The sequence below is a fragment of the Liolophura sinensis genome, chromosome 1 (genome assembly GCF_032854445.1).
Source record: "Liolophura sinensis isolate JHLJ2023 chromosome 1, CUHK_Ljap_v2, whole genome shotgun sequence".
NCBI lineage: Eukaryota > Metazoa > Mollusca > Polyplacophora > Chitonida > Chitonidae > Liolophura > Liolophura sinensis.
Genome location: NC_088295.1, coordinates 95,353,941 through 95,426,029, shown reverse-complemented (window position 1 = coordinate 95,426,029; position 72,089 = coordinate 95,353,941). Strand labels below are relative to the sequence as shown.

Genomic DNA, 72,089 nt, shown 5'->3' with positions numbered 1-72,089 from the left:
CACCCCAATAAACCTGACTAAAGGTACTGGTCATCCGAGTATAAGCTACACCCCAATAAACCTGACTAAAGGCACTAGTCATCCGAGCATAAGCTACACCCCAATAAACCTGACTAAAGGCACTAGTCATCCGAACATAAGCTACACCCCAATAAACCTGACTAAAGGCACTAGTCATCCCAGCATGAGCTACACCCCAATAAACCTTACTAAAGGCACATCCGAGCATAAGCTACACCCCAATAAACCTGAGTAAAGGCACATCCGAGCATAAGCTACACCCCAATAAACCTGAATAAAGGCACTGGTCATCCGAACATAAGCTACACCCCAATAAACCTGAATAAAGGCACTGGTCATCCGAGTATAAGCTACACCCCAATAAACCTGACTAAAGGCACTAGTCATCCGAGTATAAGCTACACCCCAATAAACCTGACTAAAGGCACTGGTCATCCGAACATAAGCTACACCCCAATAAACCTGACTAAAGGCACTGGTCATCCGAGCATAAGCTACATCCCAATAAACCTGACTAAAGGCACTAGTCATCCGAGCATAAGCTACACCCCAATAAACCTGACTAAAGACACTAGTAATCCCAACATGAGTTACACCCCATAAAACCTAACTAAAACACTTGTTAACTCAACAAGAGCTACACTGACTAAAGGCACATCCGAGCATAAGCTACACCCCAATAAACCTGACTAAAGGCACTATTCATCCGAGCATAAGCTACACCCCAATAAACATGACTAAAGGCACTGGTCATCCGAGTATAAGCTACATCCCAATAAACCTGACTGAGAGCACTAGTTGTCCAGTTATAATCTATTCTCCAATAAACCGGACTAAAGGCACAAGTCATGGAGGCATGAGCCACACCCAAAACACCTGACTGAAGGGACCAGTTATCCCAGCATGAGCTACACCCCAAAAACCTGACTGAAGGAACTAGTAATCCAGACATGAGGTACAACCCAAAAACCTGACTGAAGACAGTAGTATTCTTAGCATGAGCTACAGCCCAATAAACCTTAATGAAGACACTTGTCATCACAATATGAGATACACCCCAAAAACCTAACTGACAAAGGCACTAGTCATCCGTGCATGAGACACACCCAAAAAACCTGACTGAGGGCATTAGTTATCCCAGCATGAGCTACACCTCATAAACCTAACTGAAGGCACTAGTAATCCCGACATGAGGTACAAGCCAAAAAACCTGACTAAAGACAGTAGTATTCCAAGCATAAGCTACAACCCAATAAACCCGGATGAAAACACTAGCCATATCAATATGAGCTACACCCCAAAAAACCTAACTGAGGGCACTAGTCATCCGATTATAAGCTACACCCCAATAAACCTGACTAAAGGGTCTAGTCAGCTCAGTATTAAAACGCTCCAATAAACCGGACTAAGGTACTAGTCATCCGTGCATGAGACACACTCAAGAAACGTGACTGAGGGCACTAGTTATCCCAGCATGAGCTCAAACCCACTAAACCTGATTAAAGGCACTGGTCAACCCAGCATGAGCTACACCCTAAGAAACCTGACTAAAGGCACATGCCATTGTAAAAACCCATATGACACACTGTATAACGTTCAAATGGCTTTATTCTGAGGAAGAATAAAAAGGGAATTTCGTTAGGACATAATCAAAACGTGGCGATCGTCTCAAGGATGGTAAATGAGTGTGCGATCCCACAATCCTTTGCGTCTGAAGTCACGCTGTCCCAAACACACGAACACTCATTCCTTACGTTATTCATTACAGGTTATGAAAAATACTAACAGAAAATTGTGCCACAATGATAGTTAACAAAAAAATGTTAGAAAAGATGGTTACTTCACTGTTCTGAGATTGCACATGTATATGAGGCCTCACATCATCCCTACATGAGCTAAAACTCAATAAACCTGACTGAAGACACTTGTCATCCCAGCATCAGCTACACCCCAAAAAAACCCAGCTGAAGGCACTAATATGACCAGCGGAAGTTACAGCCGAAAAAAAGAGAAATGATTGAAGGCAGTTGTCATCATAGCATAAGCTACAGCTTAGCTACAGCTGAAGGCATTAGACAGCCCAGCGTGAGTTACATCCTAATAAATTTAACTGAAGGCACTAGTAATCCCAACATGAGTTACACTACATAAAACTGGACTAAAAACACTTGTTAACCCAGCATAAGCTACACCCCGACTAGTTCGAAGGCACTAATCATCTTAGCATTAGCTACATCCCAATAAACCAGCCTCAAGGCACTAGTTACCCGAGCATAAGCCACACCCCAATAAACCTGACTAAAGGTTCATGATCCACACCCCACTAAACCTAAATAAAGACACAAGCTACACCCTAAAAACCTAACTGAGGGCACTAGTCATCTGATTATAAGCCACATCCCAATAAACCTGACTAAAGGTTCATGATCCACACCCCACTAAACCTAAATAAAGACACAAGCTACACCCTAAAAAACCTAACTGAGGGCACTAGTCATCTGATTATAAGCCACACCCCAATAAACCTGACTAAAGGTTCATGATCTACACCCCACTAAACCTAAATAAAGACACTAGCTACACCCTAAAAAACCTAACTGAGGGCACTAGTCATCTGATTATAAGCTACACCCCAATAAACCTGACTAAAGGTTCATGATCTACACCCCACTAAACCTAAATAAAGACACTAGCTACACCCTAAAAAACCTAACTGAGGGCACTAGTCATCTGATTATAAGCTACACCCCAATAAACCTGACTAAAGGTTCATGATCCACACCCCACTAAACCTAAATAAAGACACTAGCTACACCCTAAAAAAACCTAACTGAGGGCACTAGTCATCTGATTATAAGCTACACCCCAATAAACCTGACTAAAGGTTCATGATCCACACCCCACTAAACCTAAATAAAGACACTAGCTACACCCTAAAAACCTAACTGAGGGCACTAGTCATCTGATTATAAGCCACACCCCAATAAACCTGACTAAAGGTTCATGATCCACACCCCACTAAACCTAAATAAAGACACTAGCTACACTCTAAAAAACCTAACTGAGGGCACTAGTCATCTGATTATAAGCCACACCGCAATAAACCTGACTAAAGGTTCATGATCCACACCCCACTAAACCTAAATAAAGACACTAGCTACACCCTAAAAAACCTAACTGAGGGCACTAGTCATCTGATTATAAGCCACACCGCAATAAATCTGACTAAAGGTTCATGATCTACACCCCACTAAACCTAAATAAAGACACTAGCTACACCCTAAAAAACCTAACTGAGGGCACTAGTCATCTGATTATAAGCTACACCCCAATAAACCTGACTAAAGGTTCATGATCTACACCCCACTAAACCTAAATAAAGACACTAGCTACACCCTAAAAAACCTAACTGAGGGCACTAGTCATCTGATTATAAGCTACACCCCAATAAACCTGACTAAAGGTTCATGATCCACACCCCACTAAACCTAAAAATAGACACAAGCTACACCCTAAAAACCTAACTGAGGGCACTAGTCATCTGATTATAAGCCACACCCCAATAAACCTGACTAAAGGTTCATGATCCACACCCCACTAAACCTAAATAAAGACACTAGCTACACCCTAAAAAACCTAACTGAGGGCACTAGTCATCTGATTATAAGCCACACCCCAATAAACCTGACTAAAGGGTCTAGTCAGCTCAGTATTAAGACGCTCCAATAAACCGTACTAAGGCACTAATCATCCGTGTATGAGACACACCCAAAAAACCTGACTGAGGGCACTAGCTATCCCAGCATGAGTTACACCCTAAAAGCCTCACTGAAGGCATTAGTCACATGAGGTACAACCCCCAAAAAGAGACTAAACACAGTAGTATTTCCAGCGTCAGCTACACACCAATAAACCTGACCGAATACACTAGTCGCCCCAGCACGAGCTACTCCTCAAAAAAAGACTAAAGTCAATAGGCACCCCCAACATGAGCTACAACACAATTAATCTGACTGAAAACACTTGTCATTCCAGCATGAGCTACTCCCAAAAAACCCTACCTGAAGGCACTAGTAAGACAGGCGAGAGTTACAACCGAAAAAATACTGATTGAAGGCAGTTATCATCCCAGCATAAATTACACCCAAATAAACCTGACTGAAGGCACTAGTCATGCCAGCATGAGCTACACCGCAATAAACCTGACTGAAGGCACTAGTATCCCGACGTGAGCATCAACCTAATCAACGTGACTAAAGGCAGTGGGCACCCCAGCATGAAGTACAGCCCAATCAACCTGACCGAAGGCACTAGTCATCCCAGAGTGACCTACACCCCACTAAACATGACTAAAGGCACTACACAGCCTGGCTTTAGAGAGTTACAAGTAGAATGGTGTCAGTTTGTGGCTTTAGAGAGTTACAAAATGGTGAGAGTTTGTGGCTTTAGAAAGTTACAAGTAGAATGGTGTCAGTTTGTGGCTTTAGAGAGTTACAAGTAGAATGGTGTCAGTTTGTGGCTTTAGAGAGTTACAAGTAGAATGGTGTCAGTTTGTGGCCTTAGAGAGTTACAAGTAAAATGGTGACAGTTTGTGGCTTTAGAGAGTTACAAGTAGAATGGTGTCAGTTTTGGGCTTTCTACAGTGAAAATACATAGGTATCAGTTGACGGATTGTAGGGATTTGTTTTCAGTGTAACAAATGGCTGCAGGTGGATCTGGAGGGACACCTTGTTTTAGTCTGCGAGCGGTCTGATGAACTATGTTCCTGTCATCAAGTCGTACAAATCGCCCTTTCCTCACTCTTGTGACCCTATGTAGGCTGAGGACTGCCTGAAGTAACACAGGCTGGGCTCTGTCATCAGGTATAGGCAGTTTCTCCAGATGTCAAATATCGGCACTATGTTGACGGGCACCCCACCTGTGCTTTTTGAAAATATCGAATTTTATATCATTAAACAGCTAAAGAAATGTAACAGAGACCAACCGTAAACTTTGGATGATAATTTGACACTGGTGTTGTCAGAAATTTCCATAAATGTTGGTAGGTTAAAAATTAGAAAGTTCTGCACGTTCTTGTCGAGTTTAATTAGTGTATAGTCTTGATATGGCCTGCATATTTTATGCGTTCTGGGGATTATTTTGATATGGTGATCGTTATGCTATGTAAATAGACACAAATATATAGTCAATTCCAGATATGCACATTTTCTGACAAATGTCGCTATAGGAAATCCTTCATTTGGCATGGGCGGGGCCGAGTGGGTTAGCACGCCGGCACGGCGCAGTGACTCATGAGCCGGCCACCAATACAGTCGCTGTGAGTTCAAGTCCAGTTCATGCTGATCTTCTCCTTTAGCTGTAAGTGGGGAGATCTGCCAGCAATCTGGGGATCTTCGGGGTTTTCCCCCGGGCTCTGTCCGGCTTCCTCCCACCATAATATTCTTAAGTACGGCGTAATACCCCAATCAAAGAAATAAATAAATTGTCGGAAAAGACGCTGTCAGCGAGGATTGCTCATTAGCGGAGCGAGGCATTCCTTTGAATTCTACGTTACCACTTTCTACCTCAAATATCAAGTTTAAGGCGTTCGTTTGTCTAGTACTCGATTTGTTGTTTTTTTTAGAGCAAGTAATTCATTTTCATGCCTTAAAAGAACATCTCCCCTCCCCCTCCCAACAAACTAGCATGTTTTTTGGTACTTCACACACGCTCAGTTTGATATTACTCAGGTAATCAGTTACTGGACAGATTTATCGAGAGAAGTCGTGGCGTAGTTTTGCGAAGCACTTACTCAGGTCTTTCTAGTCGATGACCTGATAGTGTTCGTCAAGAGTTTCTGGGGAGGGTGTGGTCTGTTGTTCTTGTTGTACATCCACATTGGTCTGATTTTCCTCACAATCTGCCTGGAATTTTCCGTTTCAAACTGTTTATTTCCAAAAATAAAGAGACACAGCGGATGAAGATCTCACAATGGCCCAAACATTCCCACAGGCAGGCACTGGACGGACACTTTAAATCTTGTTATCAGACGGACTGAACCCAGGGGAGATGCGTACAAAGCCGCTCTAGCTCACTGCCACATGCCACATTATCACGTTAAATATATTTATGATAGAGTCTGCTTCTCTCAGCTAACAAATGTGCTAAACTTAGATTTCAATCATATTTATATTCTTTAAATATTCATAAATATTATCATAATTAAGATAAAATGCATGTCTCTGGATATAAACAACAAATTTACATTGAAATAAATTGATTAGACATGCATCACGTCCTTATTTAGGACATTATAATGCAAAAGACGATGTATACCAACAGGTCGTCCTACATACCACCATACAGAAATATTTTCAAATACCCTTTTCTCCTGAGAAAAAATATTAAAAGACCTAAACACGTCCCTGCTAGAATTATGTCAAACTTTCAGCGTATATTTTTAAATGATCGTTACCTACAAATACATTAAAAAAATATGGATCCGCCTTTGGGAGATTTTTAATTCAATGATGTTAGTCCTTTTCTAAAGCGTTTACAATGCAAAGAGCTTAAGTACATTCATCTAATAGCCATCAGTTTTATGAGCGGAGCGAACGGCCGGAGGTGTGTGTGTGTGTGTATCTGTGTGTTTTATTTCATTTTTTTTTTAAAAATTATTTATCTTTTTATGACCAGGCAACAACTGAGAGTTGCAAACCTATGCAACTGTGCACTTATCTAAAAATCAATGCTGATTCTTTACAACATCTTAAAGTCAGTAAACACATTTGGCCATGTACCCAAAATATTACGATTAAATTCTCAATATTATCTTTTTCAAACTTATTTTCTGAGGCTACCACTAAACGTGTCCATATGGAACAGCACTTTATTTGGAAATTCAAACCCGAACTGAACTGCTAGGTTTCATTGTGAGGGTAGTACTGTTGTTTGTTTTGTTTAATTAAGATATGTTTGTATAGAGACCTAAATTCCTGTAAGCTATTTCTATGTTGACATTTACCAGGCAACAGCTAAGAGCTGCTAAACTACCTAACTGTATAATATCGGTGACGCGAGCCAGGAATCCCCATTGCAGTCAGCATACTTCCTCCAGAGACGGTGACGCGAGCCAGGAATCCACATTGCAGTCAGCATACCCTCTCCAGAGACGGTGACCTGAACCAGGGATCCCCATTGCAGTCAGCATACCCCTCCAGAGACGGTGACCTGAACCAGGAATCCCCATTGCAGTCAGCATACCCCTCCAGAGACGGTGACCTGAACCAGGAATCCCCATTGCAGTCAGCATACCTCCTCCAGAGACGGTGACCTGAACCAGGGATCCCCATTGCAGTCAGCATACCTCCTCCAGAGACGGTGACCTGAACCAGGAATCCCCAGTGCAGTCAGCATACCCCTCCAGAGACGGTGACCTGAACCAGGGATCCCCATTGCAGTCAGCATACCTCCTCCAGAGACGGTGACCTGAACCAGGGATCCCCATTGCAGTCAGCGACGGTGACCTGAACCAGGGATCCCCAGTGCAGTCAGCATACCTCCTCCAGAGAGGATGACCTGAACCAGGAATCCCCATTGCAGTCAGCATACCCCTCCAGAGACGGTGACCTGAACCAGGAATCCCCATTGCAGTCAGCATACCCTCTCCAGAGACGGTGACCTGAACCAGGGATCCCCATTGCAGTCAGCATACCTCCTCCAGAGACGGTGACCTGAACCAGGAATCCCCAGTGCAGTCAGCATATCTCCTCCAGAGACGGTGACCTGAACCAAGAATCCCCCGATTGCATTTGCAGGCGATAATGGCGACATGCTGAAACCTTGTCAAGTTTCATTAAACTTTTATTTGGTTAAAAAAAGAGAAACCCATAAATATTAATATGTGGGTTTGAGTACTAGTCTTTCATTGCAAATTGAATAATCAGGTTATGTGTTATTCCTTAGGTAGATGTACCCTGTATTTGTTTTTAAATAACGACTGGATTTGATCTCATATGACTGATGCCTGGTTCGACATAAGACATTATTATACCTGTGTACACTTTACACACAGGTGAATCTAACAACCATAGATGGGTAATTCTATCTGGAACAGGAATCTTGTCTTGTGTTTAGTTGGCTTTCCTTAATAGTGTGTAGTTAATTCTGTAGTTTATGAAAAATAAAAGATAAAAATACAAAAAAAGAAAGACAGAACAGAAAAGACCAAATGTCAGTCACAGCTACAGTCAGCTTCGCTTTTTGAGGCGTGTTCTTCCTTGGCTCGCTATGCCAGAAAGTATCTGTAGACCTACATCAAAGCCTTCTGAACACTCAGTTAGTCTGTAGCCAATGTATCAGACACCTGTGCTCCGGAGTTCTTGTGATGAGGTAACACATGTGTTTCATTTACTCTTACACTCATATTCATGTAAAAATCGCCATAATAATAATAATACTAATCTGCGAGAGAACATCGGACACGTGAACCGCCCAGACAAACGCTCACACATAATGCGTCAAAATTAGCAAGTCCTTCATTCATCCACCTTGTAAGTGAGCCTTCACAGTTTACAGGTATGCTCTACATGTGCAATTCCAGTAGGAACAAACAGGGTGTCAGCATGCCTCCATGTACCAGCCGGTATTTTTTCTTGGTTCTTCTCCACCCCGTAGACATTAGAGTAGCCTCCCTTTGCCCGTGGATTACCATGCTGTATACAGTTGGTCGAGTCAATGGGGATATAACTCGTCTTCATGCTATTTCGCTATATGAAGTTTGTATTGACTACCAATTCTTCCGACTTACGAACAATTACGCGGATGAAAAATACATCACATGAGTTTCGATGCCTCCTCAACTGTTTTTAGGTCTGGGTCCTTCCCGGCGTTTTTTCGATTTTCCCACTTTGACAGTCTTCGGAGTGGGAGTCCCATCATTCCAGAGGCTATGAGCGCACTTCCGGCCATGTAAAAGGCGATGTTGTAACTTCCTGTTGAGTCGGAAAGAGTACCTGTGGAAAGTAAAATGAAATAAACAACGCTTAGCCTGGGCGAACGCAACAGATCACTATGCTTAGCAAAGGCCTAATAACCTTCCAGACCCTGCTATTTTACCGATACCCACTCTTTACTTTGGTGCCTCCTTATGTAGTAAGGGGTACATACGGGTAAACCTGTAATTCAGCTAGCCCTGATTCAACATCTGACATCTACCTTTTTGGTCGACCAGTGACTTATAGGAGGTCCCACTATTTTTTTATTTATTTATTTGATTGGTGTTTTACGCCGTACTCAAGAATATTTCACTTTTACGACGGCGGCCGGCATTATCGTGAGAGGACACCAGGCAGAGCCCGGGTGAGACCTACGACCATCCGCAGATTACAGACCTTCCCATGTACCATTGGATTTTAAGATGTCAGTTTACCGTACTACACAAAAGTTACTGTTAGGTTACCCTGAACTATCAAGCAGATCATTGTAAGATTACCCTGAACCATAAGACAGATCACCGTATCAGCCAACCGAATTACAGCTGTTAGATTACCCGGGACTATACGACAGATCACCTTATCAGCCAACCGAATTACGGCTGTTGAAGTACCCTGAAGTATAAGACAGATCACCGTATCAGCCAACCGAATTACAGCTGTTAGATTACCTTGAACTATAAGACAGATCACTGTTAGGTTACACTGAACTACAAGAAAGATCAAAGTATTATCCACCCAAATTACAGCTGTTAGATTACTCTGAACTATAAGATGGATTACGGCATCAGCCACCCGAATTACAGCTGTTAGATTACCCTGAACTATAAGACAGATCACTGTTAGATTACCCTGAACAATAAGACAGATCACCCTGGACTATAAGACAGATTACAGTATCAGCCAACCGAATTACAGCTGTTGAATTACCCTGAAGTATAAGACAGATCACAGTATCAGCCACCCAAATTACAGCTATTAGATTACCCTGGATTATAAGCCAGGTCACAGTATCAGCCATCCGAATTACAGCTGTTAGATTATCCTGGACTATAAGGCAGTTCACAGCATAAGCCACCCGAATTACAGCTGTTAGATTACCCTGAACTATAACACAGATCACTGTTAGATTACCCTGAAAAAAAGACAGATCACCGTATCAGCCACCCAAATTACAGCCATTAGATTACCCTGGATTATAAGCCAGGTCACAGTATCAGTCACCCAAATTACAGCTATTAGATTACCCTGAACTTTAACACAGATCACTTTAAGATTACCCTGAACAATAAGATAGATAACAGTATTAGCCACCCGAATTACAGCTGTTAGATTACCCTGAACCCTAAGACAGATCGCAGTATCAGCCATCCGAATTACAGCTGTTAGATTACCCTGAACCCTAAGACAGATCGCAGTATCAGCCACCCGAAATACAGCTGTTAGATTATCCTGGACTGTAAAGCAGTTCACATTATTAGCCACCCGAAATACAGCTGTTAGATTACCCTGGACTATCAGACAGATTACAGTACCAGCCACCTGAATTACAGCTGTAAGATTACCCTGAACTTTAACACAGATGGCTTTTAGATTTCCCTGAACTATAAGTGTCAGTGTCAGCCACCCGAATTACAGCCGTTAGATTACTCTGAACTATAAGACAGGTCACAGTATCAGCTACCCGAAATACAGCTGTTAGATTACCCTGGACTATCAGACAGATTACAGTACCAGCCACCTGAATTACAGCTGTAAGATTACCCTGAACTTTAACACAGATCACTTTTAGATTACCCTGAACTATAAGACAGATCACAGTGTCAGCCACCCGAATTACAGCCGTTAGATTACCCTGAACTATAAGCCAGTTCACAATATCAGCTACCCGGATTACAGCTGTTAGATTACCCTGAACTATAAGACAGATTACAGTATAAGCCACCCGAATTACAGCTGATAGATTACCCTGAACTATAACACAGATCACAGTGTCAGCCACTCGAATTACAGATAGCTACTCCTGTAACAAATTGTAAAATATATCACTTTTTATAGTTTGAATTTCACCTGAATTTCAGTTTTCCTGAATTTTCCCTGACTTTTAAGTATGTGTTGGCTGTGTTTATGCTGCGGGTTATGTTATCAAACATTAAGTTATCAAATAGATCGTGAATGCGCCTGTTGGAAAATGACGATAAAATTTTACTCAAATGGGGAAAACCGGCTCGATGGTCGGCTTGACTCCACAGGTTAGGTTTACTTTCCCATTTTGGAATGTTTACAACAATAATAAAATTGATTGGTCAAACATGTTTCATACATGCACTAGTTTGTTCCATTTACGTCACCGTAGGAACGTGTTGGAGGGGCAAATTCAGGTTTTTAACGTGAAATGTACGGTTTTTGATCGCCTCAGTGTTTAAAGACCTTATTGAAAACAAACCTGCTTGTCGCGCCAGCTGGCCTCGTTTATAGAAGAGCTTTAGCACGACCTGCCTATCATCAGAGAACTGAGCTTACCTGCAATAGGGGAGCCGAGGTAGGACGACACACCCTGTGAGAAGATGACCAGTCCGAAGGCGGTGGTCAGTTTGTCCAAACCGAGCAGCTCGACCAGAATGACAGAGCGCAGCGATACGAAGGGAGCTGTGGTCAGTAGAAACAAGTTTATAGCGTTATTACTAACGGCCCCAGGTGTCTGATCTGTTTCATATGTCCAAAATAACACAGGTGTCTGATCTAGTACAGGTGTCAAGTGTTTTGCGTCACACCTAGATAAGATGCCTTATCTAGCATAGGTGTCTGGTCCAGTAACTCAGGTGTCAAATGTAACACAGGTGTCAGATGTAGCACAGATGCCAAATCTAGCTCAGGTGACAAATGTAATTTTTATATAATACTTAAGAGTTGTTGTATACTTTTCGTGGCCTTAAACACCAGCGCTTAAGTTCTAAAATAAGCTCAGGAATGATATCACAAATTAAGATTAAGTCTATGACTTTGTGATCTTAGGGGCAGATATCAGATCAAAATCAGCTGTGACACATGTAGCTCAGGTGACAAATATAGCTCAGGTGTGAGATCTACATATAGCCCAGGTTTCAAATGTAGCACAGGTGTCTGATCAGGTGTCAAATGTGTAAAAAGTGTCGGATCTAGTTAAGGTATCAAATGTGATATTGTTGTCGGTGTCAAATACAGTACAGGTATTTCAGGTGTCAATAAATGGATTGTAAATTGGACAGATTTCCATCAATACTTCATTTGAAACAATTTTCACGTTAAATTTACAACCTACAGGCAGTGGGCAGTTGTACAGTGGTGCAAAATCTCAAGCACGCACGAGTTCAAACCTGGCCTTGGACAAGAAATCAGTCAGTCAGTTATATCCGTCGATATTATAAGATTTTCATGAAAGGACATTCTCTCTACAGCATTGTACTGTCTATTTTGTTTTGACTTTGCATTTTCTCATCTAGGCTATTTTAGTAGTATATTTCTATCCATACTAGTTTCCCGCCTAATTTCCTGTGTAAAGCATATTACTGAATACATTATTTATCTGCCTACACCATTTTCCGCTCTAAAGTATATTCTAGTTTGGAAGTACCTTCCTGCCGACAGTCCTTTTCTGTCCACATCATAATGCTGCCTACAGTATATTTCCTCCCACAGTCCTTTTCTCTCCACAGTACCTTCCTGTTTACAGTACATTTCTACTCACAGTCCTTTCTGTCCACTGTACATTCCTGCCTAAATTATATTTCTGCCGACAGTCCTTTTCTGTCCACATCATAGTGCTGCCTACAGAATATTTCTGTCAACAGCCCTTTATATCCACAGTACCTTCCTGTTTACAGTACATTTCTACTAACAGTCCTTTCTGTCCACTGTACATTCCTGCCTAAAGTATATTTCTGCCCACAGTCCTTTTCTGTCCACATCATAATGCTGCCTACAGTATATTTCTGTCAACAGTCCTTTCTATCCACAGTACATTCCTGCATAACTTACATTTCTGCCAACAGTCCTTTTCTATCTATAGCAAATTGCTGTCTACCGTATGTATCTGGCCTCAGTTCTTTTCTATCCACAGCCTTCATATCTTGCAGAGTTTATGTTGAAAGTATTTCAGTGTAACATTCTTTTTGTCTACATTTTCCTGCTACAACACTTTCTACAGTATTGCCTGACTACTGTATGATACACAGTGCTAAATAGTCTACACTACATCTTGTCTACGGTTTGCAACATGTACTCGGTATAAAGTAATTCCAGTCTACAGTATACTTCACAGTATGCGCTGTTTTCAGTCTACAGTACAACATTTCTACTCTAAACTATGCTATACAGTATACAGTAAGCTACACAGTATAAGGTATGCTACACAGTATACAGTATGCTACACAGTATACAATATATTTAGTGTACACCATGCTAAATTGTTTACAGTATTTCCAATGTGCAGTATTCTACAGAGAATACAGTATTTTCAGTTTACAGTAGGCTACTTGTTCCATTTGTAAGCCTTAATACCTACATATGGAGAGGCCGTATAAAGCCGCGTAAATTGCCAAGTGGAGAAAGGTGGAAAGGAAAGGCACAGCTATGGTGATGAGGCCGCCGAATATGAGGGTGGTGTTGTTAACTAAGACACAGTCTACCCAAGAGCGGTCAGACAGCAGCCCGGAAATTATGCGGCCAATGGTGTTCGTAATGCCCAGGATGGAGACAAGCAAGGCAGCACGAGTGCTGTCAATTCCCAACTCAATGGCCAAGGCGGGGATGTAGGCGAAAGGCACGAAAAACCCTGTGTAGGAAAGAAATGCCGTTACCTGTAGCATATAATATCGTAGAGATATGTGATCCTCGATAATCATGTAATCTGAGGGAGGCAGACCAAAAACGGAGTCACGATGGACATAGTCACAGGGAGCAAACCAGCACACATACATATATAGCGTTATCTTACTCACATACTGATACCTCTAAATGTTACATCACATGTCTATGATTTTCTGTACGTCTAGCATTATACCGAATATACAACTGGAAAAAAAACTTTTCATCGATGTCAGTTTAAAATAGATAGGGCCTACTGCGAGAATAAGCCCATCCCTTTAGAGAAGCCATTACCTACTTTGTGGAGGAGCATTAAGGAGCTTTACAGCCATGCCAACACCTGTAGGGGTTTCCTAGTCTAAGCTTTAATAATAATTCTGGAATTAGTGGCAACATTTAGGCAGTTCTGGCGTGTTAACTCACCAATCATGACAAGAAGACAGGAGATTAAGTAGATCAGAAGTGTTGGGCTTGATATAAGAGAAAAGTCAAGCATATCCTTCAGTACTTTCGTGGCACCTGCTGAGCATTTCCACCTTGTTGAACCATCGTTTTCTTCCTCAGAGCAAATGGTCAAACCGCTACCTCCAACAGTAACCTTACGCTCTTCTACGCTGCTACCCGGCTGAAGTTTCCGCAGATTTGGAATACTTCCGCTGTAGAAAATGTCTTTCTTGTCTAGTGGCCGGAACAATCTCTCCGCTTCTCTGTTGTGTGAATGTTTGATGTTGTGCTGACGGCTCAGCAGTGATATGTCTTGGCTCTTGGCTAGCCGCCCCACCCAGGTAGTTCCCGAGGGTGCGACAGATGAGTTCTGTTGACCTGATGGCTGAAAATGTACAGCTTTCATCAGACATTCCTCTGACAACGTCCTTCCCTGCAAGACCCGGGCTTCAGACTGTGTCCAAATACTGGAACCCTCTATTAACAATTCGTCCGATTTGGCAGGAGTTATCACAATTTTGGGCAGTATTAAAGTTGGGGGTTGGTCACTATGTCCATCAAGGTTATCCATCACTGCTGTCGACAGCCTTATAGTTGGCCGAAGTGGCCGGTAGGCGGCACCACAGACAACCCCGTGCAGGACCAGAGCGGATATAATCCAGAGGGCACCCTTCCAGCTGAATTCTTTAACAAGTAGCTCAGTGAGAGGTGCGAACATGAACAGGCCGATGCCTGACCCACACACAGCCACGCCTGTAGCGAAGGCTCTCTTAGCCTCGAAGTAATACCCAACCATGACAATGGCGGGTAGGTACATGAGGCCGAACCCAAATCCTAAAAGAAACCATCAAAACATGCATATTAGGAAGTGACTGCTGTATTTTCTCGCACCAAGTAACAATCGTGCTCTACTAAATCACAACCTTACATTAGCACGCGGTCGTGGGTTTCCCCCGGGCTCTGCCCGGTTTCCTCCCACCATAATGCTGGCCGCCGTCGTACAAGTGAAATATTCTTGAGTACGGCGTAAAACACCAATCAAATAAATAAATAGATACATTGGCACGATAACTGAGCTCTTTATTATACCGTCATGTTAAAACCTGGAATTCTATTTCATCCGCTCCGACGGTTAAAAACTTCTATCCTGAAATTACTTTTTGTCGTTTCCTGTAAAAACACAGAAACTCACAGCTATTTGAAATTTGGCAGCAAAATTCTCAAACTTTTTTCTTTAATACAGTTTTGAAGTCTTCTGTTCTAAGTAATTTGGCGGCCATATTGGACTTATTCTGAAGAATGAATGAAAGTATCCTTTTACAATTTGCATGTTGAGGAATTTTGGCTACAATAAGTTTAAAAAAGACCTTAAATTGTTCCTCAGTACTTTAGAATAAGCCAAGAGTATCGCAGTCAAACACGTCGGTCTAACTAAGAGCATCCGTGCCATACTAGAGACTTCATTTCAAACAGTGCGTCGACACATGTCGGTGGCTATTCAGCTTATACATAGGAACCAACTACGGAGACTTTGTACAACAACGTACATGCACAAGTCAACACACCAGCAACTACTGTAGGACAACGCAAGCTTGTACATACCGGCAACTGCCACATACACTGGAATTAGTCGGAGAGAGTTGTAAGAGATCGCGCTGGTATACATACCGGCAACTGCCCCATACAGCATAAATTGCCACAGAGAGTTGTAGGAAAACAAACGGGTCAACATACCGGCAACTGCCACATACATTGGAATTAGTCGGAGTGAGTTGTAAGACAACGCACGGGTCTACATACCGGCAACTGCCCCATACAACATAAATTGCCACAGAGAGTTGTAGGACAACGCACGGGTCTACATACTGGCAACTGTCACATACATTTTAATTAGTCGGAGTGAGTTGTAAGACATCGCACGGGTCTACATATCGGCAACTATCCAATACGGCAGAATTAGTCAGAGAGAGTTGTAGGACAACGTACGACTCTACGTACCGGCAACTGTCCCATACAGTGGAATTAGTCAGAGAGAGTTGTAGCACAACGTACGACTCTACATACCGGCAACTGCCCGATACAGTGGAATTAGTCAGAGATAGTTGTGGGACAGTGCTGTGGCCTACATACCGGTAACTGCCTAATACAGTGGAATTAGTCAGAGATAGTTGTAGGACAGTGCTGGGGCCTACATACCGGTAACTGCCTAATACAGTGGAATTAGTCAGAGATAGTTGTAGGACAGTGCTGGGGCCTACATACCGGTAACTGCCCCATACAGTGGAATTAGTCAGAGATAGTTGTAGGACAGTGCTAGGGCCTACATACCGGCAACTGCACCATACAGTGGAATTGGTCAGAGATAGTTGTAGGACAATGCTGCGGCCTACATACCGGCAACTGCCCCATACAGTGGAAATGGTCAGAGATAGTTGTAGGACAGTGCTGGGGCCTACATACCGGTAACTGCCTAATACAGTGGAATTAGTGAGGGATAGTTGTAGGACAGTGCTGGGGCCTACATACCGGCAACTGCCCCATACAGTGGAAATAGTCAGAGATAGTTGTAGGACAGTGCTGGGGCCTACATACCGGTAACTGCCTAATACAGTGGAATTAGTCAGAGATAGTTGTAGGACAGTGCTGGGGTCTACATACCGGCAACTGCCCCATACAGTGGAATTAGTCAGAGATAGTTGTAGGACAGTGCTGGGGCCTACATACCGGCAACTGCCCCATACAGTGGAAATAGTCAGAGATAGTTGTAGGACAGTGCTGGGGCCTACATACTGGTAACTGCCTAATACAGTGGAATTAGTCAGAGATAGTTGTAGGACAATGCTGGGGCCTACATACCGGCAACTGCCCCATACAGTGGAATTAGTGAGAGATAGTTGTAGGACAACGTACGACTCTACGTACCTGCAACTGTCACATACAGTTGAATTAGTGAGAGATAGTTGTAGGACAACGTACGACTCTACATACCGGCAACTCCCCCATACAGTGGAATTAGTCAGAGAGAGTTGTAGCACAACGTACGACTCTACGTACCGGCAACTGCTCTATACAGTGGAATTAGTCAGAGAGAGTTTTAGGACAACGTACGACTCTACTTACCGGCAACTCCCCCATTGAGTGGAATTAGTGAGAGATAGTTGTAGGACAACGTACGACTCTACATACCGGCAACTGCCCCATACAGTGGAATTAGTAAGAGAGAGTTGTAGCACAACGTACGACTCTACGTACCTGCAACTGCCCCATACAGTGGAATTAGTCAGAGAGAGTTGTAGGACAACGTACGACTCTACATACCGGCAACTGCCCCATACAGTGGAATCAGTCAGAGAGAGTTGTAGCACAATGTACGACTCTACGTACCGGCAACTGCCCCATACAGTGGAATTAGTCAGAGTGAGTTGTAGGACAACGTACGACTCTACATACCGGCAACTGCCCGATACAGTGGAATTAGTGAGAGATAGTTGTAGGACAATGTACGACTCTACGTACCGGCAACTGCTCCATACAGTGGAATTAGTCAGAGATAGTTGTAGGACAACGTACGACTCTACGTACCGGCAACTGCCCCATACAGTGGAAATAGTCAGAGAGAGAGAGATGTAGAACAACGTACGACTCTACATACCGGCAACTGCTCCATACAGGAAAATTAGGACGTCGACGTTGGGTGAGAAAGTGGCGAGAAAGAAAGCGGCGCTTGAAACCATGGCACCGGCAATTGTAACATTCCGACATCCATATCTGTTGGTGAGTGCACTGGTGATTGGGCCTGAACAAAGGGAAACACTGCCACTTGAATAAAGAATTAGGCAAACACTAAGCAAAACTTGTAATACATTGTTTGCAGTTTTACTGGGATGAATGTTGAAGACTCGATAACACTCTCTTGTGGAAACGTCTTGTCTTTACGAGCCGAAAAGCTCTGTCATTTCCCCCATAATTAGGTATGGAGAAAACAACTACTTGAATAGCACTGAAACACTATTCATGATGTTAACTGTACTGAAATATGCCACTGGATCTTTCTTCCAACAACATGTGTGGCAAACTACATCGTCTTCCATGTTAAACAATCTCTTCAGAAGGCATGATATATACTGTATGGTTACCTGGAAAACTAAACAATATTACAGAAGAAGGATTTATTAGCGTGTGATTATGATGCTTACATTACAAACCAGGGGTAATTATATGTCAACGCCATCTTACTGGCGCTATAAGAATTAAACAAAAACAAGGGTTTATACAAAGTCATAGTGGAGAGAAGACTCGTGTTTTTGTATGTACAGTCGTCTGAAAACTCCTAATATTGTTTGTGTCCTGTCTTCTTTTTATCAGGGTTATTAATCAACAAGATTTTTGAAGTGACTTGATGTTGTATGGCCTACTTTCGACGTGAAATCTTTCGTCGATGGATTTAAAAATGTTTTCTTCTCAACTAATAATGATGATATTGATTTATTGATACAATAATGAATCATATGTTAGTGTAGCGTAGTGATTTTATCCGGTTTCATTATACCTTAGTTTTGAGTCATTGTTGGTTCATACACGGTCACATGGTATTTCACAAAAAATGAACAATTACGCACACAAGCAAAGCAACATCATGCCACAAAGCGACGTTCACGAGACAATAACCAACAATTTGGTGCTAATATCCAACGTTATTCTACTGCAGTTATCTCCCTTTGTGTGCTGTCAGACATCGGCTAGAATGTAAACAATGGGATGATGGCTATGTCCGTTATCGATGTACAGATTCAGCGATTTATAATTACCAACCGAGCAGGCACGCGTTTATCGGTGTAATAAAACATACTGGGCATGGAATCGTTTAACAAGTGATGTTAAATGCACTCAATGAACACCACTTCTCTCAAGCTGACACGTACTATCTGTTTAATTGTACGGCATTGTGTACGGCATTATGTGTGACACTGTGTACGGCATTGTGTGCGGCATTGTGTACGGCATTGTGTACGTCTCGGTGTACGTCTTTGTGTGTGGAATTGTGTACGAAAATGTGTACGACATTGTACTTACCAACCAGCAGATAGGTCCCATTGAGAACGGAACCAGCCACCGATGTCTTTCCCTTAGATTCTTGGAAATAGTCTAGGAAGTACGGGAAGAACACGCCAATGTTCAGGCAGACACCGTCCACCAATATGCTGATGATGAAGGAGGCCAACATGACCACCCATCCCCACCCGCCATCTGGTGGCACTGGGGGGCTCACGATTGCCTCCCCTGTGTCCTCCACCACATCCGGTCGGTCCAGCCCGTTCCTCTCTCCAGTCATCTGCAGTATACAGAGCCTATCAATAAATCATTAAGCTAATGCTGAATTCGTAAATATTTGTTTAATTGGCGCTATAAGCCGTACTCAAGAATATTTCACTTATACTACGGCGCCCATCATGATGGTGGGAGGAAACCGGACAGAATCCGAAGGGTTATCCACGACCATCCCTAGGTTGTGGCAGAGGAAGACAGTATGAGCTAGAGTTGAATTCTGTAAATAATTTTTTTTATATAAATTTGTTTATATAAAGGAAGAGTAATTAATCAGTTGATTGACAGCCGGAGAGCTGTAACTGTCGGGTGTGATCGATCTGATCTCTGGTCCACTTTTGTTCATGTCAGATCACAAGTGGCATGTGTTATTTCCCTTGTAACAGCTTTAACTTGTACATATATTTCTGTCTTCTGCAATTTGTCCTCTCCCAGCTGTTGTTTTTATATACACATTATTAAAATGATGAAGTTATGTTAAGGATAAATACCGACTAGTGAGGGTATAGAATATCAAATGCACAGAGTACTTTCTTTTCCATGTGCAGTGTGACCAAAGATTATAAGAGTAAGACCAGAGATGTTTCACCATGTGCAGTGTGACCAAAGCTTATAAGTGTAAGGCCAGAGATGTTTCACCATGTGCAGTGTGACCAAAGCTTATAAGGGTAAGACCAGCGATGTTTCACCATGTGCAGTGTGACCAAAGCTTATAAGGGTAAGACCAGAGATGTTTCACCATGTGCAGTGTGACCAAAGCTTATAAGGGTAAGACCAGAGATGTTTCACCATGTGCAGTGTGACCAAAGCTTATAACGGTAAGACCAGAGATGTTTCACCATGTGCAGTGTGACCAAAGCTTATAAGGGTAAGACCAGAGATGTTTCACCATGTGCAGTGTGACCAAAGCTTATAAGGGTAAGACCAGAGATGTTTCACCATGTGCAGTGTGACCAAAGCTTATAAGAGTAAGACCAGAGATGTTTCACCATGTGCAGTGTGACCAAAGCTTATAAGGGTAAGACCAAAGATGTTTCACCATGTGCAGTGTGACCAAAGCTTATAACGGTAAGACCAGAGATGTTTCACCATGTGCAGTGTGACCAAAGCTTATAAGGGTAAGACCAGAGATGTTTCACCATGTGCAGTGTGACCAAAGCTTATAAGAGTAAGACCAGAGATGTTTCACCATGTGCAGTGTGACCAAAGCTTATAAGAGTAAGACCAGAGATGTTTCACCATGTGCAGTGTGACCAAAGCTTATAAGGGTAAGACCAGAGATGTTTCACCATGTGCAGTGTGACCAAAGCTTATAAGGGTAAGACCAGAGATGTTTCACCATGTGCAGTGTGACCAAAGCTTAAAAGGGTAAGACCAGAGATGTTTCACCATGTGCAGTGTGACCAAAGCTTATAAGGGTAAGGCCAGAGATGTTTCACCATGTGCAGTGTGACCAAAGCTTATAAGAGTAAGACCAGAGATGTTTCACCATGTGCAGTGTGACCAAAGCTTATAAGGGTAAGACCAGAGATGTTTCACCATGTGCAGTGTGACCAAAGCTTATAAGGGTAAGACCAGAGATGTTTCACCATGTGCAGTGTGACCAAAGCTTATAAGGGTAAGACCAGAGATGTTTCACTCCAGAATCCTTTCTTTTCTTACTTTTACATGATTAATATCATCTTTGCCAACCCCCACCGCAGTTGATATTATTATCCTAAATAACTTAGGAAATATGTCTGCAAAACCCTTTAAGGTTTGATTATTTCATTCCAACAGTCTGACTACTTTTCAGATGCCACATAAAGCTATCCACTTTCAGTCTGAAAGAGGACAGTCTGAAATTAGCTTTTCACATGAATTCCTTCGGCCTTAGTCAGTACTTTGATGAAGTTATTAGTATCTTGCATGATATAAATCACACATTCACTGTCTTAGATTTTTCAGAAAGTCAGCTTAATCGCTTAATTGAAAATCATCTTTTATCGTGGCATCTTCTTGGTGATGTCAATGACCATTTCACATCATCCGTAGAACACTATGAAAATTGGGATCGCCACAACAAATAAATGCATTTCGGAAAATTACACCAAGTAATAAAGAGAAGTTCAAAGAAGCAACAACAAAACCATGGATAACGTATGGACTTATAAAGTGCATATTTATCAACAAATAGCCTGTACCAGAAAGGAGCTCCTGATCCTAATCTTAATATTGCAAACAAGCTTAGAACTTATTGTTATAAACTTCACAAATCGTTATTTTTATCGCGGAAAACATATTATGAACGCTAATTTAATGACACAAATTAAGATATCAAAGGTACGTTGAAAGTTCCTGTCGAGCTGACTGATGGGAGCAAAAGTAAACCTCTAATAAAAAGCATTAATACAGGCAGCGAAAATTGATGCTAGTTGTATTGCTGGAGCATTTAATTCTTATTTCTCTTCAGTAACAGAAAGCTTTCGAGAAAAATCCCTGACACTGCCTTTGGTCCTAAGGACTGTCTTTCGGATCTTAGTCCTTTGGCAATGAATTTAATCAGTGGATTAATAATTTAAGGTCAAAATACCATTTGTCGTTTGAAGCAGTCCTCGCCTGGCGTCGACGGCATTAAAATGTCAGTCCTAAAACTTATTAGCAATTAAACTGGTGAACGTCTTGTGCATATTATAAACATACACGTATCTCTCATATCAGGAGCTATCACATTGCCATGAAAAGCTGGAATTACTACCATATTCATATCTGGTGAAAGCAATAAAGTTAATAACTAAAGACCAATCTCTGCTTTGCCTTCGATAAGCAAACTTGTCATGGAGAAAATAGCAGCCCCTACGACAACCCTACATCTGACCACAAGTAACATAATATCAGATAGATAGTATGGGTATAGAAAAAAAAGCATTCTATTTCAATCATTAGTTTTGGTTTACAACAAACTGGTTGTAGTTAAAAAAAGTAAACCATCTGCTGCCGTTATATTCATGGCGTTTGAGAGAGTTGACTAAAATATCCTTCTACAAAAGTCACACTTCCATGACTTGCGAAATGTATCTCTGTTCAGGTTTCGAGGCTACCTTTTTATTCAAAGCTTATGAATCCTTTATCCTAACTACGTGCCTGCATCGCCTCCCATTAAGTATGATGTGCCACAGGGCTCTATTCTACGTCATATACTATTTCTAATTTATTTATTTATTTATTTGATTGGTGTTTTACGCCATACTCAAGAATATTTCACTTATACTACGGCAGCCAGCATAATGGCGGGAGGAAACCGGGCAGAGTCCGGGGGAACCCCACGACCATCCGCAAGGTCTTCTCACGTACTATTTCTAATACATATCAATAATATAATTTCTTCGTATGCCCTATTAAACTTTTGTGCTCTTTTCGGCTGATACAAGCTCTTCTTACCGGTCAGAAAATATTAATGAAACCATAAATACTCTGACACGTTAACATACAAAGTGCAAGATTGGTTATATGCAACAAAATTCTCACTAAATATTAGGAAAACAAAAGACATGATTGTAAGTCCTTTCGAAAAGCGTTTCCATCCCATCTTCCCAACATACATGTAGCGCATAATGGGGGACACAATCTATGTAGTATCTAATATATATTTTCTTGGAATATACGTGCCTCATATAAATCACATATGTAGCAAAGTAAAGTATCTAGATATATGACACTTATTCAACACAAAAAACGCAGTGTTAACAAAGAAAAACTCTTTTGGTACTTTACTATTCCTTGACATTTCCATATATATCACCTGCTATAATTATTATTTGAGGAGATCTCCGTAGTAGCCATTAGGCTGTGAGAAATACTCGTTTAATAAATAAAGAATTAAATTAAATATAATTTATTATGGGGCCATACATTTCCAACACACCTACAACTGCTATTTTCTTCCTCCAAAGACGGGCAATTAGAACCATTACTCTATCACGCAGACGCTAATCTCTTATTCAAGGAACTAAACAATTTGAACATCTTAAGGTTAAACCAATTTCCTTGTATCGCCAATGCCTATAAATTCACTCATTCATCATCCGGGTCAAGTTTAAACTACGATGCTCATAAAACCAATTTATGGTTCCACACATCAAAATTCAAGTTTCCACAAGAGTGGAACAAATAATCCTCCCCGGGCTCTGCCCGGTTTCCTCCCACCATAATGCTGGCCACCGTCGTATAAGTGAAATATTCTTGAGTACGGCGTAAAACACCAATCAAATAAATAACTACGTAAATAAATAAATAAATAAATAATCCTCGTTTCTTATGTTCATCAATTCTACGCCACTCTTTGAATGTAAACTGACGGAACATTTACCAAAACTAACGGTTTGCTTCCTGTGATTTACCCTACCTGATTGTTACATATCAGAATTTTCCACCTTGTATAATACTTCCTGATTTGGGGATAGATCAAATTCTTCGGAACTTTTACCGAAAGCTAATGTATATGTATGGGTATACCTCTGTTATTTAAATGGTGAAAAAAATGAAATGATAGAAAATCATTCTATATATATTTTCACTTTTAACGCAGGGTGCAGTTAAGAACAGCATTATTTACTTATATTCTCCACCACCACATCATATTTCATCCCCACGAAACACTGCGTTTACCTCTAGACTTATATAAACCTATTATCACGAAGCCATCGGCTGGACTAAACTGGACACCCCGCTCCTGTTCCCACTGAGCATGGTTTTGACTTAGATAGCGGACGTGTTTTCCAGATTACAAGGACCCTGAGCCGACTTTAGATGTCGGGTACATCACGATAAACAGGTGACCTAGCTGCTAAAGGTAGAACAGAGGTCATTGTGTTAACAACGCAGATCTCCACGTACACTCTAAACATTAATCTCCTAAATTTAACATTATAATATGTTTTCTGAGTGACGATAGAACAGATTTTGTGACAACATAATATTATGTGAATGACGATGCCACACCCCGTTACACCAAGAAAACTACTCAGATGGAATGACAGATAACGATCCCAGTTTGTAGCAATGTCCTTCCTTCAGTAAGAAACATGGTGTTCTGTCAGTCTGATGGTTTAGTTTTTAGAATGTGGGCCTGTTGGCTCTGGTGAGCATTTGACACTAGCATACAGCATTATCACACACGGTGGCATACAGTTGGGATAGCATACAGCATTATCACACACGGTGGCATACAGTTGGGATAGCATGTAGCACTATCACACACGGTGGCATACCATTGTGGTGAGCATATGGTACTATCACACACGGCGGCATACCATTGTGGTGAGCATATGGAACTATCACACAAGGCGGCATACCATTGTGGTGAGCATATGGTAGTATCACACACGGTGACATACAGTTGGGGTGAGCATATAGCATTATCATATGCTCCGGCGTACAGTATATTATAGTTGGAGTGAGCATGTGGCACTATCATATACAGCGACTTACAGTCGTTGTTTTTTGATGCTTCCACATAGAGCTTATTTTGAGCACGTCGGGGTTGACGCGGGCTGTTCCCTCACATCTCTCAGTGCCACTGCTCTATGGTCTTACCTTCATTTACCGTGAGGTGAGGATCTGCTCCGGTATGACCCCACCGTCGGGCCTAGCCTCACTCCTCTCCACACTACAGACACGCTAGACACACGGTGGAAGTCTTTACGCGCATGGATCTATCCGAGGAGATAAACGGAGATAGCAGTGATAGGAAACGTGCTGTAGGGCAGGTAGCTACGTGAGACGACGATTTAACACGATTGTCTCTTGATCATTCTCAGCATGAACTGTCCGTGTGCAATTCACCTTATCGCAACAGGTGACAACCAAATGACAAAATAATGTACGATTGCACAAGGTAAATTACCGATCGGTTCACAGTTCCTGTCTTAACTGTCTGGTTCATCGTGTTCACATATTCCCGCATAAATAACCTTGTCACGTAGCTTTCCTATCAAGAGAAACTCCTACTGGTAGACGTATGCCCATGGAGCTGCTTACCCTTCCATGCTGCCACATGCCAAGTCACAGCCAATCCTTATGCACAGTCATTTCCCTCTCGTTCGCTTGACAAGTTCGCATCAGCAATGTCCCGCAAAATGATATGAGATAACCAGGCCGTAAGGTCACAGTCATCAATTATCTCTGGTACACACACGGAGAGTGCCTGTAAGAAGTTGGTCATCGTAGGGGGCGACCCACGACTCATGGTGAGATCTCACGGAAGTGGTTCAAGTCCCACAGTCGCTGTGTTGATTGGGAACGTCTAGCGTTAGTTGCGTTTGGGGAAAGTGCGGTCACGTGACTCACAAGTGTTACCTGTGCGACCAGACAGACTATAAAAACGTCACAATACCTTTGACATCGAGGATATTGAGGCTAGTTAGTTTATATGTATGTCAAAAATCAAGCATTCTTAATCAAGACTGGCTTATTACGGCCGAAATGATCTGTGCTCACGATAGAGGCAGTAACTTTGGCTTTGTGGTTAAGTGAAATATACATAAGTAGCCAACCGGACAACACCACATGAATGGACTATAAGTACGGAACAACCTATAAAACAACAGGATCATTTATTACGTCATGTTTTGTTACACTTTACTCTTTGTAGAACGAGACAGAAAACAGCATCTTCCTTTCAGCAAGGTTGATACTTGCTATAGGCTTCGTAATCAACCTTGCTTTATTGCACCTATAGAAGTCCTCAGAAATCTACACTTTCGACAGCCATTGGCATCGCGCCTAGCGTACTTCCGCCAGGGCATTTTACCAACCATCGGTCGTCCCTAATAAGTGTGTGTTTCCTTGTTTCGAAGTAAATACCTGTACGTTAATTAGGATGGGATTTATTCCTGGACACAATATTATACAACAGCAATTCTCGGTGTTACAACCGGTGATCGATGTGCTTTTATTAAAATAAAAGTGACTGTGCTATTAGACACTAGAGGTGACAGCGAAAGCGAGGCCGAACTGCCAATCGATGTCGCCTATATTGTTGTTGTCTCGCCAGTAATTTCTGTCAAGTCTATTTTGCCTCAAAATGGCCGACACCTTGATTATTATTAACACGTCGATGTACCTGGAGTTATTTTTTGCACCAGCACAATTCCATCTTGTGTAAAATAAATGTATTCCAACAGCACATACTTCTCCCTACAGCCACTTTCCATTTGGTTTTGAACTCCTGGTAGTGACGATAACAGTGGTGGAATCTGAGTGGGTCATGAATCAGGCATATTTATGAAGGAAAGTTTGGGGCTGTGAAGAGTTAACATTGCTGAGTGAACCAAGGTAAGAGACATTGCTAGCTTAATTAACTAACGGTGGGAAACAGTGGAAAGCAGATAGCGTATAGTGTCTCAGAAGCCTATTCTACACCCAGCCTATGGCCGTCGGTCATCCTGCAGGGAGTCTGCGGTTCACCCATGTCCTTTGTAAAAAGCTTAGTCCGACCCCCCACTCCAAGGTTACGTCCCCCCCGTCTACACATCTCTGTCCGAGACCCAGTCAAAGGTCACGTCCTACTGTTCACGCATTTCTTTCGAGCGGACTTTTCGAGCAATGTGTTTTCGATTGTAAATCACACGGCTGTTAAAACTTGTCCATGACGTCTGTGTTTCCGGTGAAGTCATTAAAGGTATTAGTCAAGGAATGCTGCCCTATTTGCGTGTTTCTACGATTTTTGTGTTTCTATGATTGGTGTGTTTCTATGTTTCTATGATTGGTGTGTTTCTATGATTGGTGTGTTTCCATGATTCGTGTCGTTCTATGATTGGTGTTTTTCTATGTTTCTATGATTGGTGTGTTTCTATGATTGATGTGTTTCTATGATTGTGTGTTTCTATGATTAGTGTCGTTCTATGATTGGTGTTTTTCTATGTTTCTATGATTGATGTGTTTCTATGATTGTGCGTTTCTATGATTGGTGTGTTGTTATGATTTGTGTGTTTCTATGATTCGTGTCGTTCTGTAATTGGTGTCTTTCTATGATTAGTGTGTTATATCTAACACGAGAATGCTCACCTTCAGTGAGCCTTTAGGAGTTGAGGAAACTGGAATGTCACTGACTCAATGTATGCACTTTGTACCTGGCCTGTTCTTGCTGAACACCATATCGGATTAGAACCCAAGATGGTCGAAGTATACAGAAAGACACTTTGTGGACTGACTGAATTAAATACCGCTATGCTACGTCAAAGCCTCTCACCTTATTAGTACTAAGACCGCTGTAATGGTTAGAACGTTCCCCATGAGGTCGGGAGATCATGGGGTCAAACCCGAGTCGGGTCAAAACAAAGACTTAAAATGATATTTGCTGCTGCCTTGCTTGGCGCTCAGCACTGAGGGATTAAAGTAAGGGAACAGGACTGGTTGTTCCGGTGTCAGTATAATGTGATTGGGTGGGGTCTCATGTCTGGTGTCTTCGGCATGATGCTTCACATGACTTAAAACTTGGTATGTACGACTTTAAGTATACATAGATATCTATAATTGCCGACAACACACCAAGAGCTGAGAGAACCAGGGTTATCTCCCCTCAGGCGGCCACGTACCCGTGCTATTTAACAGTTCATCATCGATGGCATTTTGCATACTGACGACTCTGACAAATTGCTTCACATTATCATGGTAGTTATGTGCCAGAATAAAATGGTATTAAAACTGGCATCACATATACGATAATCTCAACCAGAAGTTGCACTCACGCATGTTTGCTATAGAGACAATTGCAACAAAATGTAAAAACTGTGTATTATATTTATGTATTCATTTATTTGACTGGTGTTTTACGCCGTACTCAAGAATATTTCACTTATACGACGGCGGCCAGCATTATGGTGAGTGGATATTGGATAAAGCCCGGGGGACACCCACGACCATCCGCAGGTTGCTGGGAAACCTTCCCAAGTACGGCAGGAGAGGAAGCAAGCATGAGCTTGACTTGAACTCACAGCGACCGCATTGGTGAGAGACTGCTGGGTCTTTACCTTGTGCTAGCGCGCTAACTAACTGAGCCACGGAGGCCCCATGTGTATTATATATTTGCCGAGAAACCTCTTTCTCTTTCTTTTTTTTCATGTGGCATATATGTGTTTGAAGTGCCATGTGTACGTGTTTGCAGGGCCATGTATATATGCTTCAAGCAACATGTGTACATGTTTCTAGTGCCATGTATACATGTTTGTAGTAATATGTGTACATGTTTACAGTGCCATGCGTCCATGTTTGCAGAGCCAAGTGAGCGTGTTTATAGTGCCATGTGTACATGTTTGTAGTGCCAAGTGAGCGTGTTTATAGTGCCATGTGTCCATGTTTGTAGAGCCATCTGTCCATGTTTGTAATGCCAAGTGAGCGTGTTTATAGTGCCATGTGTACATGTTTGTATTGCCATGTGTCCATGTTTGTAGTGCCATGTGTCCATGTTTGTAGTGCCATGTGTCCATTTTTTTAGAGTCAGGTGAGCGTGTTTGTAGTATCATGTTTACGTGTTTGTAGTGTCATGTGTACCTGTTTGTAGTGTCATGTGTACATGTTTGTAGTTTCATGAGTACGTGTTTGTAGTGTCATATGTACATGTTTGTAGTGCCATGTGTATATGTTTGTAATGTCATGCTGGCTTCCTCTCCGGCCGTACGTGGGAAGGTCTCTCAGGAACCTGCGGATGGTCGTGGGTTTCCCCCGGACTCTGCCAGGTTTCCTCCCACCATAATGCTGGCCGCCATCGTATAAGTGAAATATTCTTGAGTACGGCGTAAAACACCAATCAAATTAATAAAATGTTTGTAAATGTCATGTGTACATGTTTCCAGCACCAAGTGTACGTGTCAGTTATATGTTTGTAGTGTAGGCTTTTGTTGAGTAATATGCACGTTCCTTTGTGCAGACAGCAGTTATGTACAACAGACCGCCCTGCAGGCAAACCACTACGTTGATTTAATATACAGTTACGTAACACTCACTGTAGCCAGATCACTATGCTGATTTACTTCACCGTTACCTTACACTCACTGTAGCCATAAAACTACGTTAATACACAGTTACGTAACACAGACTCTGGACAGACTACTACGAGGATACACAATTACCTAACACACACTGTAGCCAGACCACTACGCCAACACACAATTACCTAACATTCACTGCAGCCAGACCATTACTTCGATAAACAGTTACCTAACACACACCTTAGCCAGACCACTACGTTAATACACAGTTACGTAACACAAACTCTGGACAGACTACTACGTCGATACACAGTTACCTAAAACACACTGTAGCCAGACCACTACGCCAATACACTATTACCTAAAACTCGCTGTAGCCAGACCACTACGCCAATACACTATTACCTAAAACTCGCTGTAGCCAGACCACTACGCCAATACACAGTCACCTAACACACACTGTAGCTAGACCATTACGCCAAAACACAGTTATCTGACACACGCTGTAGCCAGACCATTACGCTAATACACAGTTAATGTACTCGCTGTGAACAGAACCAGGTGACGACACACGGGTTATGGTGTACCACAGGCTGGGGATTGACTTTATTCACTGTGAACAGAACTAAATGACAAGACACGGGTTATGGTATACCACAGGCTGAGTACTGACTGCACTCACTCTAATCGAATCCAGGTGACGACACACGGCTGGGTGTTGACAGAATGCAGTGTGAACAAAACTACGTGACGAGACATGGGTTATGGTGTACCATTGGGTATTGACAGAACTTAATGTGAACCAAACCGGGTGACGAGACACGGGTTATGGTGTACCATAGAGTGGGTATTAACTGTAATCACTGTGAACAGAATTAGGTGAGGAGACATGGGTTGTGGTGTACCATAGAGTGGCTATTGACTGTACTCACTGTGAACAAAATCAGGTGACGAGACAAGGGTTATGGTGTACCATAGACTGGGTATTGATTGTATTCAGTTCGAACAGAACTATTTGACAAGATATTGGTGGTGGTGTACCACAGGCTGAGCACTGACTGTACCCACTGTGAACAGAGCTAGGTAACAAGACTGAGGTTATGGTGAACCACAGATGGGGAATTGACTCTACTCACTGTGAACAGAACTATTTGACAAGATACGTGTTGTGGTGTGGCACAGACTGAGTGCTGACTGTATTCAGCGTGAACAGAACCAGGTGACGAGACACGGGTTATGGTGAACCACAGAGTGAGTATTTACTGTATTCAGCGCTTGGGGACTCTGTGGCCGGGTTGGTTAGGGCGCTAGTGCAGCGTAATGACCCAGGAGCCTCTAAGACATGCGATCGCTGTGAGTTTAAGTCCATCTCATGCTTCCTTCTTCCTCGACTGTACTCAGTGTGAATAGAACCAGGTGACGAGACGTGGGTTATGGTGTACCATAGAGTGGGTATTGACTGTACTCACTGTGAACAGAATCAAGTCACGACACAGGGTTATGGTGTACCACAGGCTGGGGAGTGACTTTATTCACTGTGAACAGAACTAAATGACAAGACACTCGCGAAGCACGGGTTATGGTGTGCCAAAGGCTGGGTGTTGACTGTATGCAGTGTGAACAAACTGAGTTACGAGACACAGGTTATGGTGTAGCATAGATTGGGTATTGACTGAACCTAATGTGAACAGAACGAGGTCCCGAGACAAAGGATATGGATGTAAAACAGGCTGGGTGTTGACTGTATGCAATGTGAACAAACTGAGTGACGAGACACAGGTTATGGTGTACCATAGAGTGGGTATTGACTGTACTCACTGTGAACAGAATCAAGTCACGACACACGGATTATGGTGTACCACAGGCTGGGGAGTGACTTTATTCACTGTGAACAGAACTAATTGACAAGACACTCGCAAGACACGGGTTATGGTGTGCCAAAGGCTGGGTGTTGACTGTATGCAGTGTGAACAAACTGAGTTACGAGACACAGGTTATGGTGTAGCATAGATTGGGTATTGACTGAACCTAATGTGAACAGAACGAGGTCCCGAGACAAAGAATATGGATGCAAAACAGGCTGAGTGTTGACTGTATGCAATGTGAACAAACTGAGTGACGAGACACAAGTTATGGTGTAGCATAGATTGGGTATTGACTGAACTTAATGTGAACAGAACTAGGTCCCCAGACAAAGGATATGGATGTAAAACAGGCTGGGTGTTGACTATATGCAGTGTAAAGAAAACTAGGTGACGAGATATGCGTTATTGTGTACCATAAAGTGGGTATTGACAGAACCAGGTGAAGACACACGGGTTATGGTGTGTCACAGGCTGGGGATTTACTTTATTGACTGTGAACAGAACCAGGTGACGAGATAAGGGTTATGGTGTACCATACAGTGGGTATTGACTAAGCTTAGTGTTAACAGAACCAGGTGTGTACACAAGGGATACGGTGTAACATACAGTGGGTATTGACTGTACTCACTAGGAACAGAATCAGGTGACGAGACAAGGGTTATGGTGTACCATACAGTGGGTATTGACTGTACTCACTGTGAACAGAACCAGGTGACGAGACAAGGGTTATGGTGTACCATACAGTGGGTATTGACTGTACTCACTGTGAACAGAACCAGGTGACGAGACAAGGGTTATGGTGTACCATACAGTGGGTATTGACTAAGCTTAATGTGAACAGAAGCAGGTGTGTACACACGGGTTATCGTGTACCATAGAGTGGGTATTGACTGTACTCACTAGGAACAGAATCAGGTGACGAGACGTGGGTTATGGTGTACCATAGAGTGGTTATTGACTGTACTCACTGTGAACAGAACCAGGTGACGAGACAAGGGTTATGGTGTACCATAGAGTGGCTATTGACTGTACTTACTCTGAACAAAATCAGGTGACGAGACATGGGTTATGGTGTACCATAGAGTTGGTATTGACTGTACTCACTGTGAACAGAACCAGGTGTGTACACACGGGATATGGTGTACCATAGAGTGGTTATTGACTGTACTCACTGTGAACAGGATCAGGTGCGAGACACGGGTTATGGTGTACCATAGAGTGGGCATTGACTGTACTCACTGTGAACAGAACCAGGTGACGAGACAAGGGTTATGGTGTACCATAGAGTGGCTATTGACTGTACTCACTGTGAACAGAACCAGGTTACGAGACGCGGAGTGAGTGAGTGAAAGTTTTAACGTCGCTTTCAACAATCATTTAGTTTTCTCGCGACAATAAAACGTCAAGTAGTCGATCTACTACGGATAATTCATTTACTAGTCAGTCAAAAAAGGACATCAGAAGTCACATAACAAACACAGACGATAGGAAATCACAGCTTTCCTGCCATACCAATAGTAGAGAGAAAATCAAAAATAGTATCGCTTTCTACAGAATTGAAAAGTTCTGCAAGAGAGCTCACGTGATAAAAGGAATCTCGTGCAGGAGCAAAGTCGCCACAGTCAAGCAATATGTGCTTGACTGTGAACCGTTGATCACAAGCAAACCAATGAGGAGCATCTTCTCCTTTCAACAATACCCATGCGTAGCACGTGTGTGACCGATACGACACCTCCTCAAAATGCAAGAGCGGAGACGATGCCGTGAAGGGGAAGGCGCTGGACCAACAAACTGACAAATATCATGCAGTTTGTTGGTTGTCTGGCCATCCCATTGAGCCTGAAACAAGCGCTTGATATAGGAGCAAATAAGTGAACGCAAGTCCGAATATGGAACGTCAGTTTGGGTAGTAACGGAATGCAGAGCCGCCTTAGCGGCTTCATCTGCAGCAGTATTCCCTGGGATACCCATATGCCCGGGCACCCAACAAAAGACAATGATAAAATCTTCATTAAGTCGATTGAACATCTCCCTGATAGACAGAATGTCTGGACGTACAGGCGAACTAGCCCGAATTGCCTGGAGGCAGGAAATGGAGTCAGAGCAGATGAGAAATCTGCTACCTCCTATCTCTGGGATGGACCAAAGTGCGCACAAAATTGCCTTGGCTTCCACAGTAAATACGGAACAGGAATTTAGAAACCGAGTTGAAATGGTTCTGGGCCCAAGGACAGCGGCAGAAGCCACGCCATCATCATCCTTGGAACCGTGAGTGAATATACGGTGTTAGATAGTAATAGATACTTTGAACACATATTACTAAACTCCTGTTGGTATACTAAAGGGTTGCTGGAAGATTTCTTCAGGGAGGAGAGCGAGGTATCAACCTGAGGCTCAGGACATAACCACGGTGGATCTTCCTGGATGCGTATGGGGGTGATAGTATCCAGCCCAAGTCCAGCTGCTTGCACATGTTCCTGGATGCGGACGCCCAGTGGAGGAACAATGGATGGCTTCTGAGCATATAAGTCTTCAAATTCCGGATGGAAGACACAATCAAAGGCTGGGTTGGATGGATTGGCTCTAAGCTTGGTGATATACTGTAAGGATAGTTCCAGGGGAGGCTCGTTTGCCTCAACATACAGACTCTCCACCGGAGAGGTGCGGAAAGCACCTAAGCACAACCGTAGGGCCAGGTGAAGTATTGATTTTCTTCAACTGGGAGCGTGACGCACCTCCATAAACACTGCAGGCATAGTCTAGCTTAGAACGAATCGGTGTTCGATTGAGCTAAAGTAGGGTTTAATGATCCCCTGCCCATCGAGCACTAGAGACAACCTTCAAAATATCAAGCGCCTTTAGGCATCTGGCTCTAAGATAATTAATGTGAGATTTAAATGTAAGGTGCTTATCGAAGACCACCCCGAAGAATTTTGCCTCCGGCACAACCTTGATGGGGTACCCATCTAAAAATACCTTGGGGTCTTCATGGGGGAAGTACTTCCGACAAAAGTGTACACAGTTAGTCTTCGACTTGGAGAACTTAAATCCGTTCTCCAGTGCGCAGGCATGGATTTTGTTATGGCAAAGCTGCAGCTGTCTCTCAATAGTGTGCATACCTTTGCCTCGACAAGAGATACCAAGATCGTCCACAAAAAGGGACGATTTCATACTAGGAGATAAAACTCTGGCAAGGTTATTAATCATAATGCTAAAGAGAGTAACTGATAAAATGCTGCCTTGAGGAACCCCCTGATCTTGTTCAAAGTAGTCAGATAGGGTAGCCCCAACCCGAACTTGGAAGTGACGATGGTCTAAGAATTTACGAATAAAGTCAGGAAGCCGACCTCTAAGTACAAATCCACGCATATCTTTCATAATGCCATATTTCCAAGTAGTGTCATATGCCTTTTCCAGATCAAAAAAGACAGATACGACATGGTCTCGATTAACCATACCGTTCTTAATAAAGGATTCTAGACGAACAAGGTGTTCAACAGTACTGCGATTCTTTCGAAATCCACATTAAATGTCGCTTATCAACTCATTAGTCTCCAAAAACCAGACTAAGCGATCGTTAATCATCCTCTCCATAGTCTTGCATACACAACTGGTTAAGGAAATAGGACGATAGTTATTTGGATCCGTAGAATCCTTTCTGGGCTTTGGGATGGGGACAATAGTAGCGTTTTGCCATGAGCGGGAAAATTTCCGGAAATCCAAATGGTATTAAAAATTCCAAGAAGCACACTCAAGGAAGATTCTGGAAGATTTCGTAAAAGTTGATAGTGGATGTCATCTGGCCCTGGAGTTGAGTCATGGGCCTTGCTCAGGGATTCGGATAGTTCATGTAGAGAAAATGTAGCATTGTAGGATTCTTCTTTTGAGGATGTAAAATCAAGAGGACTTGCCTCTGTCCGTTCCTTGTTACGCTGGAACTGAGGCAAGTAATTATCTGAAGACGAATGGTGCCCAAAAGAAGCGCCCAACCTATTGGCTATGTCAAGTTTTTCTGTCAAAGAATTATTCCAGTCTTTAAGATGATTGACAGTGACACTGGATCCCTTGCCTTTGATGCGTTAGATCATATTCCAGACTTTTGACATAGGAGTACGATGATTAATCTTAGAAACATAAAGTTTCCAAGAGTCACGTTTGGACTGTTTGATAGTCCTACGGGCTTTAGCTCGAGTACGCCTAACATCGTCTAAATTACCGGGAGATGGTCTACATCGGTACACGCACTCAGCACGTTTCCTGAAACGCCTAGCTCGTTTACAGTCCTCCGTGAACCACGGTTTTTTAATACTGGGAACCGCACATGATTTCGGGATACATTTGGAGGCTATATCGATTAGCTGATCCCAGAATAACTGGATAGGATCAACTGCATCAAGAAAAAGGTCGCTAGTAAGGGTTTCACCACACAGAACAGCAAGCGGGCCAGTCTGCTTTATCATAATTAAAGCGTGGAAGGGAGGAAGATACCGGCTCCTCAAGGGTGAGTATGGTGGGGAAGTGGTCGCCTCCGCACAGATCATCATGGACGCTCCAGCTTGAATTCCAACCTTAGCCCTGCATCAGCCAGAGCCAAATCAAGGAAGGAATAAGTGCCCTTTGCAGGATGAAGGTAAGTATGTGTGACATCATTTAAGACGCATAGAGAGTTATTAGATATAAAATCCTCCAATACAGAGCCCTTCTGGTTACGTTCAGAGTCTCCCCAGAGAACACTGTGGGCATTAAAGTCACCCAAAGAAGACACGGTTTAGGTAATTGATCATATAAATTTTGCAGCTCTTGTTGGTGAAGAGCAGAAGAAGGTGGTATATAAATAGAACAGATTGTTAATACTATACCCAGTGTGATACGCACCGCCACCGCCTGCAAGTCGGTGTTCAGTGCCATTCTATTGTGTATTACACCCTGCCTGATCAAAAGAGAAGAACCGCCTGATGCCTTTCCATTCGTAGACGTGGCAACAGCGTGATGAGATACATAACCTCGACATTGATAACTAGGATCAGTCATTAGAGTTTCCTGCAAGTTAAAAGCTATAGGATTGAGGTCTTGAGCGAACATCTGGAGCTCTGCGAGGTTACACCTCAATGCTCTACAGTTCCACAGAAAGATCTTTGTAGAAGCCATTATTAATAGTTATTTGTTCTTTTTCTTTTTTTCTGGACTTCTTATACATCGCTGCCCTACGCTCGGCAAAATCCTCCTGTGACAACGTTATCAACTTCCTCTGCTTTTTGACCTTGTCAACTTTAGAATCGCGTCGCAATGTGCGATAATACGACCCCAGGGATGTTGAGACAGGTACCAAGACCTCACCCTTGCCATTGGTATAGGCAGGCAAGTCTTCGGGTGCATCCATTTCCGAAAGAGATTCCTCCATATTGGATTCTCCATCAGTCCTAGACATATCAGATTCCTGAGAGCTTCCCTGAGGATCAAGACAATCTGCTATATCTCTAGCGTCTAACTGTGACGTTGTAGACGTCAGGGGGTCAGGGCTGAACGTGCTACCCCATAAGGACGGGCTCTTACCAAGTGCACCTTTGGAGGGCGTCACGCCACTGGATTGCGTCTCCTTAATGCAGGATGGCGAAGTATTCGAAATTTCTGACGATCTAGGGGGTGAGGAGGTATTCGAGATTTGACTCATACTGACAACCCACTCCGAGCTATTTGACGTCTGAGATGCCTCGCAAAGGCTTTGGGGCCCACCTACTACTGGCGATTCGCTTAACTTCCTGACCTTATTTGTAGCATCAATGCGCTTATTTCGAATCTTTTTGCTGGAGGACATGGAGCTAGTGACAACTTGCCACTCTCTAGCTTCCTCGTTGTCAGCAGCAGAGTTATCCAAAGTCCCCTTATTTTGCTCTGGAAGGAAGTTGCAGACTCGCTAGAAACCCCAATTTCCATATCATCCACATGTCCCTCACTATAATTACCATCATCATCTCCCCGACCTTCATTCTCATCTTTATTGTCACCTTCAACTTCATAATCATTACTATCTTTATCATCATCATTAGCATTACAATCGTTATCGTCATTATCGCCATTGTCATTTTCATCGCTCAACGGGCAGTCCTTTTGAAAGTGGCCTGCCTGTTTACACTTGAGGCATTTATCCTTTAAAGGACAGTCGGCCTTGAAATGTTCTGTGCTATCACAGATGTGACAGGCATGGACCTGACCTCTATACCACAAAGGAATTCTAAAGTTCCCAACCGGAACTGATTGCGGAATGATCTGGGTCGCACCACTCATGTAAATACGGCGCATACCATTCTCAAGTGACCTATCAAAAAGGCAATGTTCCCGGCTGATGTGATGGACCGTGCCATACCGGGACATCAAACCTCGAATAGTGTTATCGGACACCTCGATCGGACATCGAGATTTAACCAGGAGCCTTTGCTGCTCCACATCATATATTGGACAATCTACCCCTTTGAATGTGAAGCCGCTAGCCAACAGCTGTTCCGTCACAGTTTGCGTAGCCACTGTAACATTCCAGACATCCCTAGAGACATTGATTAGTCCCTTTAAGACATTAGGCCCACTCCCCACTAACTAATTTTGCCGATTGTATACATCAACCGGTTGTACACCTCCCTGTATTACCATCTTAAGACTTAAGGGTCTATTTACTCGCCCTGCCCACAACATTGTGGGCCAGGGCGAGAACTACTACCCTAAAGAGAGGACCACAACTATGCGTTTGGAACAGTGTGGTTGCTGAGTGCAAAACAGATACGGTATTACAAAGTGGAAATGAACTAAACTATGTACTATTTACAGAGAGGCTAGTGAATACGTCTTGCCACTAAGCGCGACAGAACGTAATGTCGCACCACCCTCAAACTGGGTGATCTCTAAACAAAAGCTGAGAGCACAAAGGCTAGTTCCACGGCCAGAAAGGGACTCTACGAGACACGGGTTATAGTGTACCATAGAGTGAGTATTGACTGTAATCGCTATCAACAGAACCAGGTGACAAGACACGGGTTATGGTTTGCCAAAGGCTGAGTGTTGAGTGTATTCACTGTGAACCGAACCAGGTGTAACACAGAGTGGGTATTGACTCTTTTTAATGTGAATGAAATCAGGTGACGAGACACGGGTTATGGTGTACCATAGAGTGGGCATTGACTGTACTCACTGTGAACAACATTAGATGACGAGACACGGGATATGGTGTACAAAAGAGTGGCTATTGACTGTACTCATTGTGAACAAAATCAGGTGACAAGACACGGGTTATGGTGTACCATAGAGTGGCTATTGACTGTACTCACTGTGAACAAAATCAGGTGACGAGACACGGGTTATGGTGTACCATAGAGTGGCTATTGACTGTACTCACTGTGAACAAAATCAGGTGACGAGACATGGGTTATGGTGTACCATAGAGTGGCTATTGACTGTACTCACTTTGAACATAATCAGTTGACGAGACACGGGTTATGGTGTACCATAGAGTGGCTATTGACTGCACTCACTGTGAACAAAATCAAGTGACGAGACACGGGTTATGGTGTACCATAGAGTGGGTATTGACTGTACTCACTGTGAACAGAACCAGGTGACGAGACAAGGGTTATGGTGTACCATAGAGTGGGTATTGACTAAGCTTAATGTGAACAGAAGCAGGTGTGTACACACGGGATATGGTGTACCATAGAGTAAGTATTGACTGTATTCACTAGGAACAGAATCAGGTGACGAGACACGGGTTATGGTGTACCATAGAGTGGCCATTGACTGTACTCACTGTGAACAAAATCAGGTGACGAGACATGGGTTATGGTGTACCATAGAGTGGCTATTGACTGTACTCACTGTGAACAACATTAGATGACGAAACACGGGATATGGTGTACCAAAGAGTGGCTATTAACTGTACTCACTGTTAACAAAATCAAGTGACAAGACACGGGATATGGTTTACCACAGAGTGGCTATTGACTGTACTTACTGTGAACAGAACCAGGTGACGAGACACGGGATATGGTGTACCATAGAGTGGCTATTGACTGTACTCACTGTGAACAAAATCAGGTGACAAGACACGGGATATGGTGTACCATAGATTGGGTATTGACTGTACTCACTGTGAACAAAATCAGGTGACGAGACATGGGTTATGGTGTACCATAGAGTGGCCATTGACTGTACTCACTGTGAATAAAATCAGGTGACGAGACATGGGTTATGGTGTACCATAGAGTGGCTATTGACTGTACTCACTGTGAACAAAATCAGGTGACAAGACACGGGTTATGGTGTACCATAGATTGGGTATTGACTGTACTCACTGTGAACAAAATCAGGTGACGAGACACGGGTTATGGTGTACCATAGAATGGGTATTGACTGTACTCACTGTGAACAGAGTCAGGTGACGAGACATGGGTTATGGTGTACCATAGAGTGGCTGTTGACTACTCACTGTGAAGTAAATCAGGTGACGAGACACGGGTTATGGTGTACCATAGAGTGGCTATTGACTGTACTCACTGTGAATAAAATCAGGTGACGAGACACGGTTTATGGTGTACCATACAGTGGGTATTGATTGTATTCCGCGCGAACAGAACTATTTGACAAAATATAGGTGGTGGTGTACCACAGGCTGACCACTGACCGTATTGTCTGTGAACAGACCTAGGTGACAAGAGAGAGATTATGGTGAACCACAGAGTTAGCATTGACTGTACTCATTGTGAACATCAGTATTTGAAAGGACACGGGTTGTGGTGTGGCACAGGCTGGGTGTTGACCTATATTGAGGGTGAACAGAACCAGGTGACGAGACACCGGTTATGGTGTGCCAAAGGCTGAGTGTTGACTGTACTCACTGTGAACAAAATCAGGTGACGAGACACGGGCTATAGTGAACCACATTGATTATTTAGCGCGAGGAGCCTCCGTGGCTTGGTTGGTTAGCGCGCTAGCGCAGTGTACTGACCCAGGAGCCTCTCACCAAGGCGGTCGCTCTGAGTTCCACCTTATGCTTGCTTCCTCCCCGACCCTAGGTGGGAAGGTCCTCGAGCAACCCGTGGATGGTCGTGAGTTTCCCCTTGGGCTCTGCCCGGTTTCCTCCAACCAGAATGCTGGTCGCCGTCGTATAAGTGAACTATTCTTGAGTACGGCGTAAAACACCAGTCAAATAAATAAATATCCAGTTCGAACGGAACTATTTGACAAGACACGGGTTTTGGTCTGCCACAGGCTGAATACTGACTGTACTCACTATGAACAGAACTATTTGACAAGACGCGGGTTTTGGTCTGCCACAGGCTGAATACTGACTGTTCTCACTATGAACAGAACTATTTGACAAGACACGGATTAGGATGTGACACAGGCTGGGTACTGATTCTATGCAGTGTGAAAAGACCTAGGCGACGAAACATTGGTTATGGTGTACCACAGGCTGGGTGTTGACTGTATTAAGCGTGAACAGTTGTTTTATGCTGGTAAAGGTTATACCCAAATACCAGCTAGTAACTCTAGGGTCTAATTGGGTAAGCTAAGCGTCAAATTTCCCCTAATTGCCATTTATGTTGACCCCAGGCGGGATAACATTGTAGCGATGGTGACGAGTGGGTTGGGACATAGCCTCAGTGCGAGGCGCAAAGAGAACAGAGCGGCTTATCCCCAGTCTATAGGCAACAGGAAGGATGTAGACATGATATATCGGTATGTATAATCCGACTGATCTCATTAGATTAGCATAGATCACCTGACCTCACGTTAATTGTGTCTGTGTCACTTCGGAAACGAGAGCATACACCTATGTCTGTCTGTATGTCCCTCCACTGTTAAAGGACTAAATCTTGCATCTGTCCGTTCTGTCGCTGTTGAAGTCCATGTACTTATGTCTGTGAGTTTAACATGATGAATTAGAGTGAGTAGCTGCTTGGAGTTTAACGTCGTGCTTTATGAATTAGAAAAATGTATTCTAACTGCATATACCTAGCTATTATATAAGCGTATCACATATCAATGTATAAAGCTTGTGGTGATACTTGTCACTAACGACAAGCCATTTTGGCAGAGAGTGTGAATGATTTTACAGACAGCATGATGACGCGAAGCGATGGAACGATGGCGGAATGCGGGATAGTTTGTACTACACAAAGAATGGTTGACAATGGGAGGGGGGTGGAGGGAGGGGGCGCTGAGGGCTAAATGGTGGCTTGCATGTGGTCACATGGGATATTTTATAATGGGCTATCAGCTTCCTAAGATCTCTAGCACGTATTCATTTGCATGGTTTATGCCTGTCGCCAGGATCATGTAGAATAGACTGAGATTGTTGGCCACTGGTTTCTGTCAGCTCCACATTGTACATCATCATACGGACACCTGTTTGTGCATTCAGCCAACCCGTCCAGCTTAGCAACACCTACATGTAAGTAGTATTTATATAATTTGAGAAGACTAATCGGCAGTTTAATGTTATCGTGATCCAGTTTTTATGAGTCATAATTCTGACGGGTTTCTCCTCCTCTACGGGGGGGGGGGGGGGCACGAAGGGGTGGGGGCATTATATATGCGTTATATATATTGTCAGGGCACGTGCCTGACAATAGTGTTTTTCATACTGAAGCAAACTGTCCAGTACAGGCGTTTATGTGCAGTAGTTTATTGCTGCCCGGCAATTTCCTTACGATTTCTGTACAAATACTTGATGAGATTACCAAAAAGTTTATTAGAACTTTAAGATAACTTTTCAGTGGGATGCTTTTCACAAACAAAAATGTTTTTAAAACAGGTATATAGTTTCACATGAAAATTTCTTTTCAACCATATTCAAAATATTATAACGGCGCTAAACTGTATTGAACTAATCAAAAGATGAAATAAATAGCTTAGCCGTGACTCCTTTAATGCAGTATGATTGGATGATTGTTATGGTAATAGATTTTACCCAATTGTAAGGCTAGATTGGACACAGATACGAGACATTTTGCTCCAGCGTTGTACACAGATACAGAGTAGTATACTCACCTGAGAAAGTCTGTACACAGATACAGGGCAGTATACTCACCAGTGTAAGATTGTTCACAGATACAAGGCAGTACATTCACCACAGTAAGGTTGTACACATATACGGGGCAGTATACTCACCAGTGTAGGGCTGTAAACATATTCAGGGGCAGTATACTCACCAGTGTAAGGCCGTACAAAAATACAGGGCAGTGTACTCACCAGTCTAAGGCAGTACACAGATGCAGGGCAGTATACTCACCAGTGAAAGCCGTACATAGACACGGGGCAGTATACTCACCAGTGAAAGCCGTACACAGATACAGGGCAGTATACTCACCAGTGGAAGCCGTACACAGATAAGGGGCAGTATTCTAACCAGTCTAAGGCAGTACACAGATACAGGGCAGTATACTCACCAGTGTAAGATTGTACACAGATACAAGGCAGTACATTCACCACTGTAAGGTTGTACACATATACGGGGCAGTATACTCACTAGTGTAGAGCTGTAAACATATTTAAGGGCAGTATACTCATCACTGTAAGGCCGTACACAGATACAGGGCAGTATACTCACCAGTCTAAGGCAGTACACAGATACAGGGCAGTATATTCGCCAGTCTAAGGCAGTACACAGATACAGGGCAGTATACTCACCAGTCTAAGGCAGTACACAGATACAGGGCAGTATACTCACCAGTCTAAGACAGTACACAGATACAGGGCAGTATACTCACCAGTCTAAGGCAGTACACAGATATAGGGCAGTATATTCACCAGTCTAAGGCAGTACACTGATACAGGGCAGTATACTCACCAGTCTAAGGCAGTACACAGATACAGGGCAGTATACTCACCAGTCTAAGGCAGTACACAGATACAGGGCAGTATACTCACCAGTCTAAGGCAGTACACAGATACAGGGCAGTATACTCACCAGTCTAAGGCAGTACACAGATACAGGACATTATTGACACACCGGTGTAAGTCTGTACACAGATATGGGCAGTATTCCTGGTGATGAATGTTTTCAGGGTGATTCAATGGATGGTACAATACACTGTGACATGTCACATCACTAACACCGTCTCACAGATGTCGTGTGGAAAAGAGAACATCCGTTTGAAAATCCGCCCTGTCCCTACAGTCTTAGAGCAAAGTAACAACATGTATGACTAGTTGTCATACGTGTGACTGACAAACTGTGACCAGTTTTTACTGACAGGGTGTGACTAGGTGTGACTCTGTGACCGAAAGGTGTGACTACCTTTGACTGACAATGTGTGACTAGTTGTGACTGACAAGGTGCCGAGGACGGGTGTGTCGGGACACATCAATACCGCACGAACAGCCTGGTGTGGTCCTTCATGTCATCTTGGTTAACATGATGGTTTGTGTTGTCACAATAATACAGTGTGTGTTTGTATTTAGTGGGGAACTGACAGCCTTAGAATTGACACCAAGTCCCGGTCGGCATTGGACACAGATACGATACATTTTGCTCCAGCGTTGTACACAGATACAGAGTAGTATACTCACCTGAGAAAGTCTGTACACAGATACAGGGCAGTATACTCACCAGTGTAAGATTGTTCACAGATACAAGGCAGTACATTCACCACAGTAAGGTTGTACACATATACGGGGCAGTATACTCACCAGTGTAGGGCTGTAAACATATTCAGGGGCAGTATACTCACCAGTGTAAGGCCGTACAAAAATACAGGGCAGTGTACTCACCAGTCTAAGGCAGTACACAGATGCAGGGCAGTATACTCACCAGTGAAAGCCGTACATAGACACGGGGCAGTATACTCACCAGTGAAAGCCGTACACAGATACAGGGCAGTATACTCACCAGTGGAAGCCGTACACAGATAAGGGGCAGTATTCTAACCAGTCTAAGGCAGTACACAGATACAGGGCAGTATACTCACCAGTGTAAGATTGTACACAGATACAAGGCAGTACATTCACCACTGTAAGGTTGTACACATATACGGGGCAGTATACTCACTAGTGTAGAGCTGTAAACATATTTAAGGGCAGTATACTCATCACTGTAAGGCCGTACACAGATACAGGGCAGTATACTCACCAGTCTAAGGCAGTACACAGATACAGGGCAGTATATTCGCCAGTCTAAGGCAGTACACAGATACAGGGCAGTATACTCACCAGTCTAAGGCAGTACACAGATACAGGGCAGTATACTCACCAGTCTAAGACAGTACACAGATACAGGGCAGTATACTCACCAGTCTAAGGCAGTACACAGATATAGGGCAGTATACTCACCAGTCTAAGGCAGTACACAGATACAGGACATTATTGACACACCGGTGTAAGTCTGTACACAGATATGGGCAGTATTCCTGGTGATGAATGTTTTCAGGGTGATTCAATGGATGGTACAATACACTGTGACATGTCACATCACTAACACCGTCTCACAGATGTCGTGTGGAAAAGAGAACATCCGTTTGAAAATCCGCCCTGTCCCTACAGTCTTAGAGCAAAGTAACAACATGTATGACTAGTTGTCATACGTGTGACTGACAAGCTGTGACCAGTTTTTACTGACAGGGTGTGACTAGGTGTGACTCTGTGACCGAAAGGTGTGACTACCTTTGACTGACAATGTGTGACCAGTTGTGACTGACAAGGTGCCGAGGACGGGTGTGTCGGGACACATCAATACCGCACGAACAGCCTGGTGTGGTCCTTCATGTCATCTTGGTTAACATGATGGTTTGTGTTGTCACAATAATACAGTGTGTGTTTGTATTTAGTGGGGAACTGACAGCCTTAGAATTGACACCAAGTCCCGGTCGGCATTTCCAGCTGTCATATCGCGGTTAGGTGTATTCATATCCGAGTTTTCCAGCATTACATCGGCAAGGCGGGGCGTAAAATATGCGCGCAGAAGGCCCTAATTAATTTATCAGCAACATTTCTAACAGATGTTCGCTTCCGCCTTAAATGACCACAGTAATATCTGTGATAGTGCTTCTTGGCATACAGTTTAAGTTTTCGTCAGATGACTATATTTAGCTTCAGACGTTGTGGTACGGGTATAGACATGGCTGTAGTGTGTGTGAATACCATTGGAGTGGGTCCTACGCCGCCGAGCCAGGTAGGTCAGTATGTGAAAACATGTACGGTGTGTAGAAAGCCATTTATTTTTTATTTTCTTTTACACATTATGCCAAATCTATTTTCCGACCTTTTCTCAGGGTTTTTACATACTACTACTATTTAGTCGATACATTTATGTAGATGATGGAATTGTTGTTATACTGTGATACATGGATCATTGTTGGAGTCATCTCACGTAGTGAAATATTGTTGCTGAATTTTTGGGCTGTGTTTCATAGATATTTTGGATTGGCCTAAGCTTAGAAAGGCCCAGAGTAAATCCGCTAGTAAGATACATGTAGTTAAGCACATCCATATATTCATTCGGCTAGTAACGTGTAGTGGTGAAGTGGAAGACAATCAACGGGTAACATGTAATGATGAAGTGGAAGACAATCAACGGGTAACATTTAGAGGTGAAGTGGAAGACAATCAACGGGTAACATGTAATGGTGAAGTGGAAGAAAATCAACGGGTAACATGTACAGGTGAAGTGGAAGAAAATCAACGGGTAACATGTAGTGGCGAATTGGAGGACAATCAACGGGTAACATGTAGAGGTGAAGTGGAGGACAATCAACGGGTAACATGTAGAGGTGAAGTGGAGGACAATCAACAGGTAATATGTAGAGGTGAAATGGGCGAGAATCAAGGGCTAACATGCAGTGATGAAGTCGAGGACAATCAACGGGTAACAAGCAGTGATGAAGTCGAGGGCATTCAAGGGGTAACACGCAATTATGAAGTCGAGGGCAATCAAGGGGTAGCATGCAATGATGAAGTCGGGGACAACCAAGGGCAAACAAGCAGTGATGAAGTTGAGGGCAATCAAGGGGTAACACGCAGTGGTGAAGTTGAGGACAATTAAGGGTAACAATCAGTGATAAAGTCGAGGATAATCAAAAGCTAACATCCAGTGATGAAGTCGGGGGCAACCAAGGGCTAACATGCAGTAATAAAGTCGAGGACAATCAATGGCTTACATGCAGTCATATGTGTCGAGGACATTCTCGGAGTGCCCCTGTTACATGTATAGTGCCGCAGTCTCTCGGCTACATGTAGTACCGTTGTCACTTGATTACATGTGTAGTGCCGCAGTTTCTCGGCTACATGTAGTACCGGTGTCACTCGACTACATGTAGCACCCGAGTGACTAGGCTATATGTAGCACCAGAGTGACTAAGTTACATGTAGCCCTGGATTGACTAGGCTATATGCAGTAAAGAAGTGACTATGCTACTTAAAGTACCAGAGTCACTCGGCTACATTTAGCACAGAAGTGACTAGGCTACATGTGGCACCAGAATGACTTGGCTGCATGTAGTAAAGAAGTGACTACGCTACATGAAGTACCGGAGTGACTACGCTACATGTAGCACCGGAGTCACTCGGCTGCACGTGTAATGACGCAATCACTCGGCTATATCTAGTACAGGAGTAAGTGGGCTATATGTAGCACCGGAGTGACTAGACTACATGTAGCTCCGGATTGAATAGGCACCATGTAGTAAAGAAGTGACATGAAGTGACTATGAAATACCGGAGTCACTCGGTTACATGTAGCACCGGAGTGACTAGGCTACATGTAGCACCGGATTGACTAGGCTACATGTGGCACCGGAGTTACTAGGCTGCATGTAATAAAGAAGTGACTATACTACATGTAGCACCGGAGTGACTAGGCTACATGAAGCACCGGAGTCACTTGGCTGCACGTGTAGTGGTGCAGTCACTCGGTTATATGTAGTACAGGGGTAAGTAGGCTATATGTAGTACTGGAATGACCAGTCCACATGCAGCGCCGGAGTATTTAGTCCACATGTAGCACTGGAGTATCTAGTTGACATGTAGCACCGGAGAGACTAGGCTACATGATGCACTGGAGTGACTAGTCCACATGTAACACTGGAGAGACTAGGCTACATGTAGCACCGGAGAGACTAGGGTACATGATGCACTGGAGTGACTAGTCCACATGTAACACTGGAGAGACTAGGCTACATGTAGCACCGGAGTGACTAGGCTGCATGTAGTAAAGGGTTGACTACGCTACATGAGGTACCGGAGTCACTTGGCTAAATGGTGTACCTGAGTCACACGGCTACAGGTGTAGGGTCGCAGTCATTCGGCCACATGTGTAGTGCCACAGTCACTCGGCCACATGTGTAGTGCTGCAGTCACTCGGCTATATGTAGTACCGGAGTAACTAGGATACATGTAGCCCCGGAGTAACTAGTCCACATGTTGCGGCAGAGTGTGTGGTCCACGTGTAGCACCGGAGTGACTAGTCCACATGAAGCACCGAAATGACTAGTCCACATGCAGTATGTCCCCCAGAGTGACTAGTCCACATGTAGCATGTCCACCGGAGTGACTAGTCCACATGTAGTATGTCCACCGGAGTGACTATTCCACATGGAGTATGTCCACCGGAGTGACTAGTCCACATGTAGCATGTCCATCGGAGTGACTAGTCCACATGGAGTATGTCCACCGGAGTGACTAGTCCACATGTAGCATGTCCATCGGAGTGACTAGTCCACATGTAGCATGTCCACCGGAGTGACTAGTCCACATGGAGTATGTCCACTGGAGTGACTAGTCCACATGTAGCACTGGTAATTTCTTGTTGTATAGTCTCCATGAGAATATTCTCAGTGAGAAACAACGTCACTGGTTTTGTAACAAATTTGGGCGACCCAAAATATCGGCACTTTACGTCACGAAAACCTCGCTGCCTGATTGTAACAGCCTAGAGTAATACTGTGATCAGTAGCTGAGCAACAGTTTGTAATGACCGTAATGGGAGGTGACCATATTCCAGGCAGTTAGTATTGTAACGGTGTGTAGTGACGTTAAAGAGGGATAACCATGTTCCAGGCAGTTAGTATTGTAACGGTGTGTAGTGACGGTAAAAGGGAGTAACCATGTTCCAGGCAGTTAGTATTGTAACGGTGTGTAGTGACGTTAAAGAGGGATAACCATGTTCCAGGCAGTTAGTATTGAAACGGTGTGTAGTGACGGTAAAAGGGAGTAACCATGTTCCAGGCAGTTAGTATTGTAACGGTTTGTAGTGAGGGTAACAGGAGGTAACCATATTCCAGGCAGTATGTATTGTAATGGTGTATAGTGACGTTAATGGGGGGGGGGGGGGGGTAACTATGTTCCAGGCACATTATACCCACAATGTAACGGTTTGTAGTGACGTTAATGGGTGGTGACCATATTCCAGGCAGTTAGTGTTGTAAAAATATTCTATTGTCATAAGGATTGTTGCGTCCGGTATGATTTTCCGGGCGGGCTATATCAGCCCGGAGAGCGGGTTAATACTCCCGCTGTCATGGATAGACATCGATCACAGAACGAGTGATGGTGAGAGCCAAGAAGGCGTCAGTATCGGCTATCGGTCATGTATGATTCACGGCTATTTTCGGCCCGGCTCCTACATACACACCCTCTGCAATAAGAAAACCCCACACATTTCTTTAATACTGGTAATGTAGTGTTATAATTAAAAGACAAACGATTTACAAAACCAAAGCAGTACAAGGCCCATAGTTTTGGACCCAGCGCTAGAAATTCCATCGCCGAGTCATTCTCTAGGCTCATAGAGCCCTTTTATCGCTATCAGATTTTTTCTTTTCTGGACCAAAGGTCGCATGTTCAAATCCATCTCGTGTCAGCTCTTTTGCACAGGTTTGCTACACAAGTTACGCTCGTAGGCTTGCTTCACCTATTTTCCTGAGTGGCAGAATTCCTCCTCGAGAAGCGTCCTCGGAGATAAAGAGCCTCACTCGGCTATTCCCTAAGTCGTGGGTTTTCGTGTAGTCACTGCGCTAGTAACATGCAGTCGTCCAGTCTTAGTCTGGGGTACTCGTGTAGTCACTTGCCAGTAACATGCAGTCGTCCAGTCTTAGTCTGGGGTACTCGTGTAGTCATTTGCCAGTAACATACAGTCGTCAAGTCTTAGTCGCGGGTATTCGTGTAGTCACTGGGCCAGTAACATGCAGTCGTCAAGTCTTAGTCGGGAGTATTCGTGTAGTCACTGGGCCAGTAACATGCAGTCGTCAAGTCTTAGTCGCGGATATTCGTGTGGTCACTCCGCCAGTCACATGCAGTCGTCCACTCATAGTCGTGGGTTTTCGTGCAGTCACTGGCCAGTAACATGCAGTCGTCCAGTCTTAGTCGCGGGTATCCGTGTAGTCACTGGCCAGTAACATGCAGTCGTCAAGCCTTAGTCACGGGTATTCGTGTCACTGGGCTAGTAACATGCAGTCGTCCAGTTTTAGTCGCGGGTATTCGTGTAGTCACTGGGCTAGTAACATGCAGTCGTCCATTCGTAGTCGCGGGTATTCGTGTAGTCACTGGCCAGTAACATGCAGTCGTCAAGCTTAGTCACGGGTATTCGTGTCACTGGGCCAGTAACATGCAGTCGTCCAGTTTTAGTCGCGGGTATTCGTGTAGTCACTGGCTGGTAACATGCAGTCGTCCAGTTTTAGTCGCGGGTATTCGTGTAGTCACTGGGCTAGTAACATGCAGTCGTCCTTTCGTAGTCGCGGGTATTCGTCAAGCCTTAGTCGCGGATATTCGAGGAGTCACCCGGTTAGTAAAATGCAGTCGTAATCGTAGTTGTGCCGATATAATTATCTGGTGGAATTTTTAAAACAATTTCAACCAGAAAAATACAACAATCCATTATCCATTCTCGTCGGATGATAAAAAGATAGCTTCTGGACAATACTTTACCTGATATACACCAAGGACTTAATTAAGATCTCAGTCCCCACTGGGTGGGGTGTCGTGTCTGGTGTTTTTGGCATTATATTTTAGTCGAGGCGTGCCATAACAAGACACTGTATATGTACACACACACAATGACTGCTCGTCGTCATATGCCTGAAAAATTGTTAAGTATGACGTTAAACCCCAAACACTCACTCACTTACCTACACAAATTTACCTACATGCATTTACCTACATACATTTACCTACATACATTTACCTACACACACTTACCTACGCACATTTACATACATACTGTGGGAAATTCTGCCAGCAGCCTGCGGATGGTCGTGGAATTTCCCCAGATTGTGCCCGGTTTCCTCCCACCATAATGCTGGCCGCCGTCGTATAAATGAAATATTCTTGAGTACGGCGTCAGAAACCAATAAAATAAAATAAGTAAATAAATAAATACCTACATACATTTACCTACACACATTTACCTAACCACACGCATACACACATTTAGGGGGCTCCGTGGCTCAGTTGGATGGCGCGTCAGCGCAGCGCAATGACCCAGGAGCCTCTCACCAATGCATTTCCAGTGAGTTCAAGTCCAGCTCATGCTGGCTTCCTCTCCGGCCACCATAATGCTGGCCGCCGTCGTATAAGTGAAATATTTTTGAGTACGGCGTAAAATAAATAAACATTGAGGCATTTCCATACGCACATTTCCATACACACATTTCCATACACACATTTGCCTACACAGATTTACCCACATACACACTTCCCTTTTTTACCCAGAGATGGCTGTTTCTTTCTTCATTATATTCTATAAACATTTAACCTCCTCTTCTATATCCAGCCCTTAGTTAGCTGTAGTGATTTTTGCACACTTTCAGCTGATGCGGCTGTATCAGGTGTGGGACGGACGTGCCTCAATAACGGTACTCACACGTTGGTACAGGGGGAGAGCGTGATATTGACTGTAGACCAGGCCAGACATTAATTGTGGTCCTGCTGTATCTCCACTAAGAATCCCCACTTGTCTCCGTTACTGACTATCCATCAGCTGGAGGCGGATTCCTTGAATCTGGTCACATTACAGAAACGTGTGTCTCTGTTTGTCTTACTCCTTGGAGGTTCTCCAAAAGTCCTCCTTTTTGACCAACTTTGTGATTTGTTGTCTTTAGCTGTATTCTATCTGATCATGTCGGAATGGGAAGACAGAGTTACGGACCTGACAGAAGACTGGTTTCCAATGACCTGAAATTGAGATCGGCTCATAGATCATGCCAAATGCCAACGTAGAGAGATCACTGATTCTATCCATGTCACTGTAAAGGTAACAGCTAAATGTTCTCATTTCGCTAAATGTTCTCATTTCGCTAAATGTTCTCATTTCACTAAATGTTCTCATTTCGCTAAATCTTCTCATTTTTCTAAACTGTAAGTTCTCAACTGATTATGATCAGTCATTTTCCTGGCTGCCTGAACTTCTCCATGTTACAGGCGGCCATCTGATCAGCATAGGCCAACACTAGTAACTAGGATTACAGACGTAAACTTCTACCATCTCCGCCCAATCCACAAATCAGACATCACCACCCATATCCCCGATCCACACATCAGATATCATCCCACGTAAACCACATCCACGCATCAAACATCATCACTTTTATCCCCAATCAACACATCTGACATCAACCATAACCCCAATCCAAATCAGACATCACCACCCATATCCATCCAAACTTCAAAAATCACCACCTATATCCTCCATCTAAACATGAAACATCATCACCCATATCCACAGTCCACACATCTGACATCAACCATATCCCCCGTCATCAGACAACATCACCCATATCCCCAGTTCACACATCAGACATCATCACCCATATCCCTAGTTCACACATCAGACATCATCCATATCCTCCATCCACACATCTGACATCAACCATATCCCCCATCCACACATCAGACATACCCTCCATCCAAACACGAAACATTATCACCCTATCCGCAGTCCACACATCTGACAACAACCATATCTCCCATCCACACATCAAACATCATCACTCATATCCTCCATTCAAACTTCAGATATCATCGCCCATATCCCCAGTTTACACATCAAACAGCATGACCCATATCCCCAGTTCACACATCAGAGAACATCACAGATATGCCCAGTCCACACATCTGACATCAGCCATATCCCCCATCCACACGTCAGACATCATCGCCGATATCCCAAGTTCACACATAACCTCCATCCACACATCTGACATCAACTCACATATCCTCCATCCACACATCAGACATCAACACACATATCCCCCATTAACACATCTGACATCAACACACATATCCTCTATCCACACATCAGACATCAACACACATATCCTCCATCCACACATCTGACATCATCACCCATACACCCATCCACACATCAGACATCAACACACATAACCTCAATCCACACATCTGACATCATCACACATATCCTCCATCCACACATCAGACATCAACTCACATATCCTCCATCCACACATTAGACATCAACACACATAACCTCAATCCACACATCTGACATCATCACCCATACACCCATCCACACATCAGACATCAACACACATAACCTCCATCCACACATCTGACATCATCACCCATACACCCATCCACACATCAGACATCAACACACATAACCGCCATCCACACATCTGACATCATCACACATATCCTCCATCCACACATCAGACATCAACTCACATATCCTCCATCCACACATTAGACATCAACACACATAACCTCAATCCACACATCTGACATCATCACCCATACACCCATCCACACATTAGACATCAACACACATAACCTCAATCCACACATCTGACATCATCACCCATACACCCATCCACACATCAGACATCAACACACATAACCGCCATCCACACATCTGACATCATCACCCATACACCCATCCACACATCAGACATCAACACACATAACCTCCATCCACACATTAGACATCAACACACATAACCTCCATCCACACATTAGACATCAACACACATAACCTCCATCCACACATCTGACATCATCACCCATACACCCATCCACACATCTGACATCAACACACATAACCTCAATCCACACATCTGACATCATCACCCATACACCCATCCACACATCAGACATCAACACACATAACCTCCATCCACACATTAGACATCAACACACATAACCTCCATCCACACATCTGACATCATCACCCATACACCCATCCACACATCTGACATCAACACACATAACCTCAATCCACACATCTGACATCATCACCCATACACCCATCCACACATCAGACATCAACACACATAACCGCCATCCACACATCTGACATCATCACCCATACACCCATCCACACATCAGACATCAACACACATAACCTCAATCCACACATCTGACATCAACACACATATTCTCCATCCACACATCAGACATCATCACCCATACCCCCATCCATGCATCTGATATCACCACCCATATCCTTCATTCACACATCAGACATAATCACCTATATCCCCCATGCACACATGAGATTTTATGAGCCATATCCCCATCCACACATCAGACATCACCACCATATCCTCCATCCACACATCAGACATCATCATCCATATCCCCATCTACACAGCAGATATCACCACCCATATATTCAATCCACACTTCTGACATCATCACCCATACCCCCAGTCATCACATCAGGCACCATCACCCATATCTCCATGTACACAGCAGACATCATCACCCATATCCCCATCCACGCATCAGATATCACCACCCATATCCCCATCCACACATCAGCCATCATCACCCATATCCCCATCTACACTGCAGACATCATCACCCGTAACCCCATCCACGCATCAGATATCACCACCCATATCCCCATCCACACATCAGCCATCATCACCCATATCCCCATCCAAACATCAGGTCTTGTGTGGCTGCTGACTGACCAGAGCGATGTTTATGTGTTGTAGCTGGCTGACCTCTGGCTGTACGTGACTATGGTGAAGGGAGAGAATATTTACCGCGTCATCATATGCCCATTCACACATCAGACATCATCACCCATATCCCCACCTACACATCAAACATCATCACCCATATCCCCCATCCACGCTTAAGATATCACCAGCCATATCCTCATCCACACATCAAACATCATCACCCATATCCCCCATCCACGCTTCAGATATCACCAGCCATATCTTCATCCACACATCAGACATCATCAACCATATTCCCAGTTTACACATCAGACATCAACACACATATCCTCCATCCACACATCTGACCATCATAGGCCATATCCACCATTCATGTATCTGATATCACCACCCATATCCTTCATTCTCACATCAGACGTCACCACTTATATCCCCATCCACACATCAGACATTACCACCTATATCCCCCATGCACACATAAGGTTTTATCACCCATATCACCCATTTTCCTATTTACACATCAAACATCATCACCTATGTATTCCATACACACTTCTGACATCATCACCCATATCCCCATTTACACAGAAGACATCATCACCTATATACCCCATCCACACATCAGATATCACCACCCATATCCCGTCCAAACATAAGGTCTTGGCAGCTGACTGACCAGAGCGAGGTTTATGTGTTGTAGCTGACTGATCACAGCGATGTTTATGTGTTGAGGCTGACTGACATGAGCCATGTTTATTTGTTGTAGCTGACTGACCAGAGCGATGTTTATGTGTTGTAGGTGACTGATCAGAGCGAGGTTTATGTGTTGTAGGTGACTGATCAGAGCGAGGTTTCTGTGTTGTAGCTGACTGATCACAGCGATATTTATGTGTTGAGGCTGACTGACCAGAGCGATGTTTATGTGTTGTAGCTGACTGATCAGAGCGAGGTTTATGTGTTGTAGATGACTGATCAGAGCGAGGTTTATGTGTTGTAGGTGACTGATCAGAGCGATCTTTCTGTGTTGTAGCTGACTGATCAGAGCGATATTTATGTGTTGAGGCTGACTGACCACAGCGAGGTTTATGTGTTGTAGCTGACTGACCAGAGCGAGGTTTCTGTGTTGTAGATGACTGATCAGAGCGAGGTTTATGTGTTGTAGCTGACTGATCAGAGCGAGGTTTATGTGTTGTAGCTGACTGATCAGAGCGATGTTTATGTGTTGTAACTGACTGACCACAGCGAGGTTTATGTGTTGTAGCTGACTGACCAGAGCGATGTTTATGTGTTGTAGCTGACTGATCAGAGCGATGTTTATGTGTTGAGGCTGACTGATCAGAGCGATGTTTATGTGTTGTAGCTGACTGATCAGAGCGAGGTTTATGTGTTGTAACTGACTGACCAGAGCGATGTTTATGTGTTGTAGCTGACTGATCAGAACGAGGTTTATGTGCTGTAGCTGACTGACCAGAGCGATGTTTATGTGTTGTAGCTGACTGATCAGAGCGATGTTTATGTGTTGTATCTTACTGACCAGAAGGATGTTTATGTGTTGTAGCTGACTGACCAGAGCGATGTTTATGTGTTGTAGCTGACTGACCAGAGCGATGTTTATGTGTTGTAGCTGACTGATCAGAGCGATGTTTATGTGTTGTAGCTGACTGACCAGAGCAATGTTTATGTATTGCAACTGACTGACCTTTGGCTGTACGTGACTATGGTGAAGGGAGAGAATATTTACCGCGTCCTTCTGTCCTGTGGATTGGCGTTTCTTGCCACAACCAGCTGTGTGTTCGTCGTCAGAAGTCTGCACCAGGACAATGGTCTGCTCGACCGACAGCTAACTCAGGCCAAAAAGGTAACGGCAACACTTCAACACCCCCTACCCCCTACGTTTCTTAACACATACACATCATTCAACCCATTGTCACATATAGCGTTTACTACTAGATTTATCTTGCGACAACTTATTGTTATGAAACTGATAGCTCTAATCATAAAAACTATGAACTATATGTTAGTCAAATATTGTTCCTCCGTAAATATTACTTGGCCCAAAAACAAATTAAAGTGAATCCAGTTGAACATCAGTTGAACCCATGACAGATATCACATAAACTCAAAGCTAATTACGTTGGCGGGAACTAAAGCTGTAAATCAGTTGACAACATCCTATTTGGGTTGTACAATATGGAAGGTGTATAACATGGCAGGATGTATGACATGGCAGGCTGTATAACATGGCAGGCTGTATAACATGGCAGGCTGTATAACATAGCAGGCTGTATAACATGGCAGGCTGTATAATATAGCGGGTTGTACAATATGGCAGCCTGTATAACATGGCAGGATGTGTGACATGGCAGGCTGTATAATTTGGGTTGTATAATATGGCAAGCTGTAAAACATGGCAGGATGTATGACATGGCAGGCTGTATAATATGGCAGGCTGTATAATATGGCAGGCTGTATAGCATGGCAGGCTGTATAACATGGCGGGTTGTATAATATGACAGGCTGTATAATATGGCAGGTAACACAAGTCACTTAAGCAATTTTAACGTACTAAAGATAGCAAGCTACATACGCAGAGAGATAAAAGCAATGTGTTATGTAAGAAAACAGAAAACTTGATTTAAACGGAAATGTAGAACGGTGAAATTTCATTTGGAGTGGGCTATTAATCAGTGGAAATTTGTGCCAAATCATCATGCTTTCAGAGCCTTATGGAAAACACAAACTGGAAATTGGATACGTACGTAATATATAAAACATTTGACGGAGACGGTGACGGGAAGTTAACGAAAAATGACCTGACGGCCATGATGCTGGTGGCTGCCATGGACCGGAAGCAAGCAGAAGCAACCGCTGGAACCTTGTCGATCGTGGGTGACACGGACTGGGACGGTCGGCTCACTGTGGAAGGTGAGTCATGATAACCTACTGACTGCGTCCTATAGAACCCTAGAAGTTTTTTTACAGGCAAATACGAATGATCCAACAGAGTGCAGATAAGGTGTTTTGTTTTCCATTTCTGTGATCATTGAGTAAATTGTGATGTGGGCAAAGTAACCGCAGTTTGTAGGTTTTGCGTGAAAAATATATTGGTACGTAGAAGGCTATGTAATCATAGATTTTCTTGTATATAGAATAGGTGATTTTTCTGGAGTTCAAAATGGTAATAACTTTTCACCACGTGATCACTGGTTGTCCATTAGGCTCGTGAAACAAGGGGTGTTAACAGGGGTTTTACCAGGATTCACGTGCTTCCCACGGGATTCCCCTGACAGACAGTCCGGACTGTGGGTGTCTGCCCCATTCATCCCACTTCCACCGCTGTCCCCACGGGGTGCTCAGAATCCTTCAAACGGAAAATACCGGGCAACTTTGCATTTCCATATTTCATCAGTGAACATTGGAATGTGAGCGACACCAGATGGTCCTCTGTTTGCGTGTAGGAAGCTGTAGGCCTGTGTCAGTATGGATGTTGGGCTATGTCCGCTCGACAATGCTCGCTAATTGATATTAATCTGCAGAAAAATTCCCTGTCTGCACTTTGAGCAGAATCTGCACGATGTTAACACTGATTAATGCGAACTGGACATGTGAACGGTTATGATTCACCCGAGTCTGCAATCCGATGAGCTGGCCGCATTCACTGGCACGCTGGTTAAACGCTGTTTATAACTCAAAAGTCGTTTAGTGTTTAGCCAACTTAGTCGAAAACTGATAGTGGTGACACAGGCTGTCCTCATGAATAAATATAGTATCGCATTAACACTGATATAGAATCTCCCTAACTACAACTCGTTTGTTCAAAGATGAAGCCTGATTGCACTCAACCACAACACAAATATGGACCCCAAATGGTTAAAATGTATCGTCCCACAAATCAAATGCTCCATCTTGAGTTGAGCCATGATGCGATCTATCTTCATAGAAGATTGCTTGGTGTGTGTGTCTTCCATTTGTACCAGCTTCGTTGTTTCCCATGGCTGGAGCGGTGCAGAATGCTGCTCTGACAATGTCATCGTCACCGAGGTTAAACCGTTACCACCATTAGGCATGCTATATAAGAACAGTAATTCAACAATCCGTTCATGTCATTCCGTTTTGAAAATGAACAAGGTCGTTTATATTTTGTTTTTCTGCCTACTCAAGCAATTGATGAACATAATATGAACATTCTCTAAACTGCCACATGTTTAGCCCGAAAAATAAGAAATATACTGGGGTTTCCACTTGTTCATGGTGTTTGTGGAGTTATGCAAAAGACTGAACAACAAAGTCATTAGTTTATTTCTTTTTCATTGACGTGGTAATAAGTTACTTTACAGACGGATTAAGCGTGAAACCTGGCGCTTTAGAAAGAAGAGGATTGTTTATTTATTTATCTATTTATTTATTTATATATTTATTTTTTTTCATGTTTTACTTTTTCGGTTTCTTTTCTGACTTGCGGGCAGCTTCTCAAACTGTGAGGGATTCTATTCACCACTATAGCTATAGCAGATGAAATGAAGCAATCTGTTAGACGCTGGATGAAGTATGCCTTCCTTGCTGTCTCTCTGACTACTAATCTTGGTCAGGCTTTATCTTGCCGCTCGCCTCACACATAACACTCGGTCACTGGGTTATATCGATCAGCCATAGCCAAACCCGGTTATTTTCTCTCCCTCATGATTTAAACCTCTAAAATTGCGCAAGGGTTACCAATGTTAATGACGCACAAGCCAAAGGTCACTTGATAAATGTTCATTCTTTCTGACTGGTTCATTCAAATCGCTCTTTGATTAATGACCAATAAGGAGTTTCTGGATAGAGCCCCTCCTTATTACACTGCTTGTTTATTGTTACTCTATTGCCTGATCAAAGTTTATTCTAAGAACCAAGACAAATTACCGAATGGAGGACAAGGTGAATTTTCAACTGCCCATAGGCTTTTAACCTGCTTTTCTTGATGGCTTTTTTATCATTTTGCATAGTTGCTACAGGAAATGGCATGACGTGTTTGTGTCGTTTACCGTCGTTTAGCTGAAAATCGGTGATCTATGAATTGTTCAAATTATTTTGACACGTAGACAATGTTTAAGAGAATTTTATCTCCCAAGCCTAATTTGCTGTCTTTTAGCCTTTCTCTAAAGTGACTAAGATAATTTCTCACATTGGGAAGCTGGGGTGAAGGAGTGGGAGGGAGTATGGGAGAGAATTCATCGAACTTTTGTGGTAAATATAAAGTCTATGAAGGTATAAAATCCTTTTTCACGTTAGGTATCTCACCTTGTAAATCATTAAATCGATCTTTTATGGCTTCATGGCTAATGCCCGGATGTTTATTTCATGTTGATGAATTACAACAAATGCTGGTAAAAGCGGCCCCAAAACCTACGATTCCTTTTGTCCAACGTTTGCACAAGTTGCAGTTGCAGTGCAAGTTTCTTATTTGCAACCATTCTGTAAAAACTCCTCACTCTATCCTTAGTCATGCAGATTTGTTTAGTGATACTGAAGCAGCCAAATGTTGATAATTAAAGTTCACGTTTTATGACTTCGTTTTTTTCCGAAGGGAAACTTTGGATTGACTTGCATGACCTGTCTGATGTCATCATTCACATACACTTCATACAAATGTTGGATCTCCACCCCGAGAATCCCCTTCAGTTTCCTCGTTAAACGTCTAATAGTGATGTCAGGAGAGTGGTCATTGCTCAGTTTCCTCCCTAAACACCTGATCATGGTAGATCAGGAGAGCGGTCATTGTTCAGTTTCCTCCCTTAACACCTGCTCTTGATAAATGAGGAGAGCGGTCATTGTTCAGTTTCCGCCCTAAACACCTGATCGTGACAAAGCAGGTGTGCGGATATTGCTCCACATGTTTGCTCGACTGTCAGTACAGACCGTAAATCTCCGCTTCATTAGTTGAGTAATCCAAACGTCTTACTACATCGTTTAATTGACCGTCATTATTGTCGTGACCATGTTACAGCTTTTATTCTTTGCCCTATGCAGTCGGGGTAGATTTTAAGATGACATCGACAAGTCGTCAAGTTTAGCCACGTTGCGAGACTTAGATTACTTATCTACCCAGGCAGCGAGTTACGGCCTATATTCCCGAATTTGCTGGGACTTGGACCTACCAAACTTTCTAAGCGGCAAGATACGGCCTGTACAGTCGAAAAGATAATAAGGTAATGCACTGCGTCGTGGTACGCTACGGAGAAACACACGATTGAAAAGACGGTGCGCCGCGTCTTAGTACGCCACGGAGACAAACACCTTTGATAAGGTGGAACACAGCGTCTTGGTACGCCACGGAGAAACACACGATTGAAAAGGTGGTACGCCGCGTACACACACTGATAACGTGGTACACTGCGTCGTGGCATGTCACTGGCACACACACCATTGATATCTTTGTTCATTGCGTCGTGACATGTCACTGACGCACACACCATTGACAACGTGGTACACTGCGTCGTGGCATGTCACTGAGACACACACCATGGACAACGTGGTACACTGCGTCGTGGCATGTCACTGAGACACACACCATGGACAACGTGTACACTGCGTCGTGGCGTGTCACTGAGACACACACCATGGACAACGTGGTACACTGCGTCGTGGCATGTCACTGAGACACACACCATGGACAACGTGGTACACTGCGTCGTGGCATGTCACTGAGACACGCACAATTGATAACGTGGTACACTGCATCGTGAAATGTCACTGGCACACACACCATTGATATCTTTGTTCATTGCGTCGTGACATGTCACTGACGCACACACCATTGACAACGTGGTACACTGCGTCGTGGCATGTCACTGACACACACACCATTGATAAGGTGGTACACTGCGTCTTGGCATGTCACTGACACACACACCATGGACAACATACTACAATGGGTCGTGGCATGTCACTGACACACACACCATGGACAACGTGGTACACTGCGTCGTAACATGTCACTGACACACACACCATGGACAACGTGGTACACTGCGTCGTGGCATGTCACTGGCACACAAACCATTGATAACGTGGTACATTGCGCCCTGGCATGTCACTGAGACAAAACCATTAATAAGGTGGTACACTTCGTCGTGACATGTCACTGACACAAACACAATTGATAACATGCTACACTGGGTCGTGGCATGTCACTGAGACACCCACCATGGACAACGTGGAACAATGCGTCGTGACATGTCACTGAGACACACACCATTGATAACGTGGTACACTGCGTCGTGGCATGTCACTGACACACACACCATTGATAAGGTGGTATACTGCGTCGTGGCATGTCACTGACACACACACCATGGACAACGTGGTACACTGTGTCTTGACATGTCACTGACACACACACCATAGATAACGTGGTACACTGCGTCGTGACATGCCACTGACACACACACCATTGATAAGGTGGTACACTGCGTCGTGGCATGTCACTGACACACACACCATTGATAAGGTGGTACACTGCGTCGTGGCATGTCACTGACACACACACCATTGATAACATGCTCCACTGGGTCGTGGCATGTCACTGACACACACACCGTTGATAACGTCGTACACTGCGTCGTTGCATGTCACTGACACAAACACTATTGATAATGTGGTACACTGCGTCGTGGCATGTCACTGAAACACACACCATGGATAACGTGGTACACTGCGTCGTGGCATGTCACTGGCACACAAACCATTGATAACGTGGTACATTGCGCCCTGGCATGTCACTGAGACAAAACCATTAATAAGGTGGTACACTTCGTCGTGACATGTCACTGACACAAACACAATTGATAACATGCTACACTGGGTCGTGGCATGTCACTGAGACACCCACCATGGACAACGTGGAACAATGCGTCGTGACATGTCACTGAGACACACACCATTGATAACGTGGTACACTGCGTCGTGGCATGTCACTGACACACACACCATTGATAAGGTGGTATAATGCGTCGTGGCATGTCACTGACACACACACCATGGACAACGTGGTACACTGTGTCTTGACATGTCACTGACACACACACCATAGATAACGTGGTACACTGCGTCGTGACATGCCACTGACACACACACCATTGATAAGGTGGTACACTGCGTCGTGGCATGTCACTGACACACACACCATTGATAAGGTGGTACACTGCGTCGTGGCATGTCACTGACACACACACCATTGATAACATGCTCCACTGGGTCGTGGCATGTCACTGACACACACACCGTTGATAACGTCGTACACTGCGTCGTTGCATGTCACTGACACAAACACTATTGATAATGTGGTACACTGCGTCGTGGCATGTCACTGAAACACACACCATGGATAACGTGGTACACTGCGTCGTGGCATGTCACTGGCACACAAACCATTGATAACGTCGTACACTGCGTCGTGGCATGTCACTGAGACACACCATTGATAACGTGGTACACTGCGTCGTGGCATGTCACTGACACAAACACCATTGATAACATGCTACACTGCGTCGTGGCATGTCATTGAGACATACACCATTGATAACGTGGTACACAGCGTCGTGAAATGTCACTGACACACACACCATTGATATCTTTGTTCATTGCGTCGTAACATGTCACTGACACACACACCATGGACAACGTGGTACACTGCATCGTGGCATGTCACTGAGACACACACCATTGATAACGTGGTACACTGCGTCGTGGCATGTCACTGACACAAACACCATTGATGACGTGGTACACTGCGTCGTGGCATGTCATTGAGACACACACCATTGATAACATGGTACACTGCGTCGTGGCATGTCACTGAGACACACACCATGGACAACGTGGTACACTGCGTCGTGACATGTCACTGACACACACAACATGGACAACGTGGTACACTGCGTCGTGGCATGTCACTGAGACACACACCATTGATAACGTGGCACACTGCGTCGTGGCATGTCACTGAGACACACACCATTGATAACGTCTCACACTGCGTCGTGACATGTCACTGACACACACACCGTTGATAACGTGGTACATTGCACCCTGGCATGTCACTGACACACACACCATTGATGACGTGGTACACTGCGTCGTGGCATGTCACTGACACACACACCATTGATAACATGGTACACTGCGTCGTAGCATGTCACTGAGATACACACCATGGACAACGTGGTACACTGCGTCGTGACATGTCACTGACACACACACACCATGGACAACGTGGTACACTGCGTCGTGGCATGTCACTGAGACACCCACCATGGACAACGTGGTACACTGCGTCGTGGCATGTCACTGGCACACACACCATTGATAAGGTGGTACACTACGTTGTGGCATGTCACTGACACACAAAGCACTGATAACGTGGTACACTGCGTCGTGACATGTCACTGACACACACACCATTGATAACGTGCTACACTGCCTTGTGGCATATCACTGACACACACATCATTTGATAGTGTCGTACACTGCATCGTGGCATGTCACTGAGACACACACCATGTACAACGTGGTACACTGCATCGTGGCATGTCACTGACACAGACACCATGGACAACGTGGTACACTGCATCGTGACATGTCACTGACACACACACCATTGATAACGTGGTACACTGCGTCGTGACATGTCACTGACACACACACCATGGACAACGTGGTACACTGCATCGTGACATGTCACCGAGACACACACCATTGATAATGTGGAACACTACGTCGTGGCATGTCACTGAGACACACATCATTGATAACGTGGTATACTGCGTCGTGGCATGTCACTGACACACAAACCATTGATAACGTGGTACACTGCGTCGTGGCATGTCACTGACACACACACCATTGATAACGTCGTACACTGCGTCGTGGCATGTCACTGAGACATACACCATTGATACGAATTTTACGCTGCGACTTAGTACACAACGAAGACAGTACAATGCATATTTGTGAGCCCTGTTTAATTATCCTTTACACTGACAAACATTGAACACATTGATAAGAAATAATGTGAAACAGAAACTGGTCTTGGTTTGGCGAATTCCAGATTCCAGATAAAGTCTGAGTACTTTAGTTTTGACGCAGCTTGTTTTGTGAACAGCTTTGACACGTGCATGGTTAGCAAACGAGACGAGGGAGGTTAGAAAAAAATATAGGTTTTTTAAAGGATACCCTTGGCCTGTGAGAATCTGATAAGATTTACCCAACGACTTTGTAATGGGGATGTACACGAAAGGTTACATCAGGCAGTTATATACATGTATTAGGTGCATGGAAAACGTAATACTCACTTTGTATAGCGAAATTATATGTGGCATTCTATTAAGAATTTTTATGGGGCAGTTATATAGTAAAGCTGTACAGGGCAGTTATATAGTAGAACTGTAGAGGACAGTTATATACCAAAACTGTAGTGGACAGTTATATACCAAAACTGTACAGAGCAGTTATATAGTAAAGCTGTACAGGGCAGTTATATAGTAGAACTGTAGAGAACAGTTATATACCAAAACTGTACACAGCAGTTATATGGTAAAGCTGTACAGGGCAGTTATATAGTAGAACTGTAGAGGACAGTTATATAGTAGAACTGTATAGAGCAGTTATATAGTAAAGCTGTACAGGGCAGTTATATAGTAGAACTGTAGAGGACAGTTATATAGTAGAACTGTATAGAGCAGTTATATAGTAAAGCTGTACAGGGCAGTTATATAGTAGAACTGTAGAGAACAGTTATATACCAAAACTGTACACAGCAGTTATATGGTAAAGCTGTACAGGGCAGTTATATAGTAGAACTGTAGAGGACAGTTATATAGTAGAACTGTATAGAGCAGTTATATAGTAAAGCTGTACAGGGCAGTTATATAGTAGAACTGTAGAGGACAGTTATATAGTAGAACTGTATAGAGCAGTTATATAGTAAAGCTGTACAGGGCAGTTATATAGTAGAACTGTAGAGAACAGTTATATACCAAAACTGTACACAGCAGTTATATGGTAAAGCTGTACAGGGCAGTTATATAGTAGAACTGTAGTGGACAGTTATATACCAAAACTGTACAGAGCAGTTATATAGTAAAGCTGTACAGGGCAGTTATATAGTAGAACTGTAGAGAACAGTTATATACCAAAACTGTACACAGCAGTTATATGGTAAAGCTGTACAGGGCAGTTATATAGTAGAACTGTAGAGGACAGTTATATAGTAGAACTGTATAGAGCAGTTATATAGTAAAGCTGTACAGGGCAGTTATATAGTAGAACTGTAGAGGACAGTTATATACCAAAACTGTACACAGCAGTTATATAGTAAAGCTGTACAGGACAGTTATATAGTAAAACTGCATAAGGCAGTTACATTAAATGTTGCATAGAGCGGCTAAATAACGAACTTGTATTGGGAGTGTATATGTAAGTTGTAGAGGGCGATTATATCGGGGACTTGTATACGGCGGTTACAAAAAGTGTATAGAGGTGTTATATACAGAAGTTGTACAGCGCGGTCAAATAGGGCAGTTTTATAGGGAGTAATTTAGGAGTAATGTATGCAGCACTTGTGCAGCGAAAATATTTGAAGCCGTTATACTGAAAGTTGTGCAAGGCAGTTATACTGGGAATTTGTATGGGGTCAGTTATACTGGGAATTTGTATGGTGCAGTCATACTGGGAATTTGTATGGGGCAGTTATACTGGGAATTTGTATGGTGCAGTCATACTGGGAATTTGTATGGGGCAGTTATACTGGGGATTTGTATAGGGCAGTTATACTGGGAATTTGTATAGGGCAGTTATACTGGGAAATTGCATAATGGAGTTATACTGTTAATTTGTATGGCATTTCTATATGGAAGTTTAATAGGGCAGTCATAACGCGTGCAGTTATACTGTTAATTTGTATGGCATTTCTATATGGAAGTTTAATAGGGCAGTCATAATGCGTGCAGTTATACTGTTAATTTGTATGGCATTTCTATATGGAAGTTTAATAGGGCAGCCATAATGCGTGTGGTTACTCCTGTACTGGACAGACATGCATCGTGTTCAGACAGGCAGCTGTATCACATCTGATCAGCGTTTTGTATTGATTGTCAGAGTAATACTGAATACCCACGACTGCCCAACTCTTTTGTTTCTGTTCTAATCAACCCATCCCGCTCCACAGGAGGTGGTAGGAACGTGTACTGGTGAGGTCATAACCCAGGGAACCCAGGGACTAGCAATGGCGACGAACCAGTTCCCGTCCATATAGATGAACACTGAGTCATGCTTAATTACAGCCACAAAAAATACGTCCTTTCCACACAACCTTGACTCCAGCCACTGTGATTGATTTGTTAGGGGAACAAACAAATGCCTGATTTAGGGCGCGTGTCCGGAAGCCTCCTATAGGTCTAGCCGAGAACTGCAAGCAGACACATTAACCTCCGGCCCATCAGTTGGTCTTCTCCTCACTTATTCCAGGAACTTTTTTCGCTACAGACATTGAGCTATAATTACTATGCGTAACTTTTCTAATGTCTGTGTTCAGCAATGCTGTGACAACGTTTTTCCAGGTCAGCGAATGAAGACAAACTCAAGGGTGGAACAGATTATTTCAACTTTCATCATGCTTTAAGTTTTTTTATCATTTAGTTGTCTTTCGATAAAACTCATCTCACACGCCCACTTAATGGGTTGTGATTGATTTAATGATATAACAAAAGAGATACATGTAGATAGCAAGTGGCATCCGGAATTACTTTCTTCATAACACTAGTGTGATAGAGAGTGGTGAAAAATCTACTGTATTACTTTCTTCATAACAGTAGTGTGATAGAGAGTGGTGAAAAATCTACTGTATTACTTTCTTCATAAGACTAGTGTGATAGAGAGTGGTGAAAAATCTACTGTATTACTTTCTTCATAACACTAGTGTGATAGAGAGTGGTGAAAAATGTACTGTATTACTTTCTTTATAACACTAGTGTGATAGAGAGTGGTGAAAAATCTACTGTATTACTTTCTTCATAACAAATTAATTGAAAATTTGGCTTTATGATGCTTAAATTATGGCCTTTTATCGGAGGTATAACACGGCTTACCAATAGCTTTGTAAAGTAACACAATAACTGTAAAATAGCACACTGACTTACTTGGTAAAACAACACTATAACGTATCAATTAATATAAATTTATTTATTTATTTGATTAGTGTTTTACGCCGTACTCAAGAGTATTTCACTTATACGACGGCAGCCAGCATTATGGTGGGTGGAAACCGGGCACAGCCCGGGGGAAACCCACGACCATCCACAAGTTTTTGGCAGACCTTCCCCCGCACGGCCGGAGAGAAAGCCAGCATGAGCTGGACTTGAACTCATAGCGACCGGATTGGTGAGACTGCTGGGTCATCACGCTGCGCTAGGGCGCTAACCAACTGGGGCACAGAGGCCCCCAATTAATATAAAGCTTTGTAAAATAATACATTAGTTTTTAAAATAGCTCAATAATTTCTAAAATACCGCATAATTGTTTCTAAAATAAAATTAGCGCATGACATTGCAAAACAAAAAAATGTCTCTGTAGATTGTTACAAAAGGTTTGGAAATAACCAAACTTTATTTTTAATGAATGTTTCTTTAATTTTTCAGAATTTAAACAACTATTCGGGATAAACAGTTAGAAGTTCACTTCTCTTCAATAACACTTCACCTGGATGAGGTGGTTGACGTAATTAAGGGTCATGGCGGAGACACAGTCCTGGATTACTCTGCATATTCCCCAGGGAACGTCAATGAGATACAGTCGGGAAATTACAAGTGGATCCAGACACAAACAACAACTTCTTGAAAATCTCACTGAAATGTGAATGAAATCTCGTGACAAGGATTTTAAAATTATAAAGTATGTGTAGCTGAAAATAAAGAGCCATTCATCTACTGCTACGAGAAGAAATTGGCATCTTTTTCTGGTCTCAGGACGGTGATTGAGGATACCTAGCGTCGCAAACAGGAGCCACAACATGACGTCATATTATTGCGCTACAGCCTGGCGTCAGAACTTGTGCTTTTTTGGCTTTCTGTCGCCACTATCAACGTATTTCCTGGAACATCTGTGTAAAAGCCTTCGGCTACTGCGGAAAACTTACTGACATTTCTGTGGTACGTATGGTCAATATGAAACAGACCAGTTGTACAACGTCAATCACCACACTTAGCCTATAGCCGCTACTCTGTGTTTACATAGGGGCGTGAAGGTTACACGGCCGAACTTTTCTACATCTAGAACCTTACATTAACACTGATTAACACGTGACAAAGATTTTCTATAGTCGTCCATATGAAGGGTACATTTTGTATTTTCATACAGTTTTAACCTTCTGTGCCTCTGGATCCCCTCTCTAGTTTATTTATGTTCCAGTAATAAAAAATTTAGTGACAAACCCATTGCGCTGCATGCATCTAGCTTATTGATATAATTTCTTTGTACTTGACGTAAACTTAAGTTTCTCCGGCCGTACGTCGGAAGGTCTGCAGCAACCTGTGGATGATCGGGGATTTTCACGGGGCTCTGCCCGGTTTGCTCCCACCATAATGCTGGCTGCCGTCGTATAAGTGAAATGTTCTTGAGTACCGCGTAAAACACCAAATAGATAAATAAATAAATAAACAAACTTAAGTTTTAAATAAACTTAAATTTTAAATTTACAGCGACATTATCTGTCTGCTTGAGGCTATAATAATGTAGCTGCTATGAACCAATCAGCGGTATGACCAATTACCGGTATGACCAATCAGAAAACCGTTATGGAACAGACAAAATTAATGGAGACTAATTCGGCGGCATAACGAGAGAGCTAGCTTCCGCTCGCTCGGCGCCTATCAGTCGGTCCGGGACTCTAACTCCGGTGTTATCAGCTTCCCCGGCCAGTCCCGATGGTTATTAATGTCAGCAAAGTGAGTAATCCCCGAGGGTTTGAGGAGCGGAGGCGCGACAATATACCAAATAGATGACACCGATCTGGGCTGCGGGGCTCTGCCGTCTGAACACGACCGCCTGTCATGGCAGCTTTATGCGCTTTTCTACCACGAGGTTTTGTAAATGACAAGCTCGGCAAACTGAAGTTGATGTGAAATAGAGAAATAAGGATATATGAAATATAGTCGAGCAGCAACTCATCTAAAATATGTCCCTCTGGACATTTCTGTTGAGAACATCTGTATGGATTTCCGGATATTAGCTACGTACTTCCATAGAAATAATGACTTGTATTGTCTGTGATAAATACTCACGTGGCACTCCGCTGAAGAAGGTTGTAGGGCTACATCTTGGTGGAAGAAAATTAGAAATGAATTTTTCCCCTTTCACGCAGCGGTCCCTCAATATATTTGAGACAAAAGCTATAAAAAAACCTGTCACCACAATTAACAGTTTATATTCATTTGTTGAATTTATTTTAGTTTGATTACTCTTTAAGCCATATTTTAAAAACAATCCGTATAAAATGACAGAGTAGCCGAGTTCCAGGTCTAAACCTCTGAACTTCTCTGGCAAATTATTAACGCGTGTGACATACAGATGCTACAGGAAGACAAGTGACCCTCAACGCGAACACTGGACTGATTAAAGGGTCAGAGCTGTGTCCTGGACGGTTTATTATCACCTGTTATTATCAACGGTTATTATCACCAGTTATTGTCACCGGTTATTGTCATTGGTTAGTGTTATCGGTTATTGTTGTCAATTATTGTCACCGGTCATTGTCATCGTTTATCGTCACCGGTTCTTGTCACCAGTGATTATCATCGGTTATTGTCATCCGTTAATGTCATTGGTTAGTGTCATCGGTTATTGTTATCGGTTAGTGTTATTGGTTATTGTCATCGGTTTTTGTCACCAGTTATTGTCACCAGTTATTGTCATCGGTTATTGTCACCGGTCATTGTCATCGATTAGTGTTATCGGTTAGTGTTACCATTTATGTCATCGGTTTTTGTCACCGGTTATTGTCACCGGTCATTGTCATCGGTTAGTGTTACCGGCTATTGTCATCTGTAATTGTCATCGGTCATTGTCACCGGTTCTTGTCATCGGCTATTGTCACCGGTTCTTGTCACCGATTATTGTCACCAAGGCATCACAAGTGGCAAGGGCGTGAAAATCTCCAAACTCTCCGCCCAAGGCCGGGTTCCGAAACACGTCCAGTAAGGCCAGTCTGCTAAGTCATTATCCAATCAAATCAAATCATGCTCGCTAAAGTGTCAGGTCGTTAAGCTGTCAGATCGTTAACCTTTCAGATCATCAACCTATCAGATCATGAGCCTGTCAGATCATCAACCTGTCAGATCATCAACCTTTCACACCATCAACCTGTCAGATCATCAACCTATCAGACCATGAGCCTGTCAAATCATCAACCTGTCAGATCATGAGCCTGTCAGATCATCAACCTGTCAGATCATCAGCCGGTCTGATCATCAACCTTTCAGATCATCAACCTATCAGATCATCAGCCTGTCTGATCATCAACCTTTCAGATCATCAGCCTGTCTGATCATCAACCTTTCAGATCATCAGCCTGTCAGATCATCAACCTGTCAGATCATTAATCTGTCAGACCGTCAGCATGTCAGTTGATCAACCTGTCAGGTCTTCAACCTAGCAGATGAACTCTCAGCTAAATCACCTAAAATCGTCAATCGACAATGAAATCATTATAACGTGTGATCACCATCCTGTTAGATAAGACCATAGTCAGGTTATTTCTTTGTCTTTGTTATCGGTTGTCTAGCTTATGATGATCACTATGTGTCTTGTCGATTCTGATTGGCTGGTGTGAGAGCTAGGCAAGTCTGTGCACTCTTGTCGATTCTGTTTAGCTGGTGTGAGAGATAGGCAAGTCCATACTCTGTCTTGTCGAATCTGATTGACTGGTGTGAGAGCTAGGCAAGTCTGTGCTCTGTCTTGTCGAGTCTGATTGACTGGTGTGAGAAATAGGCAAGTCCATGCTCTGTCTTGTCGATTCTGTTTAGCTGGTGTGAGAGATAGGCAAGTCCATGGTCTGTCTTGTCGATTCTGATTGACTGGTGTGAGAGATAGGCAAGTCCATGCTCTGTCTTGTCGAGTCTGATTGGCTGGTGTGAGAGATAGGCAAGTCCATGATCTTTCTTGTCGATTCTGATTGACTGGTGTGAGAGATAGGCAAGTCCATGCTCTGTCTTGTCGATTTCTGTTTAGCTGGTGTTAGAGATAGGCAAGTCCATGCCCTGTCTTGTCGATTCTGATTGACTGGTGTGAGAGATAGGCAAGTCCATGCTCTGTCTTGTCGATTCTGATTGGCTGGTGTGAGAGATAGGCAAGTCTGTGCTCTGTCTTGTCGATTCTGATTGACTGGTGTGAGAGATAGGCAAGTCCATGCTCTGTCTTGTCGATTCTGTTTAGCTGGTGTTAGAGATAGGCAAGTCCATGCCCTGTCTTGTCGATTCTGATTGACTTGTGTGAGGAGATAGGCAAGTCCATGCTCTGTCTTGTCGATTCTGATTGGCTGTGTGAGAGATAGGCAAGTCTGTGCCCTGTCTTGTCGATTCTGATTCACTGGTGTGAGAGATAGGCAAGTCCATGCTCTTTCTTGTCGATTCTGATTACTGGTGTGAGAGATAGGCAAGTCCATGCCCTGTCTTGTCGATTCATCCTAACCCCTACCCTAACCATTTGCCAACGACCACA

General features: G+C 43.4%; 2 protein-coding genes across 2 annotated transcripts; one reads left to right on the top strand and one right to left on the bottom strand.

The window, feature by feature from the left end:
• Positions 1-7,909: 7,909 nt before the first annotated feature.
• LOC135482423 (monocarboxylate transporter 12-B-like) lies at positions 7,910-19,607 on the bottom strand. Its single transcript, XM_064762394.1, has 6 exons — positions 19,356-19,607; positions 17,935-18,078; positions 14,262-15,116; positions 13,537-13,806; positions 11,517-11,642; positions 7,910-9,014 (listed from the first exon to the last, which is right to left on the bottom strand). Exons 1-6 carry the CDS (start codon positions 19,504-19,506, stop codon positions 8,836-8,838), a joined length of 1,725 nt encoding a protein of 574 aa, XP_064618464.1. The 5' UTR covers positions 19,507-19,607; the 3' UTR covers positions 7,910-8,835.
• Positions 19,608-46,168: 26,561 nt separating this feature from the next.
• LOC135461611 (uncharacterized) lies at positions 46,169-69,172 on the top strand. Its single transcript, XM_064738787.1, has 4 exons — positions 46,169-46,216; positions 55,999-56,199; positions 57,062-57,266; positions 68,015-69,172. Exons 2-4 carry the CDS (start codon positions 56,059-56,061, stop codon positions 68,044-68,046), a joined length of 378 nt encoding a protein of 125 aa, XP_064594857.1. The 5' UTR covers positions 46,169-46,216; positions 55,999-56,058; the 3' UTR covers positions 68,047-69,172.
• Positions 69,173-72,089: the final 2,917 nt, after the last annotated feature.

Bases quoted from the DNA above. Each gene is read 5' to 3' on its own strand.
- LOC135482423 (XM_064762394.1), bottom strand. From the start codon at position 19,506: ATGTTGGCCTCCTTCATCATCAGCATATTGGTGGACGGTGTCTGCCTG. The intron at 15,117-17,934 runs GTATGTAGAGTC...GGTTTCTTTTAG, and splicing joins CCTGTATGGAGCAGTTGCCG to GATTTGGGTTCGGCCTCATG. The intron at 11,643-13,536 runs GTAGGTATTAAG...TACTGACCACAG, and splicing joins TTTATACGGCCTCTCCATAT to CTCCCTTCGTATCGCTGCGC.
- LOC135461611 (XM_064738787.1), top strand. From the start codon at position 56,059: ATGGTGAAGGGAGAGAATATTTACCGCGTCCTTCTGTCCTGTGGATTG. The intron at 56,200-57,061 runs GTAACGGCAACA...TCATGCTTTCAG, and splicing joins AGCTAACTCAGGCCAAAAAG to AGCCTTATGGAAAACACAAA. The intron at 57,267-68,014 runs GTGAGTCATGAT...TTAATTTTTCAG, and splicing joins CGGTCGGCTCACTGTGGAAG to AATTTAAACAACTATTCGGG.